The sequence below is a fragment of the Cynocephalus volans genome, chromosome 7 (genome assembly GCF_027409185.1).
Source record: "Cynocephalus volans isolate mCynVol1 chromosome 7, mCynVol1.pri, whole genome shotgun sequence".
Classification (NCBI taxonomy): domain Eukaryota; kingdom Metazoa; phylum Chordata; class Mammalia; order Dermoptera; family Cynocephalidae; genus Cynocephalus; species Cynocephalus volans.
This window is the reverse complement of record NC_084466.1, coordinates 119,919,837-119,991,925: the sequence shown is the minus strand read 5'-3', so window position 1 is coordinate 119,991,925 and position 72,089 is coordinate 119,919,837. Positions and strand designations below refer to the sequence as shown.

Genomic DNA, 72,089 nt, shown 5'->3' with positions numbered 1-72,089 from the left:
TATGCCCACTCTCACCACTGGAAATCCTAGTCAGAACAATTAGATAAGAAAGAGAAATAAAAGATATCCACACTGAAAGGAATAAGTTAAATGATCTCCATTCACAAATGACATGATCTTATTATGTGTAGAAAACCCTAAAGATTCCACACAAAAACTGTTAGAATTTTGATAAGTAAATTCAGCAAAGTTGCATGACTCAAAATTAACATGTAACAATTAGTTGTGTTTCTATACACTAATGATAAACAATCCAAAAAGGAAACTAAGAAAACAATACCATTTACAATAGCATCAAAAAGAATAAAATATTTAGGAATAAATCTAACCAAAGAGGCAAAAGACTTGTACATGAAATAGTACAAAACATTGCTGAAAGAAATTAAAGAAGACACAAATAAATGGAAAGACATCCTGTGTTCATGGTTTGGAAGACTTAATATTGTTAAGATGTCAGTACTACCCAAGGTGATCTATAGATTTAATCCAATCCTTATCAAAATTACTTTTGTGCAGAAATAAAAAAATTCATCCTAAAATTCACGTAGAATCTAAGGATTCCCAAATAGCTGAAACATCTTGGAAAAGAAGAACAAAGTTGGATGTCTCACATGTCTTTATTCCAAAACTTCGACGAAGCTACAGTAATGACAACACTGTGGTACTGGCACAAAGACAGACACAGAGACCGATGGAATAGAATAGAAGAGCCCAGAAATAAACCCTCACACATATGGTTGTATTAGTGAGCTCAGGCTGCCGTAAAATACCGTAGACTTAAGCAACAGAAATTAATTTTCTCACAGTTCTGGAAGATAGAGGTCCCAGATCAAGGTGATGGCCAATTTGATTCCTGGTGAGGACCCTCTCCCCGGCTTGCAGGTGGCCACCTTCTTGCAGCATCCTCACATGGCCTTTCCTTGTCCTTTTGTGGCTGGCTTATTTCACCTAGCGTAATGTCTTCAAGGTTTATCCATGTTGTAGCATGTGTCAGAATGTCCTTTCTTTTTAAGGCTGAATAATATGCATACGTACACACATGCACACACACACACACAAACACATATAATATCTTATACAACTATAGTATAATATCAAAATTGGGAAATATATATCACATTTTCATTTTGTTTTTTTTATCCATTGATGGACACTTAAGTTGCTTCTATCTTTTGGCTATTGTGAATAATGCTAATATGAACATAGGTATATAAGTCTCTGTTTGAGACATGGAGAGATCTCTGGTGTCTCTTTTTATTCTTACAAGGACACCAGCCCGATAGGCTCCACCTCTTAAGGCTCCACCCATTAAGGTTCCACCCTTATGACTTCACTTGGCCTTTATTATCTTCTTTTAGGCCCTCTCTCCAAATACAATCATGTTGGGAGTTAAGGCTTCAACATCTGAATTTGGGGTCAGGGAGACATAATTTAGTTCATAACAATGGTGAAATGATTTTTGACAAGAGTGCCAAGACTATTTAATGGAGAAAGGACAGTCTTTTCAACAAATGGTGTGAGGAACCTGGATATCCAGATGCACAAAGATGAAGTTAGACCATTACCTTACACTGTACACAATCATGAACACAAAATGGATCAAAGGCCTAAATGTAAGACCGAAAACTATAAATTTATAGAAGAAAACATAAGAGAAAATCTTTATGACATTGGATTTGGCAATGTTTTCTTGCATACCATACCAAAATCACAGGCAACAACTGTAAAAATAGATAAGTTGGACTTCAACAAAATTAAAAACTTTGGTGCGTCAAAGGAGATTATCAACAGAATGATAAGACAACTCACAGAAAGAGAGAAAATATTTGCAAATCATGTATCTGATAAGGGATTAATATCCAGAATATATAAAGAATTCCTACAACTCAGCAACAAAAATCCAAACATCTGATTTAAAAATGGGCCAAGGACTTGAATAGATACACAAATGACCAATAAGCACATCAAAGAATGCTGAACATCACTAATCATTAGGGAAATACAATTCTAGACAACAGTGTTATGCCACTTCATGCCCATTAGGATGGCTATTTAAAAAAATGACAGAAACTAAGTATTGGCGAGGATGTGGAGAAATTGGCATTGTTGTGCACTGTGGGTTTGAATGTAAAATGGGACAGCTGCTGTAGAAAATGCTATGAAAATTCCTCAACAAATTAACCTTAGAATTACCACGTGATCTAGCAATTCTACTTTTGGGAGTTAGTACATACCCTAAAGAAGTGAAAGCAGGAACTCAAACAGACACTTATATATCCATGTTCATATCAGCATTATTCAGAAGAGCCAAAAGATGGAAGCAACCCAAATGTTCATCAATGGATGAATGGATAAACAAAATGTGGTATATATATACAATCGAATATTATTCAGCCTTAAAAATAAAGGATATTTTGACACATGCTACAACATGGACAAAGCTCAAAGACAATATGCTAAGGGAAATAAGCCAGTCACAAAAGGACTGATACTGTATGATTCCATTGATAAGAGGTACCTAGAGTAGTCAAAGTCATAGAGACAGAAAGTTTAAAGGTGATTACTAGGGGCTGTCGGGGAGATGGGAATCAGGTGTTAGTGTTCAGTGGGTACAGAGTTTCTATTTGAGAAAATGAAAAAGTTGTGGAGGTGTATGGTGATGATCATTACACGATAAAGTGAGTGTTCTGAATGTGATAGAATTGCACAAAAAAAAGGTTAATATGATAAATTTATATTATGCATATTTTACCTTAATAAAACATTTTGAAACATATTTATGTGAAGGGTGCTCTAAATAAGGTGAATAGAAAAATAAAAAGAATGTGGGAAATATGTGTAATAGAGATGGAGAAGGTTCTGATTCTGAAAATTTTGCAGATCAGTAATGGTTCAACAGAACAACAGAAATCTATATGAATAGGTAATTTGTGGGAGAGCAAATACAAATAGCCAGTAAATATGAAAAAAGATGCTCTAAGTCCCTAGCCACTCGGGAAATGCAATTTAAAGAAACAGTGGTTTATGACTTTATTCCACTCAGATTGGCAACTGTTTAAATGGATGAGGATACAAATTCTGCAACCATGAATCGTTATGGCTTTTATGAAGATCAATCTGATAATAGTCATTAAAGTACACGTTTTATTCAACAAAGTAATTCCACTTCTTAGAATCTGTGAGGGATCTTCAAAAATTTCATAGAAAAATTTGTGTTATCTTTTAATTTTATTTTTCCAAAAGCTTTTTGAAGTACCTTTGTATTTCCCAGATTAAAAACACCAGGACTTAAGGATGTATGTTCAAGAATGTTCATTACAACATTGTATTCATTAGCAACAAAATGGAAATATCAATAGGGAATAGTTAAACAAATTTTGCTATATCAGCACCACAGAATTCTATGCAGCTAGTGGACTGCATGAATTAGATCCAAACCAGTAAGAGTTTGAAGGACTTTCATAATATATACTTAATTGAGAAAAGTGAGCTGCAGAGACACATCCAAAACATTATTTTTTATTGCGGAAAGACCCGAGCCCTTAGGTCTATGTTTGTTTGTGATATACAAGTATTGAGAAATGTACGTAAGCACCTTATAGCTCAACAACAAAAAGACAAGCAACCCAGTTAAAAAAATGGGCAAACAAATTGAGTATTCCTTTCTCCAAAGAAGAAGAGTCAGGGAGGACCAACAAACACATAAAAATAAGTTCAACATCATTAGTGGTCAGAAGAATGCAAATCAAACCATGACGAGGTACCATTTCTCTCCCACTAAGTCGGCTATAGCAACAAGTAAAAAAAGGAAAAGAACAAGTGAACAAGTGTCGGCAAGGGTATGGAGAAATTGGAATCCTAATACATTGCTGGTGGGAATGTAAAACGGTGCAACTGCTGTGGAAAACAGTTTGGAGGTCCCTTTGCAAGTTAAATGGAAAACTACCATATGACCCACTGCTGGGTATATATTTCTGGGTGTACCGCACAGCTGGGTATATACTCAAAATAATTTAAAACAGCTGTTTAAACAAAAACTTGTACACAGATGTTCATTGTTGCACTATTCACAATAGCCAAAAGGTGGAAACAACTCCAATTTTCATCAACTGATGAAGGACAAACAACATGTCGTATATTCATAAGACAGCATATTCTTCAGCCATGAAGTGTATGGAGTTCTGATACATGCTACAACATGGATTAATCTTGACAGCATTATGCTAAATGAAAGAAACCAGACACAAAAGGCCACTGTCATAGTTCTCTCTCTCTCTCTGTTTTGTTTTTGGTTTTCTTCATTTGGTCTAAAGATCACTGTCATGAAAGTGGCTACAAACTCTAGACCTGCTCTCGTGGGGCTCCAGGGGAGGTGATCATGGATATTTACATTGTGCCTTCCATTGGATACTTCTTTATCCTGGTGGATGGCTAATGCCTAAGGGTCTGTCTGACCCATTACCAGGTGTGTCTCTCTTAGGAAACTTATTTATTCTGGTGAATGCCCTTGTGGCTCTTGTCTGCCCTGTGTTTAGTTTATTCCTACCAAGATAGCCACTTTCTAGGAGAGCCCTGACCTGGACAGAAGTTAGATTTGGGTGTGTACTGGTCATATGAGACACAGAGGAAGCAACTGAAAACACACATGAAATAACACGGGCAGTTTATGACTTATAGACCCCAAAGAGAAGAGGGCAGCATCCCTTCCAGGGCCAATGGGAAAGAGAAAGCTGTTGGGGAAACACATGCTGATGGAGTTTGGATGTGTTGTCCCCTCCAAAACTCATGTGGAAATTTGATCCCCCATGTGGCAGTGCTGGAAACTGATGGAGTCATGGGGGCAGATCCCTCATGAATGGATTAATGCTCTCCCTGGGGGAGGGGGGATTAATGAGTGAGTTCTCGCTCTATCAGTTCCTGTGAGAGCTCATTCCTTAAAAAGACCCTGGCACCTCCTCTCTCTCTCTCTCTCTCTCTCTCTTGCTTCCTCTCGTCATGTGATCTGCTTGCTCCCGCCAGCTGCCTGCCACTTTCCGCCATGAACAGAAGCAGCCTGAGGCCCGTGCCAGATGCAGCTGTCCCAGAATCGTTAGCCAAATAAATCTCTTTTCCTTATGAATCACGCAGTCTCAGGTATTTCTGTTATAGCTACAAAAATGGACTAAACCACACGCTCAATCAACAAGTGGGGAGCAAGAGAAAAAGAGGATGCTGTGGGACCAAGCCTTTCTTGGGTTCCAGGGCACTACATTAGTGGGTTTTCTGTGAACAGTTCTAGTTGGTGGGTTTATAGCAAGTGGGTCACTACAGCATATCTGCCCAGTCCATGCAGGGTGTGGGGGTCAGTGGGGCAAGTCACGTAGTCATATCTAGCTATCTCATAGGAAGGTGGTCAACCAGGAGATGGTGGTATCTGGATCAACTACATTGAGGAACTGGGAGGAGGGGGAAGAGAACTAGACACTGTGTCATGGTTGACTAAGCCTTGCTTCTGGTGTGACAATGTTAAACCTAGATTCAAAATAGATGCTGAGGCAACATAAAATCATTAGAATTCACTAAGTCACATACTGTATGTTTCCAGTGACATGAAATCTCCAAAACAGGTAAACATGTAGAGGCAGAAAGCAGATGAATGGTTGCTGGGGCCCGGGGAGAAGAGAGAGTAGGGAGTCACTGCTTGATGGGTGTGGGGTTTCTCTTCATAGTGGTAAAAATATTCTTGAACTAGATAGTGGTGATGGTTGAACAACATTGTGAAAATCCTAAATCCCACTAAACTGCCTACTTTAAGATAGTTAAAATGGTAAATTTTATCACGATAAAAAATCATATTCCTAACCTGAATAGAATATTGTTCCTAGTGCATGTTGAAATAAACATAGAAGCTAATTAGTATGCAATCTGAAATGATTTCATAAACCCCCTCTGCCACCCTTTGGGAAACATTGGTTTAAGGTTTCATAAACTATCATTGAATTTAGACACTCTGGTTCATATCTCGTCTCTACCACTTATTGTCTGTGTGATCTTAACATTTTTTAATCTAAAACTCCTTATTGCAAAATCAGGATAATACAAGAGTCCCTGTTCCATAGGTTTCTTTTGAGAATTAAATGTAATAATTTGCATACTACTTCTAGAAGCCAGGCTGGCACTTAGCAAGTATTCCGGAAGTGATAGCTACTTCTATAACATTTGTTGTTGTTGTTATTACTTTAATTATCAGTGACAACTCTACCTGTTTCTACAGGAGGGTTGATTACAGGCCTGTAATTGTGTAGTGTCTAGAACTTTTGCCCCTTCAAAATTTTGCCCACTGGAGCACTGAGGAAAAATTTTCAAGTCAATATTAATTAATAGTTTTTATAATTTGCTGATATTAGGGATTATTTGAAGGAAGTTTCAGAGAGAACAATATAGAAATTCCCACATTAAACCCCTTAAGTAAGGAAAATGTGGATGTTCCCAAGCATAGAACTTCAGCCAAGACCCACGGGAAGGAGGAGGTCAAGGATCTGCTGACAGCCTGGATTCCCCAGAGAAGGGGTCGTCTGCTAACTTCAAATCCAGTCAGACTGAGAAGGCCTGACACAGGAGCCCAGCAACACAGAAAGTGAGACCAGACGCCTACAGAGGAAGGCTGTGAGCTTCTCCTACTACCGCCCCACAATATTTCCCCCAGGACATCTGAGAAGCCCCTGACTGTGGCTTACAGGGCCCTGTGGGTCCTGCTTAGTCTCCCTGGTGAGGAGTCAACAGAAAGCCCTGTCTCTACCCAGACAAGCTGTTCATTGCTTCTTCGGATCAAACAGAAGTGAATCTGGGGGTAAAGAATAACCAAGTTTGGGATCATTTTCTCCCTTCCTGCAAGACTCTTTTCCCATTTTCCTTCTCTTCTTTGGGCTGTAGCATGAGGTGAGCTTCCTCAGGCTGATGCTAACAAAAATAAAAATGCCTGCATTTATAAAACATTTTATGTGTGTTTCAATGTGCACGCGCATGCACACACACACATTCAGTCCATAAGCAGATACTCACATAGAAAACTTAGGAAATTTGACCTTACTGGGACCAAACCCGTTGCGATAGTATTTAATTAACATTTTTTCCAAAACTTTAGACATAATGGCAGAGAAGCAGAGAAACCCTTACCTCATAGTTGCTGTAAATTAGGCAGCAGTTCTGTAGTGTTTTGTTTAGCCAGATGGGCTCCTCTGAGATCTGGCCAGTCTGCCTAGTGGATTTTCAGATGAGTTTCAGCTCCAGGATAGGGCTACGCAAGGGAGCTAAAGAGCAAGTGATGATATTAGCTATGGTTGTGTCTGTCCAATTAGAAGTTGGAAGCCAAGGTGGAAACTGAAATCGGAAAGTGAAACTAACTGGCAGAGTTCCTGCTTGAGGAAAAAGAAACTTAAAACAGTGATTGCTTTCCTTGTTTTGTTTTGGAAACTAGTTGAGAGGAGGCTGGTGAAATCGGTTTTCTTCTTGTGCTAATTTCTCTTTCCTGGCCTTGTAGAAACTTGGGAGCTAGGAGATGCTAGTTAGTACAGAGTCCCCTGAAGCTAGAGTAGGGAGACCTGTAAAAATTGACTGTGTGAACTTGCAAATTTCATAGCCTCCTCCCCACAGGGATTGTTCATTTGATGGTATAAAATTTTGAAGTCTCCGAATGGGATTCTTAATCTAAATTTGCTGCCATTCACTGCGAGGTCGTGTCTTACTAATTATTCTATGCCTTTGCATATCCTTCTCGAGAATGGGCAATGGCAGAAAGCGCCTTTAACCTCTTCCCAATTCATAGGAACAGTGAAAATGTCTGCGGTAGCATCTTGAGTTTTCAAAATGAAACAAGTTAGGCCTAATGAAAAAAAATCTTTTTAATTTTCAACAGTCTCTATTCTTGCCATCTAAGGTGTACTGTTTCATCAGAAATGATTCTCGTAGCTGTGCAAGATTATCCTAGCTATGCTCATTCTTCTTGGTGCCATGTCAGCTTGGCTAAGCCTCCCTTAACCTGGCTCATGCAATGTTCTGTGTTTGCAGTAAGAGATTAAAAGTAAAGCTGTGCTGGGCTCGTGAGTGTAGGTTTGGTTCTTATTACTGGTGCCTACTGAGTTTCTACTTCTCTGCACGTTTTGCTGCAAATAGCCTCAGTCTCCTGGTACATGTGGTGATGATTCTTCAGCATCTTACACAATGCAAACTTACCCCCAGCCACAGTCAATTTAATCATGGGAAAGCCCCTATTGGGAGGAGGTAATCAGACTTGCTTGTCTGGAAAGCTAAATCCGGAAAGTGTATATATATATTTGTATATCATTATTTACCATGTTTTGCTGTGTGTCCTGAAAATAAGTAAAATAGAGAGAAAGCTTACTCACAAACTTAGAAGAATATCAAGCATTTAGTCTGAGAGAAATAGGGAATTAGAGATAAAAGATGAAAAGTTGTGGAGTTACCTTTTGTCCACTGCTGTACTGACAAGGGTCAAGAGGCAAAGACCACGACTGAGGTGTTTTATGGGGTTTCCTGGTAAGTACCGAGTGGTAGAAAACTAGATTACCAATGACTGTGGCGCTGAAACCATAGGTATTTCTACTGCTACTGAAACCCAATGTCTGGCCAGCATTTGGAGCCAGATCTGCCTCATAGCCTTAAAAGAGCATTAGCCCATTGTTGCCAGTCTTGGAGGTTGGTGTCTGGATTCTGGATGACTGCATAAAAATGGGAGAATTGAGAGAGGTAGGTCTAATTTCAGTTAGCTTCCTGCATAGAGAAGGAATTGACTATAAAATATAAATACCTAATCCTGATTAAGTCATGGAGATTCTGCTCCTTACTTATGGTTTCAGCTTGACAGAAATAAACAAGTCAACCTGGTTTAGGAAAGAAGAAAAGAGACCAAATCCCAAGAAAGTCTTGTAACCCCTGATCACTTTGGCGGGAGGAAAAAGCAAGGTGCTATGGTTTGGAATAGAGCACCCTCTATTGCTCCAGCATGGACCTCCACATTCTGATCACATTTCAACTTCATCTCAAATCTCAGTGATTTGGAATAGATAATCCTCACTGCACATAAAAATCATCTAGGGACATTTTAAAAATAATGCTAAGTGGGCCTTATGCAAGAGCAACTAATATATCTCTAGGAATGGGCCCCTGATCTCAATAATGAAAAGACATCTCAGGTGCTTTTGCAGTATGTCTGGACTGAGAACCATCCCTGCTGTCTATTGCGTGTGTGAAATTCTCTGGCTGAGTGATTTGGGACTCAATCCCTGGACCCGCTTCCCTTTCTTGGAGTTTCACATTCAGTATGTTTATTCTTTTGTTACTCTCCCTACATCGTGGACAATAAACTCAGTCTCTTCTTGATCCACAGGATGGCATGGATAAAGAATGTGATTTTGAGTATTTTTGGTGTTGATAATAAGAGCATGGACAGATGCTGAGCTATTTCTGCTGAACTGTCTTCAATATCCCATGACAACTTATTAAGGAATGAATACCCAAAAAGAGTTCTCTATCTATCACTTGTAGTCTCGATTTTTTTTATCAGCTTGCTAAAGACTTTAGAATAGGATGTAGTGACCTGGTTGCATAGTGGAAAGCTGGTTTCTCATTAGAAACAAATTCAACTGTAGGTGGTGCTACATTCCACAGTTGGGCTTCTCTGTCTTCTCAGGCATCTTTTCCACTAGCATGTCCTGCAGAAGTCGCTACTGTACGTGTTTCAGTAATCACAGTTCAATGAAAGCATCGTAGTGATCATGAGAGATGTACAGGATGCTTTCATGCTAGGACCATAAAAAACAAAGGCTTAACTGAAGCCATCAATCCATTTACACTTTCCTGAATCTTTGAATTCCCTTAGTCTTTTCAGTTTGTCATAAAACTCAGGTTTACAGATATGTCTATTCATAATTTATAATTTAGCATTGAACAGTTCAAGTATCTCTGCTAATTACATATTATATACTCTCCTCAATTTATTCGATCACAAAGATACTCTTAGTTACTGCCTGTTTTTTTAAAAACGTAATTGTCACTGTTTTGACCACTCTATGAAATCCAAGCTCTTGGCTTTTGAGATTATTCATAAAGTACTTCCTATCAAAACCATGAAGAAAGGACCCAGACACCAAAGTCCTTTGTTGTGAATGGTCCAATGATTTTCATATCTGCTCATGGGTCTTCGAGGGACCACACAGCCCACTTTAACTAACCCACAATGTGACTTACTGCAATATATTCAAGTACTAATGGAATTTTCATCATTTCACTGTTTCCATTTCAGGCTTATTTTGAAACAATTATAGACTCACAAGAAGTTGGAGGAAGGGTCGGTCCTGTGTTCCTTTCACCCAACTTCCCCCAAAAGTGACATATATCTGTAGTACAATACTGAAACCAGGAAAATGACATTGGGCCTATGTGTGTATTTTAAAGATGTAATATGAAATATACTTAGTGAATCTTGCAGCTGTGTATCTTTCCTCCCAAACTGAACATTCCTTTCTCAGTAATACCAACTTATCCATATGATTTATTTCATAATACACTAAAAACGGTCTCAGAATAATAATATCAACAAAATACCTCCAGAGTACTTGCTGAGTAGAGTTTTACAATTTTTTCCCTGTTTTGTCCATAGATATAGCCTATTAAAGGTGTGGAGTCAAATTGCAGTGTATTAAAAATCACATGGCATCCTCCTCTCTGTGTGGTTTTATTGTGTATCCCACATATACTTTGTCTCGTTTGTCTCATTTTGCTTTACTTTTTAGAAATTGCATTTGCCATTTTTACCTAAACATTTTATGTACATTGTAAAAGGGAGCAGAGTTGAGAGAATTTATCAGTGAAAACTAGATTCTACAACTAACGCTTTACATATTTCCTTTGTCATGTATCTATTCATCTATTCGTTCCGCTATCCATCCATCAATTTATCATATTATTTGTTGTTGCACAAAAAAAGCAATCAGCACAATTAATTGATAAAGCATTTCAGTATGCAGATGCAGATTGCTTTTTGGAATATGAATTTGGTTTTATAATTAGGTATAATATTTACATGGTTTCAAAAACAATACAGAGAAGTCTAGCTTCTATTGCTTTTTCATAGATTCCCATTACAGAATTTTATGATCTTTTCATTCTTTTCTTTTGACGATAAGCAGATAGATATGTCTTTTATATGCATTCCCATTTCCCTCTGTTCTTCCCTGGTCCATACTGAGTGTAGGAGCCAGTGACACGAGCAGCAACTACAAGATGCTCAGTCAACCATTCCATGATTGTTTATCGAGTACCTCCTCTGCTTGCAGGTCTGGGAGATTCGATGTTGTTTAAAATAGATTGTTTTAGGACTTGCCTTATGCTCACCCAAATACACAGGCCCACATCCCCTCCCCGCCCACCTCCAATTTTAGGTAGACTCAGTTGCTAGATAAACAAATTTTAGTAGTGGAAATGTTTCAGCGTTAATTAATGAGTGCAATGAAACCTAATTTCCTGACGACTTACCAACTAGGTGAGAATTATATTTGTGATGAATTTAGCCAAGATGATTATAAATCTCCCATTACTTCTTTTTGCCAAGACCTGCCAGTGGCTAAGGAGCAATAGTTGTTTAGAAACTACTACAGAACGGAGCCAAACCAAAAAGCTGGGAGTTATGTAGTGTGATAAGTACAGCAACATTGTCTGTGTGTTTTCTAATCAGTAGAGATGTGTCCTCAGATTTCTCATTTAGATTTATTCCAGGAGCAAACACAAATCTCCCCTACAAGTGGCTCTACAGCGATCACAGCTCAGGAATTCAAAGAGGGGCCAGATGAGCCCAAGAGTCCCATGTTTACAGGGAAAAGACAATATAAGTATTCCCATTTCAGTAGTTTCCTCTGGTTAAATTTGATGAATCTGTTTTTTTGTTTAGTATCAACAAAACTGAAAAGGTTGTGACTTGTGTGTTCCCTAAGTGTCATCTGAATGACCCATCCAGTCCCCGAGCCCAATCCCCCGGCATTGGCCAATCCTAATTTTCAGGGATCAAGGTAACAGAAGGCAACCTTCCAATTCCATAGCCTGCAGGAGTAAATTGTTCTCCAGTATCTTAAAAAATTCTTGGTAGTTGTAGTAGATTGGATTATGTCATCCCCAAAGTCCCTGAAGGTTGAATTGTGTCCTCCAAGTTTTATGTATGAGAAACTTAGCCACCACTGTGACTGTGTAGAGGGTGGGGAATCCTATTATGGTAATTGAAAGGTGGAGCCTTGAAAAGATGATTGGACTGTAGGACCGTGCAGTCGTGAATGGATTAAAAATGATGATCAGGGGCATGGTTCTGAGGGCTTTGAAAGAGGAGGAGAGTCTGTTGCTCTTTCTACTTCCACCATGTTCCAATGTGAGACCCCTGGGTTGCTGTCACCACCACGAGACAGACTTTGGACGGCCCAGCCTCAGAAAGTGTCAGCAATACATTTTGTTTTCTTATACATCACCCACTTCCAAGTATTTTGTTAGAAGCAACAGAAACAGACTAATCCAGTAGGTTTATATTCCCACAGTTTCCTCTGCTTTAGGCCATCTAGTGCTGCATAAATTGTTCTGCATTTTTCAATTTCCACCCAAACATAAAAGATACATCTCTTTTTATTTACATCTCCAATGAAATACACTCAAAGAATTTGTCATCTTAGCAGATGTTACTGAATATTTTGGGGTAGGGAGCAAAAGGGGATTAAATCACACACCACCCAGTAAGGACTTAAAAACTGCACTAGAGTATTTATTTCATTTTCACCTTGTGTATCCCTACGAGATTTTTTCTCTTACTTTGTCTTTCCCCAACACATTTTAAGTTTCCTGAGGTGTGAATTAACGTCCAGCAATGTGTTTGGAGCACACAGATCTCTTGAGATTGCCAGAAGATGAACAAATGCAAACAAAAGGTTGGATTTATTATAAGGAGGTCATTGGCTTGACTCACTGACCAGCCCATCTTGGCTGCGGAAGGGCCTTGGGAAATGGAAACTCGGGCTGGAATGCTGTAATAAACTCCTGAAATCTCGTCCTTCTTTCTAACGCACATCTTTGCTCATTTGCTTTGCTCTTAGATCTTGTAGCAGGTCAGTGCCCCTGGGCACATGAAAAAGAAGCCTTCCTTGTTTGTCTCTTCTGCTTGGGACTTCTAGACCGAGAATGGAAGCCATTCATTTCATTTTCAAGATCACACGGAAAACAATTCTTGTTGGTCTAGCAGGTGAGAGATGCCCCAAACAGCATTAATCAACCTTGGCCTATGAGTGCAGGGATGTGTTGTTGAAAAAAGGATGCTCCTGTCATAGACACATGGATAGAAGGGGAAAGAAAGAGGGGAGTCAGTCAGGCAGCAGAGTATGTGTTGTGTCAAACTATTGTGTATTTCCCCATGTTACAGATTTTTGAAGGCAACAATTGGGAAAGATTGATGACCTATTTAGTTATGAATATGTTAAATGAGTAATGGTGACCTCTGTTTCAAAACATAGAATTGAGGTCAGCAGCCAGAGTCAGATCCCTCTCATAGCACGTGAAGGCTTCACTCACTTCGCCTTTCAATTTGTGGACAAGCCCAAGGAGGCTGAGACTTTCCACAACACGTACATTCCAGTGAACACGTCTTATAGCCAATTTTTCTAAAGCATTGAGAAGTTTCTCCCTGTAATAGGGCATTTTTTCTATTTTTAGACCTTTTAAGTAAAAGGTGAATGCTGTATCTTCAGACTTTATGTGAAATTGTTGGAAACGGCCGTATCAGTAATGAATCACTTGTTGCAGGTGATCCTCAGTGATCTTCATGCATAACAATTTCTGAAAAGTGTCCTCAGCGTCTCTGTGGTGGCCTATTTGTGCATACATTTCAGCAAGGTCAGCATCAGCCGATTCAGATGAGGCTTTTAGTTTCAAAGTATTTTGAAATTCATTTATAGCTAATCGAACCAATCTGTCCACTTCTTCTCTATCCTGCCCTCTAGACTACCTGTTTGCAGCTTTCTTTATTTGGATCATCTTGTCCTTGTAGCAAAGCCCCATCTGGTGATGCACAAAAGTAGAGGTGGGTGTTGCCCACAAGGCCGTATTTAAAAACTGAAGAGCTGTATCTAGAGAGCCTTTTCTTCAGTAAAACGTGGATGCATATTGAAAGACATAAGTCTGTGAGGACTTGTCGGTCAGAGCTTCTTTAATGAACTCTTCTCCTTCAGCTTCTTGTCCTACTTCCTGAGGCTTCAGTGCAAGGAGAACCTCAATATAGGCATCTTCTGGATTTAGCCTGCCGGCCTGTCTTAGAAGGTGCAGGGTTGACGTGTTAAAACCATCCGATCGATGAGCAGTAATTGCATACCCAGTGCTGAATTCAGCATTCTTAGGGTCTGCTTCCAGAGCCTTTTCAAAGCAGTCCTTGGCCTGTTCGCAATTCCTTTTACCCCACTTCAGCAAAGCCCATCCTTCCTCATGGTCCATCTCAGGACACTCTATTCAATAGCAGAAGTGACTTGCCAACGTCTCGCAAGTGCTCTCCACCTTGCCCAGTTAAGTCTGGTCTTGCCAGTCTTCCCAGGTGGTAGCACACCCAGGCATAGTTGCCCCAGGTCACCAGACTTCTCATGTCTGATTGGTTGTCATGATCTCACTGGATTAAGTCTTCAGCTTCTTTCAAGCTCTCCAAGGCTTTCTGATTATGGCCTTTCTGGTGCTTCTTACAGGCCAGCAGGTTGTGTATTCCCACACTGTACTTGGTGTCTAGGAAGAATCTCATCCAAGACCCTGTTTTCTAAATCAGGCGTTGCTGTGATTTCAATTAACAACTTCCATGTAAAGTGACATCTCAACTGAGCCAGGCTATCTTCAGTGAGATTTCCATCAGATTCCTCACAGTAAAAGAAGACAGCAATTATTTCTATTTTTAGTAGTATTCAGTCTACTGGAAATGAAGCCAGCACTTCAAATAGTCAAATATTCTCCGTCCCAATGTCCCTGCCTCTGTTAGCTCTTGCCTCTCTGGCTCCTGTGCTTATGCCATTAGGAGAGATTGCAGGTTGACACAAATACCCGGAGGAAATGCTGAACCCTTCATGGTGCCAGCAGGTAGGTATTGGAAGTCTACAAGTCAACTCAAAAGAGATTTTGTCTGCTAATGTCAAAATAATTTCAGCACCACCTTCAACACTGCAAAACCCTTCTGTCCTGCTCCCTCCCAGCTTTGTAATACACCACTAATTCTGTCTGAACAAATGCGGAACAGAGGGTTCACAGAAGGGTGAATTCCTTACTCATCTTTCCCTTATTCCCAACACGTAAACACATTTTCGTTTTCTCTCCTCCCAGACAGGGTTCTGAGTGAAATTTGAGAGCCAAATATGGTTTCAAATGATGAATTTCATGAATGCTTGAGCTAGGTTGGAAAATGTGGTAGGGCATCCTACCTCCTTCACCTCTATGAAATTACTGAGCCAATCCCAAACAGAGAGGTTGAAAAATGGGTGGAACCACCTCGCAATGGCAGACTTACTGCATGGGGACAGAAGTAGGGGGATGAGTGAACATTGCATGGGGCTAGATGTGTCTATGTGAGGAAGTGGCAAGTCTCACTTTTGTAATTCACTGAACCTAATGTCACGTAATGTTGCAGCCTAGTGGCGGGCAGTTACTCTAAATCTCAAAAAGTGAAGTGATCACTCAGCTACGCATGGAGAAGACAGAATAGTAAGTTTGAAGGGGACCAGAAGTTTTCTTTCCAATATTTTACTGTTTTATAAAGTGCAGCTGAAGTTCTAGTCTTCCTCTAAGAACATAAGGGGGCCAAAAGAAATTTGTCTCTAATAGTGAAAAAAAAGTGGCCCTCACATCCTATGTAAGTATATTTGCCTCTGCGTTCTCAACTAATTGTCTTACATTTTATACCTGACATGTTTTCTACCCTTTAGTCCCAAGAAAGACTCCGGAGGGGACCTTTATAAATTTCCTTTGATGCTATATTTGACAACGTATAGCACAAAGCAAGTTTCATATAAATCCCATTATCCTGACTCAAAATATTTAACCATAACCTCATCACAAAAAAGACTATAGAACATTCCCTTTTGAAAATAAAGGGAAAGGGAAAATTCGCAAAAGATGAATAACTGTCAAGTGAGGTAGAGGATACTCAGGCTTACAGAGTATCTTACTATTTATTGAATCTGAGAATACAGCTCCTGGCTCCATAGAGTCCTCTCATTTCCGTCAACATCTCCACCTCATAAACTCCCCATAGATCTTGGATTTTTCTTGAGTGCATCCCTGCATACACTCCCAAGCCATCCTCTGCAGGCCTGAGTCTATGGAAGATGCCATCCTGACACTGAGTTTGTTCTTGCTTTACGGCAGGACTGCTTGGTTGACTGCTGAGGTCAGGAGCTCCAGAAACCTTTCTTTTTACCACCCAACCGTGGTCCGGAAATATTGTCTAATGAAACTTGTGCACGTGCCTGTGTGGATGTGGGTGCGGGTTTGAATGTGATGGTTGTGAACATGGGGTGAGATCAGGAGTGAATAAAATCAGTATTCCTCACTGAAAATAGCCTCCACTTCTAAAGGAGATGGAATCAGGAAGAGCTTCTGACCCAAATGCTCCACTTTGCCTACTGCAGTCCGTGGTATGATGAGAGCAGACACTGCCCAGGGAAAATCATCCGCACAGACTGCCATTGCTCTAGAGCTGCTAGAATATTTGTGGATGATCCATTCCAGGCTTTCTAACTTTGTAGCATAATCTCAGGCACCTCAGCTGCTGATCCAGCCGTCAGTAGAAAGAGTCCCTCCTTCTGAGTGATCTAATCAGGGCCAGGGTGACCTGCATTGATAGGTGCATCGATAGGTGATATTCCAGATTTGAGCCCTCACCAAGATTGCAAAACTTCCAGCGCACACTTGGAACAGCCTTACAGGGCTGTCCTGCCAACTTGCCAGAGGAGAATTATTGTTCTTTCTTATAGGTAGTTGTTCATCAACATGCGTCATCTTTTCTTTCCTCTTGGTCCTGGGAAGAGTATGAGATAGAATGCCATCAGAGAGGTGTCCTTACTCTCTAAAAGAGGAATGCTAAGAACCTAAAGTCCTCCTGTTACCTAGTAAGCACACAGAGAGTGCTGTCATTAGCAGTGTATGTATTATTATCCAATTACGAGTATGTGTATGTGTGTGGTGACTTAACCCCTCTGTGCATATGGCAGGTGGGCAATTGTAACCACAAGTAGCCTTCCCTGTGTGTAGATCCTCTTCCCTTCAGCTGCTTGTATTTTTGATCAACGCGCATAAATGGAAAGAAGAGCTCACCCTGCTCCTCTGTCTCTGTACCACTGGGATCAGGAGTATCTCAACATGGGTTTTCTTCATTCTGGAATAGTCCAGAGCCCCCTTAGGCCACCCCGACCAGGGGACTCTAGAAACACAGGCACAGGCCATTGCAAAACCTCTCGGGTAGCCTAGCTGCCAAGGCTGGGGAGAGGGTGAGCCTGCTTTCTGTCAGCTCCACAGCTGTGGACAAAGCTCACATCATTGTATGGCCACGGGCCCATTATATTAAAAAGAGAGACTGGATCCTCTTGGGGTAAACTCCTTTGTAATCCCTCACTTACAATTTCTTCTCAAGACAGGTATAGGTGTTTACTGGAGGAGAGATCCTAGAAGCGGGGCCCCTTTTACTGAAAACTCTTCCTCTCCCACTCAATGGGACATCCAGTGGGAGAACTGTATCATGTCAGAATGCTTTTCAGTAGAAAATATTTTCTGTATTTCACCAGTTCTAACCAAACCAGCAAGAAAGGAATACCTATTTTTTAGAACCAACACTTCACAACCGCAATAAGATTTCCCATCTTCTAACATCTAGTATAGTGGTTTTTCAAACTTTAGCATGCAACGTGATCACCTGGAAGACTTACAACACACAGATGGATGGGCCCCACTCTGATGTTTCTGAGTAGGCAGGTCTAAGGTGGGGCCTGTGCATGTGCATTGCTAACACGTTTTCGGATGATGCTGATGCTGCGGGTCAGGGTACCACACTTTGAGAACAGTTGATTCGGTGAAAAGCAAATTTTTTAGTAGTCACCATTTCAGTTTCACAGTAATCCCAAAACTTTGACTTGGTATCAGTAAGAACAGAAAAAAAGACTTTTAGAACATAGCTTCTTCTCCTTCCCATTTTAAAGCCTGAAAATATCTAAATGCTCTTTCCCTGACTGCTCCCCATGTCAGCCTCCCCTCTAGGCGCAAGCCTCTGTCGTGAACACTCAATAAGTACCCTTTGGATAATTCTCACTGCATTAGAAAGTGCTACTGAAATGACATCTCCTTTGGAATTAAGATCCCTTTCTTCTTCCTTCGCTTAAGAGCACTGCTGCTCTTATAAAGCAAACTCAGTAAGAAGACAGTTAGAAAACTCACCTCTGTGCATATATTTTCATCTTGCTTATTTGGATCAACTTTCCTGCCTTCTTCACTATGCTCTGTGCTCGGGGAAGCTGAGTTTATGGACTTCATTACCTGGACCTCTCTGAGTTTTCACTTTCTTTTGGGTTTAGCCCACCGGAAGGCAACAGTCAGAAATCAGAGTGCAGGAGGAGGTGAGGCTGGTGGTGTTAATGCCTAAGCTCCCACCGTGCTCACTTGGCAGTGGTTGAGTTTTTCACCAAAAGCCTTTAGAGAAGCCCCTCCCCTACAGCCACAGGTAGAGGTCTCTGCAGGTCTGGGGACCACTCTCTCCTCTTGCCCCGGTAGGCCTAGGGGTGTCATGTTACCACCATTGTTAGCCCTCCCCCAGCTCCTATTTAGTATCATCTGCTGTTGATTTTCCTGAACTTAGCCCACAGCCTCTTAAATAGCCCCTCTAGTACACTCTCCTCCATTACCTGCTTGAGGGTGCCTATCAGAGTCAGAACCGTGAGTGAGACAGCTCCCCTAGGAGAAGGAAATGGTCCATAAGGACAGGTTTGGAATTTCAAAGTGCACAGAAATAAGGTTGGGAAAGCAGAGAAAGCCTTTACCTCATGGTGCTTTGAGGCAGCAGGTGCTCTGTTGTGGTTTGGTCCAGGCTGGGAGGCTCCTCTGGCATTTGTCCGCAGAGTTCTAGGGCTTTTCAGAAAAGCATATGCTTATATAGTAGAGGTATCGCCAGGCAATTTTCATTCCTTTCAGGCCCAGTGAAATTGGCTGTGTTCCATCTTGGTGAAAATGAAACTTGGAGAGAGGGAGAACTGTTTCTGCTTTGATAATGAATATGTGCTCAGTTTTGGCAGCTAACATGATGTTTGTGAGAAGCAGTTTTGATATGCATGTTTACTGTTGGGGTCAATGCGGCCTAAGAGATAGAGGATAACGGGACCTTCTGACGACATTCAGACGTTGTGGAAAGACCAGTGGAGAACAGGGATGTATATTTTTGTGGAAAAATTCAGACACTGTTGTCAAACTGGTTACTGTCAAACGCACCCAGCCAGGTGGTTCCACGGACATCTGCAATGGAAGCTCCTAGGACCAGGGTCAGTGGTTGATGCCCAAAGGAACCCCATAGAGAGCCACTGACAATCTGTGGAAGAATAAGGTTGCAGGTGAGGCTGCAGTTGGCTAGGTCTTCCTCTGTGGGGTTGCGGTAGGCAGAATGGTTCCCTCCGGAGTTTGAGGCATTGGTGTGTAAGGATAAGTGCATGTTGTTTACATCCTCTGGCAGCATTTGTATTACTGCCAAGCAAGACCATAGTGGAGCCTACACAGATGTACTGACAATTTGATGATTATTACTGTTCACCATCAGGGGTTCAGACAATGGTGTTTGAACTGGTCAGTAGAGGAATGTGTGCACCTAGTCAGAGAATGTGATGGGGCCACTGGGGTCTCTAGTACTCTATGATGTGTGGCTGTCAAAGTGTAAATCGAGGGCTGGCAGGTTAGCTCAGGTGGTTAGAGTGTGGTGATATAACACGTAGGCCAAGTGTTCGGATCCCCATATCAGTCAGCTGCCAAAAAATAAGATAAAATCCAATCAAAATGCACATAATTCGTCTGAATTGTTCTCATGTTCCTGCTGTTCCTACTATTTTTTAGACCACCTATACGAAGCCAAAACCAGGAGAGAGTCAGTCAAATCACATTGACATGTTTAATGACTTTCTGTGAGATCCAGGCTGGTGTAACTCTCCACACGACTAGCAGGAGAAAAGGACCATTTGGAAAACTCTGATATCCTCTTGTGAAGTGTCACAGAGTCATCATGTAAGTGTCTTTATCTTGGTTATGCAGGGAGTAGTGCAGCGAGAGAAGCTAAAGGACAAAGAACAATTTCCCTTTCAGTGAGTGTTCCATGGCAGGGTTATTAACTTCATTGTTGTCTATTCATAATTATCTGGTGAAACTGTAGCCCAGCTGTGCTCTTTCTTCCTTCTCCTGGGCCCTTAACTAGACTATCTTTCCCAAAATCCCTTGTGTTAAGATGTGGTCATATACCTGAGTTGTGGCTAATGGAAAATGGGCAAACATCGTGTGTGCCATTTCGAGGCTTAGGCCATGAAACGCCCATGCATGGTCTTCCATGGTCTATCTTCTTTTGTGTGAACACCTGGAAGCAACATATGAAATATGGTATAGTCAAAAGATGGAGGGAGTCTTAGTCCCTGGATCACTGGATGAAAGACAGCCACTTGCCAATCAGGAAAATGAGAAGTAAATCTCTATGTTGCTTGCCAAGTGATATTGCAGGTTTTTTGTATGATAACAGTTTGCATTACCATAACTAATAGAGATGACAAGAAAAAATTAAAATTGTATATACTTTCCCAAATCTCAGATTAGCATCATCTGTTCCAATTCAGACTCTTTACTTTTGTTGAAGTAGACAATACTTTAGTTCTTTAATTATAAAGAGGGAGAATTGCTAAGACACTAAGAGAAAGAGACTTGTCAGAAATATTTTCTACGAGCTTTTAATCCCTGTGGGCCAAAACGCTCGTATAGTTTAGATATTAGATATTCCTTTGACTGATCCAGTGTTCTTTCTGATGGAGATAAGTGGCTCACTTTGTCTTGAACCACTGGCTGGTCTTGCTTCACTGTAATTGGTGATGGATGATAGAGTGACTACAGCTCGAGCTGGGCATCCTCAGTGACAATCCCTTTCAGCCAAAGACCACCAGGTATACACCTGTAGTTGAGCAAGATGGGTCCATCAATCATTGCAGTGAAAGAGAACATACACCATGGGGAACGGTGGGGTGTCTCAGTAAGAGGGCGATGGAAAGGATTTATCAGATTTGAGCTTGTGCTAGGTGATTATGGGGAGGGTTTAAGAAGGAGGGCTTTGCTTGGGATTGGATGCTGCCAGGAAGCAGGAATGATTCTATGATTGCATATCTTGAATTGTATCTGGAAAGGGGGAAGACTAGAGGGAGACTAAAGGTGTAATTTGTAAAGAAGCAGCAGTCACTCACAGGAGCCAAGCGAAGAGTCTGTTTGTTTAGTTTGGGACCCAATTGGACAGTATTCATATTTTTGTCTGTGCTCAGACATGATTACAGAGTGGCCTTGAATTTGGTCTTGATCCATCCTGAACACAGGATGGCACTGTGTGATGTTGATGTTCTGCAAAATTGTTTGTGTGCCACAGAACAGCAGGCCAACTCCCAGATGTCGCGACTGCTCTTCACTTTCTTGTCAGGGAACTACCGTATTACCATTCCAGCAGACAGAGGGGTGTCCTGGCCTTTGTAAGGCCAAAGATTACAGACAAGACGGATTACCCAGAAAAGGAACATCAGACAGCCTTCTGCACATTCACAGATCATGTATGCAGTATCTCTTAGGAAACGGGTAGGCTTGAGAAGAGGTATAGTAAAAAATCGCCCTTTGTGGAAATTAAAAACCTCTTTCCACATCTCATTCAGGGTGGATTTTAGGCATCTTGAGATAAACCACACTGGCCCGTTAGCATGAGAGAAGTTCCTAGAAGCCTGTGCTGGCTCTCTTGACATCTCATCAGCACAGGATATTGTTTAAATCCATGTGTTCTTCCCCAAAGCCACCAAATCTCAAGATTACCTAAATAAAGAGAATGCCAATCCCATTCCCTAAGTATACTCTATGGATAGAGGTAGGTAGTAAGATTCCTTAAGGATAATAAGAGCACAGGAATGAAGGGTGGAACCAGCCAGGGTAAGAAAGAAAAGGGAACTAGGCCCAGGCAGTCCTGCTGTGGAAGCCCACGTCTGCCTGCAGGGAAGAGAGGCTGTTAGGCAAACATCTGGGGATGAACAAAGCCAGGCCATTAGAAAGAAACTCCTAGACGTGTGGGTGACATGACCATCTGATGGTGGAAACTCGCTCACACACGTACACCACCTCACCTATTTTAGAGCTGTGTGCTCTGAGTACAAGTTGGTAAGCTCCATGACAGAACAACAAGGGGACATTTACCCTTTAGTTTTCCTTCCCTCCTTCCCATCTTGGACAAAGCGAGAGCTACTAAGATATTCTACTTTCACTTGCCTTTGTGCACAAAAGATAGTGTTGCTCAGTGGCCACCTGGTGGCAGACTGCCTGGGGTCATGACTGGGCTTTGCTGTTTATGTGATGTGTGATCCTGGGCTAGTTGGTTCATATGTCTAAGCTACCTGTAAAATCGGGATAGGAATAAGAGATGGAACAGGACATTGCAAGGAAAGCATGTCTCATTTAAGAGCATTCAGTAGTTGTGAGTGTTGCTTTCACAGTGTGGGACAAGTCCATCCGTGTGGGCAGTCTGTGCTGACCATGAGCTGAGCCATTCCCCATTTCAGGTTTTTCCAGTGGGCACTGAGAGGGAGGGGCCTCATGTCACATCTGACTGTGCAGCAGCTGAGATAAGGGTGTTCTCTTCTGAGCTTCAGGCCCGGGCATTCTTGATATTCCCCCACCTTTGGGCTCAGGTCAGGGAGCCCTGTATACCCTAAGCACAGAGCCTGGCAGCCTCTCTTGGGCAGCAGGCATCCATCCCCTCCCTAGCAGGGATAAACCTGTGCAGGGGGAGGAGAGATGTTGGAAAGGGAATCACTTGCTCTCAGCTCTTTGTATCAGATGGTGGACTCCTAGCAGGCTGATTCAGTTTGCAAGTGCCGATATTTTCTTCAAGGCACTAGCCCTAACCCAGCTCTGAAAGAGAGGGATAGAAACATAAGCAAACACTGAAATGAACATTAGAAGACCTGCTTACACTGATACCAGTATGATTCTAGAATTTTCATGGACAGAATTATTGCTTTGTAACAGAGTGTCAGAGAAACAGAGGAAGCATTTATCACGTGGTCACTATGGATTTGGCAGCCGTCCTGGTTCTGTGGGCATCTGGCTCAGCTGATTAGCCATGCAGAATCTTGCCCAGTGTGTCCTTGGCATAAACAGACACATGAACCACACAGGACAGAGCAGCATTAAGGAGAAGAAACAGCCATCACAGCATATAAGAGTGTGTGCGTGTGTGTGTATGTTTATGTGTGTGATTACAAATAGAAAAAAAGCAATGGAAACTAGAAAGTGAAACTCATTTCTAATGGGCAGATTCCTACTTACAGAAATGAAACTTCAGCTCTGCATTATGAGTCTACTATCAGGATTCTAGGACCAGTTCTGTGTTTGATTGACTAACTAAATGAACTTGATTTCACTTAAACTCTCGGTTGCCTCATGAGTTTTATAATAAGGTTGGCCCCAAACTCTAGCTGCAAACTAGAAAGTTCCCTGGGAATCTTCAAAACAAACCGATGCCTGAGCCAATCTCCAGTCGAATAAATTAGAATCTCTGGAAGTGAGGCCCAGGCATCATTATGAGGAGTTGTGTTTTTAAAAATAAATCCCAAAGTGATTTTTGTACATGGTTTAAAACCACTGAGCTAGATCTCTGCTATTCAGAGTATGGTCTGTGGAGCAGCATCATCATCAATTCATATTTAGAAATGCAGAATCTCAGGCCATTCCACAGACACACTGAATTAGAATCTGCCTTTCAACATGTCCAGGTGATCTGCTGGTACACTAAAGTTGGAGAGATACTTTCCCAGATGATCCTTGTATCACTTTCAGGTCTAAATGCTATGGATCATAGACTCATTCCCAGTCACTGTGCATCTTTCTATGAGGCTGTCATTCAGAATCTTCATTGTTCTGTGTCTTGGGTTTCCCATGTGCATCTTAATAATCCACACAGTTCCAAAAAGGAATGTAGATCAAATGGTATTGATCACTACAGACAGTGTCTGATGTTTTATTCTGAGACTACTCATATTTGCAAACATGTGCCAATCACATCCACAGGGAAAATACTCAGCTACCAAGAACTTCTCTTCTCTGAAAGGCCCAGTAATTTTCACTGCTCTGAAAGGCCCAGTAATTTTCTTGACAGCTATCTTTGGCCCATCATGATTTCCTTTCCTAGCTGACTCCTATGTATTCCAGTTCTAACTGCATTTTCATGGTCTCATTTTTACATTTCAAGCATTCATTCACCTGGAATTGTCTATGTAACTCTTTGAGAACATTTACACAATTGAACTAGGCTCAAGATAATACGTAGATCTGTAATGTCTATGGGAAATATCCTCAGGTTTCTTGGGGACAAATTGTTTTTAGATTTGTCTGAAATATCCTGGGACTTGGAGAGTCCATGTCTATAAGGGAATGAGAAGAGGAGAAGGTATTTTCTAGTTGTAATTGCAATTTAGGATCCTAAATTGGGCCAGAAAAACAAGTTGCAGTACCTATATCCTTCCCATGGATCTGGGAGCCCATAGATGTTTAAGGAAGTGGTGGTCCAAACACATTGTGGGCACACCCAAGGCTGTCTTTGTTGCAGTGAGTTCCATATCCATTTCAAAAATCAGAAGACTTTGCGTGATCGTTAGTAACATGCCCTGTTCTCTGTTGAGACTCTTCTCAAGTGACTTGCCATCTAGCAGGAGAGACAGATTCATCAGCACTTAGTCTGATTTCAACAAAAGCAGTACCCAGTGATCGCTTTGCAAACACAGAGAAAGGGATATTTACCTCTTTCTGAGGTTCATAAAAAACTTCTTGGACTAACTCTTGTTCTTTAACGTGAAATGTTGGCAGAATCATAGTCCTGTTAGTTCCTCTACTCAGAGAATATTCCCAGGACTGTCTACTCTGAGAGCAGGCGTAGCCCAGGAGGGGCTCTGTGGCCACTCCTGCAGTGTGCAATAGTGCTGGATGCACACCCTATGGGGAAGGCTCAGGCGCAGGACCACCAAACTGTTCTTATATATCAAGTCATGATAATTCTGCAAAAGCCAATGAGAGGGAATGTTTGACTATGAAATTGCCAGCTGACTACAAAATTGGTACTCTGGAAACCAGACGTTTTATGCGATAGGGGCCCCAGAATGTGCTATGCATCTTTACTGTCTTATCAAGAATGAATTTGTTTTAGGTGTCTTGTCAGTTGCATCTGTGAAGGTCGTCAGTTATTGACTGCCCTGTAGGTGAGATCTAGCCCCTTACTTTTCCAGGGACCACCTGAGGACAGATTAGACTCAGAGAGCCTGAGGTATGGAGCTTGATTATACCCTTTTCCTGTGTATGAGTTGGCTGATCAGGTACCTGTGCTGGTGCATATATATGTGTTTAAAGAGCCTCTACACCTACCACTATAAAATATTGTACAGTAGCACCATACTCTCCCAGCATACGCATTTGTCCAAACATGTTGGAAGGTTCAAGAAATTCCCTTGAGCTACAACGGTTCCTTTGGACGTAGAAAAGCCTTGTGTCGAGTTCCTAAATCAGTTGCTTAGCAGGTGAGATTAGGTGCTGCCTTTAGTCTCTCGTTTAGCAAACATCCTTAGTCCCAGTTCATCCAGAATCTCCCTCAGGCATCCTTAGTGGTGCCCCCCAGTGGGCCTCACCTGCCCTTCTAGAATTGGGCAATAAGGGGCAACATTGCGTTAGTTTCAATATATGTCCTTTAGTAATACAGACCCATGACACACAGGATAAAGCAGCCTTCAGGAGGAAAAAAACAGCTGACCAAATGTGTATAAGTTTATTAGTACGAAAAAACAATGGAAACTGGACAAGGAAATGTATTCTCGCTGAACAGGTTCCTACTTGAACCAGATTCCAGGATAAGTTCTGTAACTGACATACTAACCGGGTGATGTTAATAAGACCATTGATGTACATGAGCCTCAGTTCTTCAAGGGTTAAATAAGAGGCTTTGTCTAGACTGATGATTCTCAATCCAATGATTCTCAGTTTATTTTTTCAAATAAAGTTTTAATTCACCTGGAAGCATCTGTATACATTTTAGAGAGAATTTCCTCGCCCACGCTAGGTGTAAGATAATGCATAGCCTGATGTCTCAAAGCATATGGGTATTTTTCAGATTTCTCCCAAGCACATGGGACTTCAGGAGGAGTTGTCCACCAAAGGGAGTTCAGAGGGTTGCAACTGCAGCTAGCATCCTAACTTAGATGGGCTAAAAAGAACACGGCTCAGCACACATATTATTCTCATAAGGCTGAGCTCTTATCAGCTCAGAGTCTGGTGCCAGCTGGTCTAGGAAAATCTGTGAGCAAACTTTACTCTTCTCATGTAACGTATTTTGCCCCATTTTCCTGCCTTTTGGAAGCCCAAAACTCCTGTGTGTGTGTGTTTAGTGTCACTTCTAAGAGCTATGGCTGTTTGTTAATACTAAGACAGAGTTCCAAGCCACTGGCATGAGAGAGAGAGACTTTTGAACTGAGCCTCTCCTGCCTTATGGTTAAAACATGCATTAAAATTAAAAATTCTTCTTTTCTCTTGTTAGAAATCTGTTTTGTTAGAGAGGTGTCCCAGCTAAGAATTTATGAAGGTTGAGAAAAGAAATTATTTGTGTTTTTCTCCCCTTCAGAAGGATGCTGTACATTAGCCAAAAAGGGGAGTTGAGGCGACTGTGCTATGTGCCACCCAACTCTTTTGTGATCTATCCTGTCATACCTTCTTGAAGACACTAATGAGGAAAGATCTGTATGATGGTAGATTTAGATATGTTAACATTTAATATTTCTAAAGACAGGCCTCAGGCCAGCATCCAGGTGCAGGGTCTCTCCTAGGACATCAGAGCTTCACTCTCTTCCCTCTTTCAATCTGTGCACGAGCGCAAGGAGATTTAAACTCTCCACATCAGATTTATTCTGATGAACTCTGTTAACCGACTTCTCTAAAGCACGGAGAATTTTTTGTCTAGCATTTGACTGTGGTTCTATGTATAGTGCTTTTAAATAGTAGGTAATTGCCTCATTGTCAGATTGCTTGTGACATTGCAGAAAGTAGCCGTAACGATAATGGACCTCCTGCAATAGGCTCTTATTACCATCATGCAGGGTGAGTGCTTTCCGGTACGTGTCCTCAACCTTTTGCTGTTCACCCTGCTCTGTATACATGTTGGCTAAATCCATATACGCTATTGTAAATGTGGGCTTTTTCTGTATAGCATGTTCAAAATGAAATATGGCTAATCTCATCATTCTGTCTGCATTTTCTTCATCCTCTCTGCTACGTGGCAACTTTGTAGCTTCCTTCATTTCGATCATTTGTTCTCTGTAGCAACACCCTATCTGGTGATGCAGGTAGACGGAGTCGGGTGTTGCCTGCAAGGCTGTTTTTAAGAGCTGAAGAGCTTTATCCAGAGAGCCTTTTTTTCGGTAAAACTTGGCTGCATATCGAAAGACATAAGTCTGTGAGGACTTGTTGGTCAGAGCTTCTTCAATGTACTTTACTCCTTCAGCTTCTTGTCCTACTTCCTGAAGCTTCAGTGCAAGGAGAACCTTAATATATGCATCTTCTGGACTTAGCCTGATGGCCTGCCTTAGGGGGTGCAAAGAACACCCCTCCGTGCCTTTTATTGCTGTGTTAAAGCCATCTAGGCGATAAGTGGCAATTGCATACCCGGTGCTGAATTCAGCGTTTTCAGGGTCTGCTTCCAGGGCTTTTTCAAAGCAGGCCTTGGCCCGTTCGTAATTCTGTCCTCCACACTTCAGCAAGGCCCATCCTTCCTCACAGTCCATCTCAGGACACTCCATTCTATAGCGGAAAGGACTTGCCAACTTCTCGCAAGTGCTCTCCACCTTATCCAGGTAAGTCTGGGCTCCTGCCAGTCTTCCCAGGTGGTAGCACACCCAGGCATAGTTGGCCCAGGTCACCAGACTTCTCATGTCCGATTGGTTGGCATGATCTCGCTGGATTAATTCTTCAGCTTCTTTCAAGCTCTCCAAGGCTTTCTCATTCTGGCCTTTCAGGTGCTTCACATAGGCCAGCATGTTGTGTATTCCCACATTGTACTTGGTGTCTAGGAACTCAATCTCTTCCAAGACCCTGTTTTCTAAATCAGGTATTGCACTCTCTTCAATTAGCAGCCCCCAGGTAAAGTGACATCTCAGTTCCTTCAGCCTATCTTCGACCTGATGATCATCAGCATTCTTACTGTAAATGCAAAAGCAGTTTTTATTTGTTAGATGAAGGACAGCCAAAAGAAAAAGCCAGATAAAACCCCTTGTACTTTCGTTTTTATTCTTGAAAGGAACACACTTTGTTTTAGTTTCTTTACATTACCTGGATTTTAAGATACGCATGGACTGTGATTGCAGTTTGCTTGGCCCCATTCTCTGACTCTGGCACTTTCTAGTCAAATCACCATGCTGTGCTTCAGAGTCCCATTTATAAAATGGAGATGACAATAGTACTTATCACACTGGGCTTGGAGAGGATTAATTAACCCATATAGATAAAGCAGTTAGAGCATGTTATGTGCTACATAAGAGTTTTCTATTTTACTATTTATATAAATAGGCTGAGACCAGTTAAAAATGCAGAGCCTTAGGAAGCATTGTTGACTTGAAGACCCTCTTCTGCTTATATGCAATAAATTAAGACCACCTAAGAAAGATTTGAACAAAGTTTTTTTTTTTCTCACTTGTTATTTGGAAATAATTATAGATTCATAGAAATTTGCAAAGACAATACAAAGATCCAGTGTATCCTTCATCCATTTTCTCCCTATGATTATATCTTACATAACTATAGTACAATATCAAAATTAGGAAATTGACATTGGTACAACAATGTGTATATAATTCTATGTAATTTGTTCACATGAGTGTACCTATGGAACCATCACCTCCATCGATATAGAGAACTACTCTACCACCACCACATCTTCCTCATGCTATTCCTTTATAATTATACCTGTCACCTCCTCACCGGCACCCCGCAAACATCCCTAGTCCTTGGAAAACACTAATTCGTTTTTCATCTCTGTAATTTTGTCATTTCAAGAATGTCATATAAATGGAGAATGTCAAACAAAAGGAGAGTTCAATACATGAAAATCAACTAATGTAATATACCACATGAACAGAAAGAAGGGAGAAAAATCTCATGATCATTTCAATTGATACAGAAAAAATATCTGACCAAATTCAATACTTTTTATTTATAAAACAATCAACAGACTAGCAATAGAAGGAAACTACCTCTACACGATGCGGGTCATATACAAATAACACACATATGTTTACATTTAGCTAGCATCACACTCATTGTGAAAGACTGAAAGCTTTTCTTCAAAGATTAAGAACAAGGTAAGTATGCCCACTCTCACCACTGGAAATCCTAGTCAGAACAATTAGATAAGAAAGAGAAATAAAAGATATCCACACTGAAAGGAATAAGTTAAATGATCTCCATTCACAAATGACATGATCTTATTATGTGTAGAAAACCCTAAAGATTCCACACAAAAACTGTTAGAATTTTGATAAGTAAATTCAGCAAAGTTGCATGACTCAAAATTAACATGTAACAATTAGTTGTGTTTCTATACACTAATGATAAACAATCCAAAAAGGAAACTAAGAAAACAATACCATTTACAATAGCATCAAAAAGAATAAAATATTTAGGAATAAATCTAACCAAAGAGGCAAAAGACTTGTACATGAAATAGTACAAAACATTGCTGAAAGAAATTAAAGAAGACACAAATAAATGGAAAGACATCCTGTGTTCATGGTTTGGAAGACTTAATATTGTTAAGATGTCAGTACTACCCAAGGTGATCTATAGATTTAATCCAATCCTTATCAAAATTACTTTTGTGCAGAAATAAAAAAATTCATCCTAAAATTCACGTAGAATCTAAGGATTCCCAAATAGCTGAAACATCTTGGAAAAGAAGAACAAAGTTGGATGTCTCACATGTCTTTATTCCAAAACTTCGACGAAGCTACAGTAATGACAACACTGTGGTACTGGCACAAAGACAGACACAGAGACCGATGGAATAGAATAGAAGAGCCCAGAAATAAACCCTCACACATATGGTTGTATTAGTGAGCTCAGGCTGCCGTAAAATACCGTAGACTTAAGCAACAGAAATTAATTTTCTCACAGTTCTGGAAGATAGAGGTCCCAGATCAAGGTGATGGCCAATTTGATTCCTGGTGAGGACCCTCTCCCCGGCTTGCAGGTGGCCACCTTCTTGCAGCATCCTCACATGGCCTTTCCTTGTCCTTTTGTGGCTGGCTTATTTCACCTAGCGTAATGTCTTCAAGGTTTATCCATGTTGTAGCATGTGTCAGAATGTCCTTTCTTTTTAAGGCTGAATAATATGCATACGTACACACATGCACACACACACACACAAACACATATAATATCTTATACAACTATAGTATAATATCAAAATTGGGAAATATATATCACATTTTCATTTTGTTTTTTTTATCCATTGATGGACACTTAAGTTGCTTCTATCTTTTGGCTATTGTGAATAATGCTAATATGAACATAGGTATATAAGTCTCTGTTTGAGACATGGAGAGATCTCTGGTGTCTCTTTTTATTCTTACAAGGACACCAGCCCGATAGGCTCCACCTCTTAAGGCTCCACCCATTAAGGTTCCACCCTTATGACTTCACTTGGCCTTTATTATCTTCTTTTAGGCCCTCTCTCCAAATACAATCATGTTGGGAGTTAAGGCTTCAACATCTGAATTTGGGGTCAGGGAGACATAATTTAGTTCATAACAATGGTGAAATGATTTTTGACAAGAGTGCCAAGACTATTTAATGGAGAAAGGACAGTCTTTTCAACAAATGGTGTGAGGAACCTGGATATCCAGATGCACAAAGATGAAGTTAGACCATTACCTTACACTGTACACAATCATGAACACAAAATGGATCAAAGGCCTAAATGTAAGACCGAAAACTATAAATTTATAGAAGAAAACATAAGAGAAAATCTTTATGACATTGGATTTGGCAATGTTTTCTTGCATACCATACCAAAATCACAGGCAACAACTGTAAAAATAGATAAGTTGGACTTCAACAAAATTAAAAACTTTGGTGCGTCAAAGGAGATTATCAACAGAATGATAAGACAACTCACAGAAAGAGAGAAAATATTTGCAAATCATGTATCTGATAAGGGATTAATATCCAGAATATATAAAGAATTCCTACAACTCAGCAACAAAAATCCAAACATCTGATTTAAAAATGGGCCAAGGACTTGAATAGATACACAAATGACCAATAAGCACATCAAAGAATGCTGAACATCACTAATCATTAGGGAAATACAATTCTAGACAACAGTGTTATGCCACTTCATGCCCATTAGGATGGCTATTTAAAAAAATGACAGAAACTAAGTATTGGCGAGGATGTGGAGAAATTGGCATTGTTGTGCACTGTGGGTTTGAATGTAAAATGGGACAGCTGCTGTAGAAAATGCTATGAAAATTCCTCAACAAATTAACCTTAGAATTACCACGTGATCTAGCAATTCTACTTTTGGGAGTTAGTACATACCCTAAAGAAGTGAAAGCAGGAACTCAAACAGACACTTATATATCCATGTTCATATCAGCATTATTCAGAAGAGCCAAAAGATGGAAGCAACCCAAATGTTCATCAATGGATGAATGGATAAACAAAATGTGGTATATATATACAATCGAATATTATTCAGCCTTAAAAATAAAGGATATTTTGACACATGCTACAACATGGACAAAGCTCAAAGACAATATGCTAAGGGAAATAAGCCAGTCACAAAAGGACTGATACTGTATGATTCCATTGATAAGAGGTACCTAGAGTAGTCAAAGTCATAGAGACAGAAAGTTTAAAGGTGATTACTAGGGGCTGTCGGGGAGATGGGAATCAGGTGTTAGTGTTCAGTGGGTACAGAGTTTCTATTTGAGAAAATGAAAAAGTTGTGGAGGTGTATGGTGATGATCATTACACGATAAAGTGAGTGTTCTGAATGTGATAGAATTGCACAAAAAAAAGGTTAATATGATAAATTTATATTATGCATATTTTACCTTAATAAAACATTTTGAAACATATTTATGTGAAGGGTGCTCTAAATAAGGTGAATAGAAAAATAAAAAGAATGTGGGAAATATGTGTAATAGAGATGGAGAAGGTTCTGATTCTGAAAATTTTGCAGATCAGTAATGGTTCAACAGAACAACAGAAATCTATATGAATAGGTAATTTGTGGGAGAGCAAATACAAATAGCCAGTAAATATGAAAAAAGATGCTCTAAGTCCCTAGCCACTCGGGAAATGCAATTTAAAGAAACAGTGGTTTATGACTTTATTCCACTCAGATTGGCAACTGTTTAAATGGATGAGGATACAAATTCTGCAACCATGAATCGTTATGGCTTTTATGAAGATCAATCTGATAATAGTCATTAAAGTACACGTTTTATTCAACAAAGTAATTCCACTTCTTAGAATCTGTGAGGGATCTTCAAAAATTTCATAGAAAAATTTGTGTTATCTTTTAATTTTATTTTTCCAAAAGCTTTTTGAAGTACCTTTGTATTTCCCAGATTAAAAACACCAGGACTTAAGGATGTATGTTCAAGAATGTTCATTACAACATTGTATTCATTAGCAACAAAATGGAAATATCAATAGGGAATAGTTAAACAAATTTTGCTATATCAGCACCACAGAATTCTATGCAGCTAGTGGACTGCATGAATTAGATCCAAACCAGTAAGAGTTTGAAGGACTTTCATAATATATACTTAATTGAGAAAAGTGAGCTGCAGAGACACATCCAAAACATTATTTTTTATTGCGGAAAGACCCGAGCCCTTAGGTCTATGTTTGTTTGTGATATACAAGTATTGAGAAATGTACGTAAGCACCTTATAGCTCAACAACAAAAAGACAAGCAACCCAGTTAAAAAAATGGGCAAACAAATTGAGTATTCCTTTCTCCAAAGAAGAAGAGTCAGGGAGGACCAACAAACACATAAAAATAAGTTCAACATCATTAGTGGTCAGAAGAATGCAAATCAAACCATGATGAGGTACCATTTCTCTCCCACTAAGTCGGCTATAGCAACAAGTAAAAAAAGGAAAAGAACAAGTGAACAAGTGTCGGCAAGGGTATGGAGAAATTGGAATCCTAATACATTGCTGGTGGGAATGTAAAACGGTGCAACTGCTGTGGAAAACAGTTTGGAGGTCCCTTTGCAAGTTAAATGGAAAACTACCATATGACCCACTGCTGGGTATATATTTCTGGGTGTACCGCACAGCTGGGTATATACTCAAAATAATTTAAAACAGCTGTTTAAACAAAAACTTGTACACAGATGTTCATTGTTGCACTATTCACAATAGCCAAAAGGTGGAAACAACTCCAATTTTCATCAACTGATGAAGGACAAACAACATGTCGTATATTCATAAGACAGCATATTCTTCAGCCATGAAGTGTATGGAGTTCTGATACATGCTACAACATGGATTAATCTTGACAGCATTATGCTAAATGAAAGAAACCAGACACAAAAGGCCACTGTCATAGTTCTCTCTCTCTCTCTGTTTTGTTTTTGGTTTTCTTCATTTGGTCTAAAGATCACTGTCATGAAAGTGGCTACAAACTCTAGACCTGCTCTCGTGGGGCTCCAGGGGAGGTGATCATGGATATTTACATTGTGCCTTCCATTGGATACTTCTTTATCCTGGTGGATGGCTAATGCCTAAGGGTCTGTCTGACCCATTACCAGGTGTGTCTCTCTTAGGAAACTTATTTATTCTGGTGAATGCCCTTGTGGCTCTTGTCTGCCCTGTGTTTAGTTTATTCCTACCAAGATAGCCACTTTCTAGGAGAGCCCTGACCTGGACAGAAGTTAGATTTGGGTGTGTACTGGTCATATGAGACACAGAGGAAGCAACTGAAAACACACATGAAATAACACGGGCAGTTTATGACTTATAGACCCCAAAGAGAAGAGGGCAGCATCCCTTCCAGGGCCAATGGGAAAGAGAAAGCTGTTGGGGAAACACATGCTGATGGAGTTTGGATGTGTTGTCCCCTCCAAAACTCATGTGGAAATTTGATCCCCCATGTGGCAGTGCTGGAAACTGATGGAGTCATGGGGGCAGATCCCTCATGAATGGATTAATGCTCTCCCTGGGGGAGGGGGGATTAATGAGTGAGTTCTCGCTCTATCAGTTCCTGTGAGAGCTCATTCCTTAAAAAGACCCTGGCACCTCCTCTCTCTCTCTCTCTCTCTCTCTCTTGCTTCCTCTCGTCATGTGATCTGCTTGCTCCCGCCAGCTGCCTGCCACTTTCCGCCATGAACAGAAGCAGCCTGAGGCCCGTGCCAGATGCAGCTGTCCCAGAATCGTTAGCCAAATAAATCTCTTTTCCTTATGAATCACGCAGTCTCAGGTATTTCTGTTATAGCTACAAAAATGGACTAAACCACACGCTCAATCAACAAGTGGGGAGCAAGAGAAAAAGAGGATGCTGTGGGACCAAGCCTTTCTTGGGTTCCAGGGCACTACATTAGTGGGTTTTCTGTGAACAGTTCTAGTTGGTGGGTTTATAGCAAGTGGGTCACTACAGCATATCTGCCCAGTCCATGCAGGGTGTGGGGGTCAGTGGGGCAAGTCACGTAGTCATATCTAGCTATCTCATAGGAAGGTGGTCAACCAGGAGATGGTGGTATCTGGATCAACTACATTGAGGAACTGGGAGGAGGGGGAAGAGAACTAGACACTGTGTCATGGTTGACTAAGCCTTGCTTCTGGTGTGACAATGTTAAACCTAGATTCAAAATAGATGCTGAGGCAACATAAAATCATTAGAATTCACTAAGTCACATACTGTATGTTTCCAGTGACATGAAATCTCCAAAACAGGTAAACATGTAGAGGCAGAAAGCAGATGAATGGTTGCTGGGGCCCGGGGAGAAGAGAGAGTAGGGAGTCACTGCTTGATGGGTGTGGGGTTTCTCTTCATAGTGGTAAAAATATTCTTGAACTAGATAGTGGTGATGGTTGAACAACATTGTGAAAATCCTAAATCCCACTAAACTGCCTACTTTAAGATAGTTAAAATGGTAAATTTTATCACGATAAAAAATCATATCCCTAACCTGAATAGAATATTGTTCCTAGTGCATGTTGAAATAAACATAGAAGCTAATTAGTATGCAATCTGAAATGATTTCATAAACCCCCTCTGCCACCCTTTGGGAAACATTGGTTTAAGGTTTCATAAACTATCATTGAATTTAGACACTCTGGTTCATATCTCGTCTCTACCACTTATTGTCTGTGTGATCTTAACATTTTTTAATCTAAAACTCCTTATTGCAAAATCAGGATAATACAAGAGTCCCTGTTCCATAGGTTTCTTTTGAGAATTAAATGTAATAATTTGCATACTACTTCTAGAAGCCAGGCTGGCACTTAGCAAGTATTCCGGAAGTGATAGCTACTTCTATAACATTTGTTGTTGTTGTTATTACTTTAATTATCAGTGACAACTCTACCTGTTTCTACAGGAGGGTTGATTACAGGCCTGTAATTGTGTAGTGTCTAGAACTTTTGCCCCTTCAAAATTTTGCCCACTGGAGCACTGAGGAAAAATTTTCAAGTCAATATTAATTAATAGTTTTTATAATTTGCTGATATTAGGGATTATTTGAAGGAAGTTTCAGAGAGAACAATATAGAAATTCCCACATTAAACCCCTTAAGTAAGGAAAATGTGGATGTTCCCAAGCATAGAACTTCAGCCAAGACCCACGGGAAGGAGGAGGTCAAGGATCTGCTGACAGCCTGGATTCCCCAGAGAAGGGGTCGTCTGCTAACTTCAAATCCAGTCAGACTGAGAAGGCCTGACACAGGAGCCCAGCAACACAGAAAGTGAGACCAGACGCCTACAGAGGAAGGCTGTGAGCTTCTCCTACTACCGCCCCACAATATTTCCCCCAGGACATCTGAGAAGCCCCTGACTGTGGCTTACAGGGCCCTGTGGGTCCTGCTTAGTCTCCCTGGTGAGGAGTCAACAGAAAGCCCTGTCTCTACCCAGACAAGCTGTTCATTGCTTCTTCGGATCAAACAGAAGTGAATCTGGGGGTAAAGAATAACCAAGTTTGGGATCATTTTCTCCCTTCCTGCAAGACTCTTTTCCCATTTTCCTTCTCTTCTTTGGGCTGTAGCATGAGGTGAGCTTCCTCAGGCTGATGCTAACAAAAATAAAAATGCCTGCATTTATAAAACATTTTATGTGTGTTTCAATGTGCACGCGCATGCACACACACACATTCAGTCCATAAGCAGATACTCACATAGAAAACTTAGGAAATTTGACCTTACTGGGACCAAACCCGTTGCGATAGTATTTAATTAACATTTTTTCCAAAACTTTAGACATAATGGCAGAGAAGCAGAGAAACCCTTACCTCATAGTTGCTGTAAATTAGGCAGCAGTTCTGTAGTGTTTTGTTTAGCCAGATGGGCTCCTCTGAGATCTGGCCAGTCTGCCTAGTGGATTTTCAGATGAGTTTCAGCTCCAGGATAGGGCTACGCAAGGGAGCTAAAGAGCAAGTGATGATATTAGCTATGGTTGTGTCTGTCCAATTAGAAGTTGGAAGCCAAGGTGGAAACTGAAATCGGAAAGTGAAACTAACTGGCAGAGTTCCTGCTTGAGGAAAAAGAAACTTAAAACAGTGATTGCTTTCCTTGTTTTGTTTTGGAAACTAGTTGAGAGGAGGCTGGTGAAATCGGTTTTCTTCTTGTGCTAATTTCTCTTTCCTGGCCTTGTAGAAACTTGGGAGCTAGGAGATGCTAGTTAGTACAGAGTCCCCTGAAGCTAGAGTAGGGAGACCTGTAAAAATTGACTGTGTGAACTTGCAAATTTCATAGCCTCCTCCCCACAGGGATTGTTCATTTGATGGTATAAAATTTTGAAGTCTCCGAATGGGATTCTTAATCTAAATTTGCTGCCATTCACTGCGAGGTCGTGTCTTACTAATTATTCTATGCCTTTGCATATCCTTCTCGAGAATGGGCAATGGCAGAAAGCGCCTTTAACCTCTTCCCAATTCATAGGAACAGTGAAAATGTCTGCGGTAGCATCTTGAGTTTTCAAAATGAAACAAGTTAGGCCTAATGAAAAAAAATCTTTTTAATTTTCAACAGTCTCTATTCTTGCCATCTAAGGTGTACTGTTTCATCAGAAATGATTCTCGTAGCTGTGCAAGATTATCCTAGCTATGCTCATTCTTCTTGGTGCCATGTCAGCTTGGCTAAGCCTCCCTTAACCTGGCTCATGCAATGTTCTGTGTTTGCAGTAAGAGATTAAAAGTAAAGCTGTGCTGGGCTCGTGAGTGTAGGTTTGGTTCTTATTACTGGTGCCTACTGAGTTTCTACTTCTCTGCACGTTTTGCTGCAAATAGCCTCAGTCTCCTGGTACATGTGGTGATGATTCTTCAGCATCTTACACAATGCAAACTTACCCCCAGCCACAGTCAATTTAATCATGGGAAAGCCCCTATTGGGAGGAGGTAATCAGACTTGCTTGTCTGGAAAGCTAAATCCGGAAAGTGTATATATATATTTGTATATCATTATTTACCATGTTTTGCTGTGTGTCCTGAAAATAAGTAAAATAGAGAGAAAGCTTACTCACAAACTTAGAAGAATATCAAGCATTTAGTCTGAGAGAAATAGGGAATTAGAGATAAAAGATGAAAAGTTGTGGAGTTACCTTTTGTCCACTGCTGTACTGACAAGGGTCAAGAGGCAAAGACCACGACTGAGGTGTTTTATGGGGTTTCCTGGTAAGTACCGAGTGGTAGAAAACTAGATTACCAATGACTGTGGCGCTGAAACCATAGGTATTTCTACTGCTACTGAAACCCAATGTCTGGCCAGCATTTGGAGCCAGATCTGCCTCATAGCCTTAAAAGAGCATTAGCCCATTGTTGCCAGTCTTGGAGGTTGGTGTCTGGATTCTGGATGACTGCATAAAAATGGGAGAATTGAGAGAGGTAGGTCTAATTTCAGTTAGCTTCCTGCATAGAGAAGGAATTGACTATAAAATATAAATACCTAATCCTGATTAAGTCATGGAGATTCTGCTCCTTACTTATGGTTTCAGCTTGACAGAAATAAACAAGTCAACCTGGTTTAGGAAAGAAGAAAAGAGACCAAATCCCAAGAAAGTCTTGTAACCCCTGATCACTTTGGCGGGAGGAAAAAGCAAGGTGCTATGGTTTGGAATAGAGCACCCTCTATTGCTCCAGCATGGACCTCCACATTCTGATCACATTTCAACTTCATCTCAAATCTCAGTGATTTGGAATAGATAATCCTCACTGCACATAAAAATCATCTAGGGACATTTTAAAAATAATGCTAAGTGGGCCTTATGCAAGAGCAACTAATATATCTCTAGGAATGGGCCCCTGATCTCAATAATGAAAAGACATCTCAGGTGCTTTTGCAGTATGTCTGGACTGAGAACCATCCCTGCTGTCTATTGCGTGTGTGAAATTCTCTGGCTGAGTGATTTGGGACTCAATCCCTGGACCCGCTTCCCTTTCTTGGAGTTTCACATTCAGTATGTTTATTCTTTTGTTACTCTCCCTACATCGTGGACAATAAACTCAGTCTCTTCTTGATCCACAGGATGGCATGGATAAAGAATGTGATTTTGAGTATTTTTGGTGTTGATAATAAGAGCATGGACAGATGCTGAGCTATTTCTGCTGAACTGTCTTCAATATCCCATGACAACTTATTAAGGAATGAATACCCAAAAAGAGTTCTCTATCTATCACTTGTAGTCTCGATTTTTTTTATCAGCTTGCTAAAGACTTTAGAATAGGATGTAGTGACCTGGTTGCATAGTGGAAAGCTGGTTTCTCATTAGAAACAAATTCAACTGTAGGTGGTGCTACATTCCACAGTTGGGCTTCTCTGTCTTCTCAGGCATCTTTTCCACTAGCATGTCCTGCAGAAGTCGCTACTGTACGTGTTTCAGTAATCACAGTTCAATGAAAGCATCGTAGTGATCATGAGAGATGTACAGGATGCTTTCATGCTAGGACCATAAAAAACAAAGGCTTAACTGAAGCCATCAATCCATTTACACTTTCCTGAATCTTTGAATTCCCTTAGTCTTTTCAGTTTGTCATAAAACTCAGGTTTACAGATATGTCTATTCATAATTTATAATTTAGCATTGAACAGTTCAAGTATCTCTGCTAATTACATATTATATACTCTCCTCAATTTATTCGATCACAAAGATACTCTTAGTTACTGCCTGTTTTTTTAAAAACGTAATTGTCACTGTTTTGACCACTCTATGAAATCCAAGCTCTTGGCTTTTGAGATTATTCATAAAGTACTTCCTATCAAAACCATGAAGAAAGGACCCAGACACCAAAGTCCTTTGTTGTGAATGGTCCAATGATTTTCATATCTGCTCATGGGTCTTCGAGGGACCACACAGCCCACTTTAACTAACCCACAATGTGACTTACTGCAATATATTCAAGTACTAATGGAATTTTCATCATTTCACTGTTTCCATTTCAGGCTTATTTTGAAACAATTATAGACTCACAAGAAGTTGGAGGAAGGGTCGGTCCTGTGTTCCTTTCACCCAACTTCCCCCAAAAGTGACATATATCTGTAGTACAATACTGAAACCAGGAAAATGACATTGGGCCTATGTGTGTATTTTAAAGATGTAATATGAAATATACTTAGTGAATCTTGCAGCTGTGTATCTTTCCTCCCAAACTGAACATTCCTTTCTCAGTAATACCAACTTATCCATATGATTTATTTCATAATACACTAAAAACGGTCTCAGAATAATAATATCAACAAAATACCTCCAGAGTACTTGCTGAGTAGAGTTTTACAATTTTTTCCCTGTTTTGTCCATAGATATAGCCTATTAAAGGTGTGGAGTCAAATTGCAGTGTATTAAAAATCACATGGCATCCTCCTCTCTGTGTGGTTTTATTGTGTATCCCACATATACTTTGTCTCGTTTGTCTCATTTTGCTTTACTTTTTAGAAATTGCATTTGCCATTTTTACCTAAACATTTTATGTACATTGTAAAAGGGAGCAGAGTTGAGAGAATTTATCAGTGAAAACTAGATTCTACAACTAACGCTTTACATATTTCCTTTGTCATGTATCTATTCATCTATTCGTTCCGCTATCCATCCATCAATTTATCATATTATTTGTTGTTGCACAAAAAAAGCAATCAGCACAATTAATTGATAAAGCATTTCAGTATGCAGATGCAGATTGCTTTTTGGAATATGAATTTGGTTTTATAATTAGGTATAATATTTACATGGTTTCAAAAACAATACAGAGAAGTCTAGCTTCTATTGCTTTTTCATAGATTCCCATTACAGAATTTTATGATCTTTTCATTCTTTTCTTTTGACGATAAGCAGATAGATATGTCTTTTATATGCATTCCCATTTCCCTCTGTTCTTCCCTGGTCCATACTGAGTGTAGGAGCCAGTGACACGAGCAGCAACTACAAGATGCTCAGTCAACCATTCCATGATTGTTTATCGAGTACCTCCTCTGCTTGCAGGTCTGGGAGATTCGATGTTGTTTAAAATAGATTGTTTTAGGACTTGCCTTATGCTCACCCAAATACACAGGCCCACATCCCCTCCCCGCCCACCTCCAATTTTAGGTAGACTCAGTTGCTAGATAAACAAATTTTAGTAGTGGAAATGTTTCAGCGTTAATTAATGAGTGCAATGAAACCTAATTTCCTGACGACTTACCAACTAGGTGAGAATTATATTTGTGATGAATTTAGCCAAGATGATTATAAATCTCCCATTACTTCTTTTTGCCAAGACCTGCCAGTGGCTAAGGAGCAATAGTTGTTTAGAAACTACTACAGAACGGAGCCAAACCAAAAAGCTGGGAGTTATGTAGTGTGATAAGTACAGCAACATTGTCTGTGTGTTTTCTAATCAGTAGAGATGTGTCCTCAGATTTCTCATTTAGATTTATTCCAGGAGCAAACACAAATCTCCCCTACAAGTGGCTCTACAGCGATCACAGCTCAGGAATTCAAAGAGGGGCCAGATGAGCCCAAGAGTCCCATGTTTACAGGGAAAAGACAATATAAGTATTCCCATTTCAGTAGTTTCCTCTGGTTAAATTTGATGAATCTGTTTTTTTGTTTAGTATCAACAAAACTGAAAAGGTTGTGACTTGTGTGTTCCCTAAGTGTCATCTGAATGACCCATCCAGTCCCCGAGCCCAATCCCCCGGCATTGGCCAATCCTAATTTTCAGGGATCAAGGTAACAGAAGGCAACCTTCCAATTCCATAGCCTGCAGGAGTAAATTGTTCTCCAGTATCTTAAAAAATTCTTGGTAGTTGTAGTAGATTGGATTATGTCATCCCCAAAGTCCCTGAAGGTTGAATTGTGTCCTCCAAGTTTTATGTATGAGAAACTTAGCCACCACTGTGACTGTGTAGAGGGTGGGGAATCCTATTATGGTAATTGAAAGGTGGAGCCTTGAAAAGATGATTGGACTGTAGGACCGTGCAGTCGTGAATGGATTAAAAATGATGATCAGGGGCATGGTTCTGAGGGCTTTGAAAGAGGAGGAGAGTCTGTTGCTCTTTCTACTTCCACCATGTTCCAATGTGAGACCCCTGGGTTGCTGTCACCACCACGAGACAGACTTTGGACGGCCCAGCCTCAGAAAGTGTCAGCAATACATTTTGTTTTCTTATACATCACCCACTTCCAAGTATTTTGTTAGAAGCAACAGAAACAGACTAATCCAGTAGGTTTATATTCCCACAGTTTCCTCTGCTTTAGGCCATCTAGTGCTGCATAAATTGTTCTGCATTTTTCAATTTCCACCCAAACATAAAAGATACATCTCTTTTTATTTACATCTCCAATGAAATACACTCAAAGAATTTGTCATCTTAGCAGATGTTACTGAATATTTTGGGGTAGGGAGCAAAAGGGGATTAAATCACACACCACCCAGTAAGGACTTAAAAACTGCACTAGAGTATTTATTTCATTTTCACCTTGTGTATCCCTACGAGATTTTTTCTCTTACTTTGTCTTTCCCCAACACATTTTAAGTTTCCTGAGGTGTGAATTAACGTCCAGCAATGTGTTTGGAGCACACAGATCTCTTGAGATTGCCAGAAGATGAACAAATGCAAACAAAAGGTTGGATTTATTATAAGGAGGTCATTGGCTTGACTCACTGACCAGCCCATCTTGGCTGCGGAAGGGCCTTGGGAAATGGAAACTCGGGCTGGAATGCTGTAATAAACTCCTGAAATCTCGTCCTTCTTTCTAACGCACATCTTTGCTCATTTGCTTTGCTCTTAGATCTTGTAGCAGGTCAGTGCCCCTGGGCACATGAAAAAGAAGCCTTCCTTGTTTGTCTCTTCTGCTTGGGACTTCTAGACCGAGAATGGAAGCCATTCATTTCATTTTCAAGATCACACGGAAAACAATTCTTGTTGGTCTAGCAGGTGAGAGATGCCCCAAACAGCATTAATCAACCTTGGCCTATGAGTGCAGGGATGTGTTGTTGAAAAAAGGATGCTCCTGTCATAGACACATGGATAGAAGGGGAAAGAAAGAGGGGAGTCAGTCAGGCAGCAGAGTATGTGTTGTGTCAAACTATTGTGTATTTCCCCATGTTACAGATTTTTGAAGGCAACAATTGGGAAAGATTGATGACCTATTTAGTTATGAATATGTTAAATGAGTAATGGTGACCTCTGTTTCAAAACATAGAATTGAGGTCAGCAGCCAGAGTCAGATCCCTCTCATAGCACGTGAAGGCTTCACTCACTTCGCCTTTCAATTTGTGGACAAGCCCAAGGAGGCTGAGACTTTCCACAACACGTACATTCCAGTGAACACGTCTTATAGCCAATTTTTCTAAAGCATTGAGAAGTTTCTCCCTGTAATAGGGCATTTTTTCTATTTTTAGACCTTTTAAGTAAAAGGTGAATGCTGTATCTTCAGACTTTATGTGAAATTGTTGGAAACGGCCGTATCAGTAATGAATCACTTGTTGCAGGTGATCCTCAGTGATCTTCATGTATAACAATTTCTGAAAAGTGTCCTCAGCGTCTCTGTGGTGGCCTATTTGTGCATACATTTCAGCAAGGTCAGCATCAGCCGATTCAGATGAGGCTTTTAGTTTCAAAGTATTTTGAAATTCATTTATAGCTAATCGAACCAATCTGTCCACTTCTTCTCTATCCTGCCCTCTAGACTACCTGTTTGCAGCTTTCTTTATTTGGATCATCTTGTCCTTGTAGCAAAGCCCCATCTGGTGATGCACAAAAGTAGAGGTGGGTGTTGCCCACAAGGCCGTATTTAAAAACTGAAGAGCTGTATCTAGAGAGCCTTTTCTTCAGTAAAACGTGGATGCATATTGAAAGACATAAGTCTGTGAGGACTTGTCGGTCAGAGCTTCTTTAATGAACTCTTCTCCTTCAGCTTCTTGTCCTACTTCCTGAGGCTTCAGTGCAAGGAGAACCTCAATATAGGCATCTTCTGGATTTAGCCTGCCGGCCTGTCTTAGAAGGTGCAGAGTTGATGTGTTAAAACCATCCGATCGATGAGCAGTAATTGCATACCCAGTGCTGAATTCAGCATTTTTAGGGTCTGCTTCCAGAGCCTTTTCAAAGCAGTCCTTGGCCTGTTCGCAATTCCTTTTACCCCACTTCAGCAAAGCCCATCCTTCCTCATGGTCCATCTCAGGACACTCTATTCAATAGCAGAAGTGACTTGCCAACGTCTCGCAAGTGCTCTCCACCTTGCCCAGTTAAGTCTGGTCTTGCCAGTCTTCCCAGGTGGTAGCACACCCAGGCATAGTTGCCCCAGGTCACCAGACTTCTCATGTCTGATTGGTTGTCATGATCTCACTGGATTAAGTCTTCGGCTTCTTTCAAGCTCTCCAAGGCTTTCTGATTATGGCCTTTCTGGTGCTTCTTACAGGCCAGCAGGTTGTGTATTCCCACACTGTACTTGGTGTCTAGGAAGAATCTCATCCAAGACCCTGTTTTCTAAATCAGGCGTTGCTGTGATTTCAATTAACAACTTCCATGTAAAGTGACATCTCAACTGAGCCAGGCTATCTTCAGTGAGATTTCCATCAGATTCCTCACAGTAAAAGAAGACAGCAATTATTTCTATTTTTAGTAGTATTCAGTCTACTGGAAATGAAGCCAGCACTTCAAATAGTCAAATATTCTCCGTCCCAATGTCCCTGCCTCTGTTAGCTCTTGCCTCTCTGGCTCCTGTGCTTATGCCATTAGGAGAGATTGCAGGTTGACACAAATACCCGGAGGAAATGCTGAACCCTTCATGGTGCCAGCAGGTAGGTATTGGAAGTCTACAAGTCAACTCAAAAGAGATTTTGTCTGCTAATGTCAAAATAATTTCAGCACCACCTTCAACACTGCAAAACCCTTCTGTCCTGCTCCCTCCCAGCTTTGTAATACACCACTAATGCTGTCTGAACAAATGCGGAACAGAGGGTTCACAGAAGGGTGAATTCCTTACTCATCTTTCCCTTATTCCCAACACGTAAACACATTTTCGTTTTCTCTCCTCCCAGACAGGGTTCTGAGTGAAATTTGAGAGCCAAATATGGTTTCAAATGATGAATTTCATGAATGCTTGAGCTAGGTTGGAAAATGTGGTAGGGCATCCTACCTCCTTCACCTCTATGAAATTACTGAGCCAATCCCAAACAGAGAGGTTGAAAAATGGGTGGAACCACCTCGCAATGGCAGACTTACTGCATGGGGACAGAAGTAGGGGGATGAGTGAACATTGCATGGGGCTAGATGTGTCTATGTGAGGAAGTGGCAAGTCTCACTTTTGTAATTCACTGAACCTAATGTCACGTAATGTTGCAGCCTAGTGGCGGGCAGTTACTCTAAATCTCAAAAAGTGAAGTGATCACTCAGCTACGCATGGAGAAGACAGAATAGTAAGTTTGAAGGGGACCAGAAGTTTTCTTTCCAATATTTTACTGTTTTATAAAGTGCAGCTGAAGTTCTAGTCTTCCTCTAAGAACATAAGGGGGCCAAAAGAAATTTGTCTCTAATAGTGAAAAAAAAGTGGCCCTCACATCCTATGTAAGTATATTTGCCTCTGCGTTCTCAACTAATTGTCTTACATTTTATACCTGACATGTTTTCTACCCTTTAGTCCCAAGAAAGACTCCGGAGGGGACCTTTATAAATTTCCTTTGATGCTATATTTGACAACGTATAGCACAAAGCAAGTTTCATATAAATCCCATTATCCTGACTCAAAATATTTAACCATAACCTCATCACAAAAAAGACTATAGAACATTCCCTTTTGAAAATAAAGGGAAAGGGAAAATTCGCAAAAGATGAATAACTGTCAAGTGAGGTAGAGGATACTCAGGCTTACCGAGTATCTTACTATTTATTGAATCTGAGAATACAGCTCCTGGCTCCATAGAGTCCTCTCATTTCCGTCAACATCTCCACCTCATAAACTCCCCATAGATCTTGGATTTTTCTTGAGTGCATCCCTGCATACACTCCCAAGCCATCCTCTGCAGGCCTGAGTCTATGGAAGATGCCATCCTGACACTGAGTTTGTTCTTGCTTTACGGCAGGACTGCTTGGTTGACTGCTGAGGTCAGGAGCTCCAGAAACCTTTCTTTTTACCACCCAACCGTGGTCCGGAAATATTGTCTAATGAAACTTGTGCACGTGCCTGTGTGGATGTGGGTGCGGGTTTGAATGTGATGGTTGTGAACATGGGGTGAGATCAGGAGTGAATAAAATCAGTATTCCTCACTGAAAATAGCCTCCACTTCTAAAGGAGATGGAATCAGGAAGAGCTTCTGACCCAAATGCTCCACTTTGCCTACTGCAGTCCGTGGTATGATGAGAGCAGACACTGCCCAGGGAAAATCATCCGCACAGACTGCCATTGCTCTAGAGCTGCTAGAATATTTGTGGATGATCCATTCCAGGCTTTCTAACTTTGTAGCATAATCTCAGGCACCTCAGCTGCTGATCCAGCCGTCAGTAGAAAGAGTCCCTCCTTCTGAGTGATCTAATCAGGGCCAGGGTGACCTGCATTGATAGGTGCATCGATAGGTGATATTCCAGATTTGAGCCCTCACCAAGATTGCAAAACTTCCAGCGCACACTTGGAACAGCCTTACAGGGCTGTCCTGCCAACTTGCCAGAGGAGAATTATTGTTCTTTCTTATAGGTAGTTGTTCATCAACATGCGTCATCTTTTCTTTCCTCTTGGTCCTGGGAAGAGTATGAGATAGAATGCCATCAGAGAGGTGTCCTTACTCTCTAAAAGAGGAATGCTAAGAACCTAAAGTCCTCCTGTTACCTAGTAAGCACACAGAGAGTGCTGTCATTAGCAGTGTATGTATTATTATCCAATTACGAGTATGTGTATGTGTGTGGTGACTTAACCCCTCTGTGCATATGGCAGGTGGGCAATTGTAACCACAAGTAGCCTTCCCTGTGTGTAGATCCTCTTCCCTTCAGCTGCTTGTATTTTTGATCAACGCGCATAAATGGAAAGAAGAGCTCACCCTGCTCCTCTGTCTCTGTACCACTGGGATCAGGAGTATCTCAACATGGGTTTTCTTCATTCTGGAATAGTCCAGAGCCCCCTTAGGCCACCCCGACCAGGGGACTCTAGAAACACAGGCACAGGCCATTGCAAAACCTCTCGGGTAGCCTAGCTGCCAAGGCTGGGGAGAGGGTGAGCCTGCTTTCTGTCAGCTCCACAGCTGTGGACAAAGCTCACATCATTGTATGGCCACGGGCCCATTATATTAAAAAGAGAGACTGGATCCTCTTGGGGTAAACTCCTTTGTAATCCCTCACTTACAATTTCTTCTCAAGACAGGTATAGGTGTTTACTGGAGGAGAGATCCTAGAAGCGGGGCCCCTTTTACTGAAAACTCTTCCTCTCCCACTCAATGGGACATCCAGTGGGAGAACTGTATCATGTCAGAATGCTTTTCAGTAGAAAATATTTTCTGTATTTCACCAGTTCTAACCAAACCAGCAAGAAAGGAATACCTATTTTTTAGAACCAACACTTCACAACCGCAATAAGATTTCCCATCTTCTAACATCTAGTATAGTGGTTTTTCAAACTTTAGCATGCAACGTGATCACCTGGAAGACTTACAACACACAGATGGATGGGCCCCACTCTGATGTTTCTGAGTAGGCAGGTCTAAGGTGGGGCCTGTGCATGTGCATTGCTAACACGTTTTCGGATGATGCTGATGCTGCGGGTCAGGGTACCACACTTTGAGAACAGTTGATTCGGTGAAAAGCAAATTTTTTAGTAGTCACCATTTCAGTTTCACAGTAATCCCAAAACTTTGACTTGGTATCAGTAAGAACAGAAAAAAAGACTTTTAGAACATAGCTTCTTCTCCTTCCCATTTTAAAGCCTGAAAATATCTAAATGCTCTTTCCCTGACTGCTCCCCATGTCAGCCTCCCCTCTAGGCGCAAGCCTCTGTCGTGAACACTCAATAAGTACCCTTTGGATAATTCTCACTGCATTAGAAAGTGCTACTGAAATGACATCTCCTTTGGAATTAAGATCCCTTTCTTCTTCCTTCGCTTAAGAGCACTGCTGCTCTTATAAAGCAAACTCAGTAAGAAGACAGTTAGAAAACTCACCTCTGTGCATATATTTTCATCTTGCTTATTTGGATCAACTTTCCTGCCTTCTTCACTATGCTCTGTGCTCGGGGAAGCTGAGTTTATGGACTTCATTACCTGGACCTCTCTGAGTTTTCACTTTCTTTTGGGTTTAGCCCACCGGAAGGCAACAGTCAGAAATCAGAGTGCAGGAGGAGGTGAGGCTGGTGGTGTTAATGCCTAAGCTCCCACCGTGCTCACTTGGCAGTGGTTGAGTTTTTCACCAAAAGCCTTTAGAGAAGCCCCTCCCCTACAGCCACAGGTAGAGGTCTCTGCAGGTCTGGGGACCACTCTCTCCTCTTGCCCCGGTAGGCCTAGGGGTGTCATGTTACCACCATTGTTAGCCCTCCCCCAGCTCCTATTTAGTATCATCTGCTGTTGATTTTCCTGAACTTAGCCCACAGCCTCTTAAATAGCCCCTCTAGTACACTCTCCTCCATTACCTGCTTGAGGGTGCCTATCAGAGTCAGAACCGTGAGTGAGACAGCTCCCCTAGGAGAAGGAAATGGTCCATAAGGACAGGTTTGGAATTTCAAAGTGCACAGAAATAAGGTTGGGAAAGCAGAGAAAGCCTTTACCTCATGGTGCTTTGAGGCAGCAGGTGCTCTGTTGTGGTTTGGTCCAGGCTGGGAGGCTCCTCTGGCATTTGTCCGCAGAGTTCTAGGGCTTTTCAGAAAAGCATATGCTTATATAGTAGAGGTATCGCCAGGCAATTTTCATTCCTTTCAGGCCCAGTGAAATTGGCTGTGTTCCATCTTGGTGAAAATGAAACTTGGAGAGAGGGAGAACTGTTTCTGCTTTGATAATGAATATGTGCTCAGTTTTGGCAGCTAACATGATGTTTGTGAGAAGCAGTTTTGATATGCATGTTTACTGTTGGGGTCAATGCGGCCTAAGAGATAGATGATAACGGGACCTTCTGACGACATTCAGACGTTGTGGAAAGACCAGTGGAGAACAGGGATGTATATTTTTGTGGAAAAATTCAGACACTGTTGTCAAACTGGTTACTGTCAAACGCACCCAGCCAGGTGGTTCCACGGACATCTGCAATGGAAGCTCCTAGGACCAGGGTCAGTGGTTGATGCCCAAAGGAACCCCATAGAGAGCCACTGACAATCTGTGGAAGAATAAGGTTGCAGGTGAGGCTGCAGTTGGCTAGGTCTTCCTCTGTGGGGTTGCGGTAGGCAGAATGGTTCCCTCCGGAGTTTGAGGCATTGGTGTGTAAGGATAAGTGCATGTTGTTTACATCCTCTGGCAGCATTTGTATTACTGCCAAGCAAGACTATAGTGGAGCCTACACAGATGTACTGACAATTTGATGATTATTACTGTTCACCATCAGGGGTTCAGACAATGGTGTTTGAACTGGTCAGTAGAGGAATGTGTGCACCTAGTCAGAGAATGTGATGGGGCCACTGGGGTCTCTAGTACTCTATGATGTGTGGCTGTCAAAGTGTAAATCGGGGGCTGGCAGGTTAGCTCAGGTGGTTAGAGTGTGGTGATATAACACGTAGGCCAAGTGTTCGGATCCCCATATCAGTCAGCTGCCAAAAAATAAGATAAAATCCAATCAAAATGCACATAATTCGTCTGAATTGTTCTCATGTTCCTGCTGTTCCTACTATTTTTTAGACCACCTATACGAAGCCAAAACCAGGAGAGAGTCAGTCAAATCACATTGACATGTTTAATGACTTTCTGTGAGATCCAGGCTGGTGTAACTCTCCACACGACTAGCAGGAGAAAAGGACCATTTGGAAAACTCTGATATCCTCTTGTGAAGTGTCACAGAGTCATCATGTAAGTGTCTTTATCTTGGTTATGCAGGGAGTAGTGCAGCGAGAGAAGCTAAAGGACAAAGAACAATTTCCCTTTCAGTGAGTGTTCCATGGCAGGGTTATTAACTTCATTGTTGTCTATTCATAATTATCTGGTGAAACTGTAGCCCAGCTGTGCTCTTTCTTCCTTCTCCTGGGCCCTTAACTAGACTATCTTTCCCAAAATCCCTTGTGTTAAGATGTGGTCATATACCTGAGTTGTGGCTAATGGAAAATGGGCAAACATCGTGTGTGCCATTTCGAGGCTTAGGCCATGAAACGCCCATGCATGGTCTTCCATGGTCTATCTTCTTTTGTGTGAACACCTGGAAGCAACATATGAAATATGGTATAGTCAAAAGATGGAGGGAGTCTTAGTCCCTGGATCACTGGATGAAAGACAGCCACTTGCCAATCAGGAAAATGAGAAGTAAATCTCTATGTTGCTTGCCAAGTGATATTGCAGGTTTTTTGTATGATAACAGTTTGCATTACCATAACTAATAGAGATGACAAGAAAAAATTAAAATTGTATATACTTTCCCAAATCTCAGATTAGCATCATCTGTTCCAATTCAGACTCTTTACTTTTGTTGAAGTAGACAATACTTTAGTTCTTTAATTATAAAGAGGGAGAATTGCTAAGACACTAAGAGAAAGAGACTTGTCAGAAATATTTTCTACGAGCTTTTAATCCCTGTGGGCCAAAACGCTCGTATAGTTTAGATATTAGATATTCCTTTGACTGATCCAGTGTTCTTTCTGATGGAGATAAGTGGCTCACTTTGTCTTGAACCACTGGCTGGTCTTGCTTCACTGTAATTGGTGATGGATGATAGAGTGACTACAGCTCGAGCTGGGCATCCTCAGTGACAATCCCTTTCAGCCAAAGACCACCAGGTATACACCTGTAGTTGAGCAAGATGGGTCCATCAATCATTGCAGTGAAAGAGAACATACACCATGGGGAACGGTGGGGTGTCTCAGTAAGAGGGCGATGGAAAGGATTTATCAGATTTGAGCTTGTGCTAGGTGATTATGGGGAGGGTTTAAGAAGGAGGGCTTTGCTTGGGATTGGATGCTGCCAGGAAGCAGGAATGATTCTATGATTGCATATCTTGAATTGTATCTGGAAAGGGGGAAGACTAGAGGGAGACTAAAGGTGTAATTTGTAAAGAAGCAGCAGTCACTCACAGGAGCCAAGCGAAGAGTCTGTTTGTTTAGTTTGGGACCCAATTGGACAGTATTCATATTTTTGTCTGTGCTCAGACATGATTACAGAGTGGCCTTGAATTTGGTCTTGATCCATCCTGAACACAGGATGGCACTGTGTGATGTTGATGTTCTGCAAAATTGTTTGTGTGCCACAGAACAGCAGGCCAACTCCCAGATGTCGCGACTGCTCTTCACTTTCTTGTCAGGGAACTACCGTATTACCATTCCAGCAGACAGAGGGGTGTCCTGGCCTTTGTAAGGCCAAAGATTACAGACAAGACGGATTACCCAGAAAAGGAACATCAGACAGCCTTCTGCACATTCACAGATCATGTATGCAGTATCTCTTAGGAAACGGGTAGGCTTGAGAAGAGGTATAGTAAAAAATCGCCCTTTGTGGAAATTAAAAACCTCTTTCCACATCTCATTCAGGGTGGATTTTAGGCATCTTGAGATAAACCACACTGGCCCGTTAGCATGAGAGAAGTTCCTAGAAGCCTGTGCTGGCTCTCTTGACATCTCATCAGCACAGGATATTGTTTAAATCCATGTGTTCTTCCCCAAAGCCACCAAATCTCAAGATTACCTAAATAAAGAGAATGCCAATCCCATTCCCTAAGTATACTCTATGGATAGAGGTAGGTAGTAAGATTCCTTAAGGATAATAAGAGCACAGGAATGAAGGGTGGAACCAGCCAGGGTAAGAAAGAAAAGGGAACTAGGCCCAGGCAGTCCTGCTGTGGAAGCCCACGTCTGCCTGCAGGGAAGAGAGGCTGTTAGGCAAACATCTGGGGATGAACAAAGCCAGGCCATTAGAAAGAAACTCCTAGACGTGTGGGTGACATGACCATCTGATGGTGGAAACTCGCTCACACACGTACACCACCTCACCTATTTTAGAGCTGTGTGCTCTGAGTACAAGTTGGTAAGCTCCATGACAGAACAACAAGGGGACATTTACCCTTTAGTTTTCCTTCCCTCCTTCCCATCTTGGACAAAGCGAGAGCTACTAAGATATTCTACTTTCACTTGCCTTTGTGCACAAAAGATAGTGTTGCTCAGTGGCCACCTGGTGGCAGACTGCCTGGGGTCATGACTGGGCTTTGCTGTTTATGTGATGTGTGATCCTGGGCTAGTTGGTTCATATGTCTAAGCTACCTGTAAAATCGGGATAGGAATAAGAGATGGAACAGGACATTGCAAGGAAAGCATGTCTCATTTAAGAGCATTCAGTAGTTGTGAGTGTTGCTTTCACAGTGTGGGACAAGTCCATCCGTGTGGGCAGTCTGTGCTGACCATGAGCTGAGCCATTCCCCATTTCAGGTTTTTCCAGTGGGCACTGAGAGGGAGGGGCCTCATGTCACATCTGACTGTGCAGCAGCTGAGATAAGGGTGTTCTCTTCTGAGCTTCAGGCCCGGGCATTCTTGATATTCCCCCACCTTTGGGCTCAGGTCAGGGAGCCCTGTATACCCTAAGCACAGAGCCTGGCAGCCTCTCTTGGGCAGCAGGCATCCATCCCCTCCCTAGCAGGGATAAACCTGTGCAGGGGGAGGAGAGATGTTGGAAAGGGAATCACTTGCTCTCAGCTCTTTGTATCAGATGGTGGACTCCTAGCAGGCTGATTCAGTTTGCAAGTGCCGATATTTTCTTCAAGGCACTAGCCCTAACCCAGCTCTGAAAGAGAGGGATAGAAACATAAGCAAACACTGAAATGAACATTAGAAGACCTGCTTACACTGATACCAGTATGATTCTAGAATTTTCATGGACAGAATTATTGCTTTGTAACAGAGTGTCAGAGAAACAGAGGAAGCATTTATCACGTGGTCACTATGGATTTGGCAGCCGTCCTGGTTCTGTGGGCATCTGGCTCAGCTGATTAGCCATGCAGAATCTTGCCCAGTGTGTCCTTGGCATAAACAGACACATGAACCACACAGGACAGAGCAGCATTAAGGAGAAGAAACAGCCATCACAGCATATAAGAGTGTGTGCGTGTGTGTGTATGTTTATGTGTGTGATTACAAATAGAAAAAAAGCAATGGAAACTAGAAAGTGAAACTCATTTCTAATGGGCAGATTCCTACTTACAGAAATGAAACTTCAGCTCTGCATTATGAGTCTACTATCAGGATTCTAGGACCAGTTCTGTGTTTGATTGACTAACTAAATGAACTTGATTTCACTTAAACTCTCGGTTGCCTCATGAGTTTTATAATAAGGTTGGCCCCAAACTCTAGCTGCAAACTAGAAAGTTCCCTGGGAATCTTCAAAACAAACCGATGCCTGAGCCAATCTCCAGTCGAATAAATTAGAATCTCTGGAAGTGAGGCCCAGGCATCATTATGAGGAGTTGTGTTTTTAAAAATAAATCCCAAAGTGATTTTTGTACATGGTTTAAAACCACTGAGCTAGATCTCTGCTATTCAGAGTATGGTCTGTGGAGCAGCATCATCATCAATTCATATTTAGAAATGCAGAATCTCAGGCCATTCCACAGACACACTGAATTAGAATCTGCCTTTCAACATGTCCAGGTGATCTGCTGGTACACTAAAGTTGGAGAGATACTTTCCCAGATGATCCTTGTATCACTTTCAGGTCTAAATGCTATGGATCATAGACTCATTCCCAGTCACTGTGCATCTTTCTATGAGGCTGTCATTCAGAATCTTCATTGTTCTGTGTCTTGGGTTTCCCATGTGCATCTTAATAATCCACACAGTTCCAAAAAGGAATGTAGATCAAATGGTATTGATCACTACAGACAGTGTCTGATGTTTTATTCTGAGACTACTCATATTTGCAAACATGTGCCAATCACATCCACAGGGAAAATACTCAGCTACCAAGAACTTCTCTTCTCTGAAAGGCCCAGTAATTTTCACTGCTCTGAAAGGCCCAGTAATTTTCTTGACAGCTATCTTTGGCCCATCATGATTTCCTTTCCTAGCTGACTCCTATGTATTCCAGTTCTAACTGCATTTTCATGGTCTCATTTTACATTTCAAGCATTCATTCACCTGGAATTGTCTATGTAACTCTTTGAGAACATTTACACAATTGAACTAGGCTCAAGATAATACGTAGATCTGTAATGTCTATGGGAAATATCCTCAGGTTTCTTGGGGACAAATTGTTTTTAGATTTGTCTGAAATATCCTGGGACTTGGAGAGTCCATGTCTATAAGGGAATGAGAAGAGGAGAAGGTATTTTCTAGTTGTAATTGCAATTTAGGATCCTAAATTGGGCCAGAAAAACAAGTTGCAGTACCTATATCCTTCCCATGGATCTGGGAGCCCATAGATGTTTAAGGAAGTGGTGGTCCAAACACATTGTGGGCACACCCAAGGCTGTCTTTGTTGCAGTGAGTTCCATATCCATTTCAAAAATCAGAAGACTTTGTGTGATCATTAGTAACATGCCCTGTTCTCTGTTGAGACTCTTCTCAAGTGACTTGCCATCTAGCAGGAGAGACAGATTCATCAGCACTTAGTCTGATTTCAACAAAAGCAGTACCCAGTGATTGCTTTGCAAACACAGAGAAAGGGATATTTACCTCTTTCTGAGGTTCATAAAAAACTTCTTGGACTAACTCTTGTTCTTTAACGTGAAATGTTGGCAGAATCATAGTCCTGTTAGTTCCTCTACTCAGAGAATATTCCCAGGACTGTCTACTCTGAGAGCAGGCGTAGCCCGGGAGGGGCTCTGTGGCCACTCCTGCAGTGTACAATAGTGCTGGCTGCACACCCTATGGGGAAGGCTCAGGCGCAGGACCACCAAACTGTTCTTATATATCAAGTCATGATAATTCTGCAAAAGCCAATGAGAGGGAATGTTTGACTATGAAATTGCCAGCTGACTACAAAATTGGTACTCTGGAAACCAGACGTTTTATGCGATAGGGGCCCCAGAATGTGCTATGCATCTTTACTGTCTTATCAAGAATGAATTTGTTTTAGGTGTCTTGTCAGTTGCATCTGTGAAGGTCGTCAGTTATTGACTGCCCTGTAGGTGAGATCTAGCCCCTTACTTTTCCAGGGACCACCTGAGGACAGATTAGACTCAGAGAGCCTGAGGTATGGAGCTTGATTATACCCTTTTCCTGTGTATGAGTTGGCTGATCAGGTACCTGTGCTGGTGCATATATATGTGTTTAAAGAGCCTCTACACCTACCACTATAAAATATTGTACAGTAGCACCATACTCTCCCAGCATACGCATTTGTCCAAACATGTTGGAAGGTTCAAGAAATTCCCTTGAGCTACAACGGTTCCTTTGGACGTAGAAAAGCCTTGTGTCGAGTTCCTAATTCAGTTGCTTAGCAGGTGAGATTAGGTGCTGCCTTTAGTCTCTCGTTTAGCAAACATCCTTAGTCCCAGTTCATCCAGAATCTCCCTCAGGCATCCTTAGTGGTGCCCCCCAGTGGGCCTCACCTGCCCTTCTAGAATTGGGCAATAAGGGGCAACATTGCGTTAGTTTCAATATATGTCCTTTAGTAATACAGACCCATGACACACAGGATAAAGCAGCCTTCAGGAAGAAAAAAACAGCTGACCAAATGTGTATAAGTTTATTAGTACGAAAAAACAATGGAAACTGGACAAGGAAATGTATTCTCGCTGAACAGGTTCCTACTTGAACCAGATTCCAGGATAAGTTCTGTAACTGACATACTAACCGGGTGATGTTAATAAGACCATTGATGTACATGAGCCTCAGTTCTTCAAGGGTTAAATAAGAGGCTTTGTCTAGACTGATGATTCTCAATCCAATGATTCTCAGTTTATTTTTTCAAATAAAGTTTTAATTCACCTGGAAGCATCTGTATACATTTTAGAGAGAATTTCCTCGCCCACGCTAGGTGTAAGATAATGCATAGCCTGATGTCTCAAAGCATATGGGTATTTTTCAGATTTCTCCCAAGCACATGGGACTTCAGGAGGAGTTGTCCACCAAAGGGAGTTCAGAGGGTTGCAACTGCAGCTAGCATCCTAACTTAGATGGGCTAAAAAGAACACGGCTCAGCACACATATTATTCTCATAAGGCTGAGCTCTTATCAGCTCAGAGTCTGGTGCCAGCTGGTCTAGGAAAATCTGTGAGCAAACTTTACTCTTCTCATGTAACGTATTTTGCCCCATTTTCCTGCCTTTTGGAAGCCCAAAACTCCTGTGTGTGTGTGTTTAGTGTCACTTCTAAGAGCTATGGCTGTTTGTTAATACTAAGACAGAGTTCCAAGCCACTGGCACGAGAGAGAGAGACTTTTGAACTGAGCCTCTCCTGCCTTATGGTTAAAACATGCATTAAAATTAAAAATTCTTCTTTTCTCTTGTTAGAAATCTGTTTTGTTAGAGAGGTGTCCCAGCTAAGAATTTATGAAGGTTGAGAAAAGAAATTATTTGTGTTTTTCTCCCCTTCAGAAGGATGCTGTACATTAGCCAAAAAGGGGAGTTGAGGCGACTGTGCTATGTGCCACCCAACTCTTTTGTGATCTATCCTGTCATACCTTCTTGAAGACACTAATGAGGAAAGATCTGTATGATGGTAGATTTAGATATGTTAACATTTAATATTTCTAAAGACAGGCCTCAGGCCAGCATCCAGGTGCAGGGTCTCTCCTAGGACATCAGAGCTTCACTCTCTTCCCTCTTTCAATCTGTGCACGAGCGCAAGGAGATTTAAACTCTCCACATCAGATTTATTCTGATGAACTCTGTTAACTGACTTCTCTAAAGCACGGAGAATTTTTTGTCTAGCATTTGACTGTGGTTCTATGTATAGTGCTTTTAAATAGTAGGTAATTGCCTCATTGTCAGATTGCTTGTGACATTGCAGAAAGTAGCCGTAACGATAATGGACCTCCTGCAATAGGCTCTTATTACCATCATGCAGGGTGAGTGCTTTCCGGTACGTGTCCTCAACCTTTTGCTGTTCACCCTGCTCTGTATACATGTTGGCTAAATCCATATACGCTATTGTAAATGTGGGCTTTTTCTGTATAGCATGTTCAAAATGAAATATGGCTAATCTCATCATTCTGTCTGCATTTTCTTCATCCTCTCTGCTACGTGGCAACTTTGTAGCTTCCTTCATTTCGATCATTTGTTGTCTGTAGCAACACCCTATCTGGTGATGCAGGTAGACGGAGTCGGGTGTTGCCTGCAAGGCTGTTTTTAAGAGCTGAAGAGCTTTATCCAGAGAGCCTTTTTTTCGGTAAAACTTGGCTGCATATCGAAAGACATAAGTCTGTGAGGACTTGTTGGTCAGAGCTTCTTCAATGTACTTTTCTCCTTCAGCTTCTTGTCCTACTTCCTGAAGCTTCAGTGCAAGGAGAACCTTAATATATGCATCTTCTGGACTTAGCCTGATGGCCTGCCTTAGGGGGTGCAAAGAACACCCCTCCGTGCCTTTTATTGCTGCGTTAAAGCCATCTAGGCGATAAGTGGCAATTGCATACCCGGTGCTGAATTCAGCGTTTTCAGGGTCTGCTTCCAGAGCTTTTTCAAAGCAGGCCTTGGCCCGTTCGTAATTCTGTCCTCCACACTTCAGCAAGGCCCATCCTTCCTCACAGTCCATCTCAGGACACTCCATTCTATAGCGGAAAGGACTTGCCAACTTCTCGCAAGTGCTCTCCACCTTATCCAGGTAAGTCTGGGCTCCTGCCAGTCTTCCCAGGTGGTAGCACACCCAGGCATAGTTGGCCCAGGTCACCAGACTTCTCATTTCCGATTGGTTGGCATGATCTCGCTGGATTAATTCTTCGGCTTCTTTCAAGCTCTCCAAGGCTTTCTCATTCTGGCCTTTCAGGTGCTTCACATAGGCCAGCATGTTGTGTATTCCCACATTGTACTTGGTGTCTAGGAACTCAATCTCTTCCAAGACCCTGTTTTCTAAATCAGGTATTGCACTCTCTTCAATTAGCAGCCCCCAGGTAAAGTGACATCTCAGTTCCTTCAGCCTATCTTCGACCTGATGATCATCAGCATTCTTACTGTAAATGCAAAAGCAGTTTTTATTTGTTAGATGAAGGACAGCCAAAAGAAAAAGCCAGATAAAACCCCTTGTACTTTCGTTTTTATTCTTGAAAGGAACACACTTTGTTTTAGTTTCTTTACATTACCTGGATGTTAAGATACGCACGGACTGTGATTGCAGTTTGCTTGGCCCCATTCTCTGACTCTGGCACTTTCTAGTCAAATCACCATGCTGTGCTTCAGAGTCCCATTTATAAAATGGAGATGACAATAGTACTTATCACACTGGGCTTGGAGAGGATTAATTAACCCATATAGATAAAGCAGTTAGAGCATGTTATGTGCTACATAAGAGTTTTCTATTTTACTATTTATATAAATAGGCTGAGACCAGTTAAAAATGCAGAGCCTTAGGAAGCATTGTTGACTTGAAGACCCTCTTCTGCTTATATGCAATAAATTAAGACCACCTAAGAAAGATTTGAACAAAGTTTTTTTTTCTCACTTGTTATTTGGAAATAATTATAGATTCATAGAAATTTGCAAAGACAATACAAAGATCCAGTGTATCCTTCATCCATTTTCTCCCTATGATTATATCTTACATAACTATAGTACAATATCAAAATTAGGAAATTGACATTGGTACAACAATGTGTATATAATTCTATGTAATTTGTTCACATGAGTGTACCTATGGAACCATCACCTCCATCGATATAGAGAACTACTCTACCACCACCACATCTTCCTCATGCTATTCCTTTATAATTATACCTGTCACCTCCTCACCGGCACCCCGCAAACATCCCTAGTCCTTGGAAAACACTAATTCGTTTTTCATCTCGGTAATTTTGTCATTTCAAGAATGTCATATAAATGGAGAATGTCAAACAAAAGGAGAGTTCAATACATGAAAGTCCACTAATGTAATATACCACATGAACAGAAAGAAGGGAGAAAAATCTCATGATCATTTCAATTGATACAGAAAAAATATCTGACCAAATTCAATACTTTTTATTTATAAAACAATCAGCAGACTAGCAATAGAAGGAAACTACCTCTACACAATGCGGGTCATATACAAATAACACACATATGTTAACATTTAGCTAGCATCACACTCATTGTGAAAGACTGAAAGCTTTTCTTCAAAGATTAAGAACAAGGTAAGTATGCCCACTCTCACCACTGGAAATCCTAGTCAGAACAATTAGATAAGAAAGAGAAATAAAAGATATCCACACTGAAAGGAATAAGTTAAATGATCTCCATTCACAAATGACATGATCTTATTATGTGTAGAAAACCCTAAATATTCCACACAAAAACTGTTAGAATTTTGATAAGTAAATTCAGCAAAGTTGCATGACTCAAAATTAACATGTAACAATTAGTTGTGTTTCTATACACTAATGATAAACAATCCAAAAAGGAAACTAAGAAAACAATACCATTTACAATAGCATCAAAAAGAATAAAATATTTAGGAATAAATCTAACCAAAGAGGCAAAAGACTTGTACATGAAATAGTACAAAACATTGCTGAAAGAAATTAAAGAAGACACAAATAAATGGAAAGACATCCTGTGTTCATGGTTTGGAAGACTTAATATTGTTAAGATGTCAGTACTACCCAAGGTGATCTATAGATTTAATCCAATCCTTATCAAAATTACTTTTGTGCAGAAATAAAAAAATTCATCCTAAAATTCACGTAGAATCTAAGGATTCCCAAATAGCTGAAACATCTTGGAAAAGAAGAACAAAGTTGGATGTCTCACATGTCTTTATTCCAAAACTTCGATGAAGCTACACTAATGAAAACACTGTGGTACTGGCACAAAGACAGACACAGAGACCAATGCAATAGAATAGAAGAGCCCAGAAATAAACCCTCACACATATGGTTGTATTAGTGAGCTCAGGCTGCCGTAAAATACCGTAGACTTAAGCAACAGAAATTAATTTTCTCACAGTTCTGGAAGATAGAGGTCCCAGATCAAGGTGATGGCCAATTTGATTCCTGGTGAGGACCCTCTCCCTGGCTTGCAGGTGGCCACCTTCTTGCAGCATCCTCACATGGCCTTTCCTTGTCCTTTTGTGGCTGGCTTATTTCACCTAGCGTAATGACGTCAAGGTTTATCCATGTTGTAGCATGTGTCAGAATGTCCTTTCTTTTTAAGGCTGAATAATATGCATACGTACACACATGCACACACACACACACAAACACATATAATATCTTATACAACTATAGTATAATATCAAAATTGGGAAATATATATCACATTTTCATTTTGTTTTTTTTATCCATTGATGGACACTTAAGTTGCTTCTATCTTTTGGCTATTGTGAATAATGCTAATATGAACATAGGTATATAAGTCTCTGTTTGAGACATGGAGAGATCTCTGGTGTCTCTTTTTATTCTTACAAGGACACCAGCCCGATAGGCTCCACCTCTTAAGGCTCCACCCATTAAGGTTCCACCCTTATGACTTCACTTGGCCTTTATTATCTTCTTTTAGGCCCTCTCTCCAAATACAATCATGTTGGGAGTTAAGGCTTCAACATCTGAATTTGGGGTCAGGGAGACATAATTTAGTTCATAACAATGGTGAAATGATTTTTGACAAGAGTGCCAAGACTATTTAATGGAGAAAGGACAGTCTTTTCAACAAATGGTGTGAGGAACCTGGATATCCAGATGCACAAAGATGAAGTTAGACCATTACCTTACACTGTACACAATCATGAACACAAAATGGATCAAAGGCCTAAATGTAAGACTGAAAACTATAAATTTATAGAAGAAAACATAAGAGAAAATCTTTATGACATTGGATTTGGCAATGTTTTCTTGCATACCATACCAAAATCACAGGCAACAACTGTGAAAATAGATAAGTTGGACCTCAACAAAATTAAAAACTTTGGTGCGTCAAAGGAGATTATCAACAGAATGATAAGACAATTCACAGAAAGAGAGAAAATATTTGCAAATCATGTATCTGATAAGGGATTAATATCCAGAATATATAAAGAATTCCTACAACTCAGCAACAAAAATCCAAACATCTGATTTAAAAATGGGCCAAGGACTTGAATAGATACACAAATGACCAATAAGCACATCAAAGAATGCTGAACATCACTAATCATTAGGGAAATACAATTCTAGACAACAGTGTTATGCCACTTCATGCCCATTAGGATGGCTATTAAAAAAATGACAGAAACTAAGTATTGTTGAGGATGTGGAGAAATTGGCATTGTTGTGCACTGTGGGTTTGAATGTAAAATGGGACAGCTGCTGTAGAAAATGCTATGAAAATTCCTCAACAAATTAACCTTAGAATTACCACGTGATCTAGCAATTCTACTTTTGGGAGTTAGTACATACCCTAAAGAAGTGAAAGCAGGAACTCAAACAGACACTTATATATCCATGTTCATATCAGCATTATTCAGAAGAGCCAAAAGATGGAAGCAACCCAAATGTTCATCAATGGATGAATGGATAAACAAAATGTGGTATATATATACAATCGAATATTATTCAGCCTTAAAAATAAAGGATATTTTGACACATGCTACAACATGGACAAAGCTCAAAGACAATATGCTAAGGGAAATAAGCCAGTCACAAAAGGACTGATACTGTATGATTCCATTGATAAGAGGTACCTAGAGTAGTCAAAGTCATAGAGACAGAAAGTGGAAAGGTGATTACTAGGGGCTGTCGGGGAGATGGGAATCAGGTGTTAGTGTTCAGTGGGTACAGAGTTTCTATTTGAGAAAATGAAAAAGTTGTGGAGGTATATGGTGATGATCATTACACGATAAAGTGAGTGTTCTGAATGTGATAGAATTGCACAAAAAAAAGGTTAATATGATAAATTTATATTATGCATATTTTACCTTAATAAAACATTTTGAAACATATTTATGTGAAGGGTGCTCTAAATAAGGTGAATAGAAAAATAAAAAGAATGTGGGAAATATGTGTAATAGAGATGGAGAAGGTTCTGATTCTGAAAATTTTGCAGATCAGTAATGGTTCAACAGAACAACAGAAATCTATATGAATAGGTAATTTGTGGGAGAGCAAATACAAATAGCCAGTAAATATGAAAAAAGATGCTCTAAGTCCCTAGCCACTCGGGAAATGCAATTTAAAGAAACAGTGGTTTATGACTTTATTCCACTCAGATTGGCAACTGTTTAAATGGATGAGGATACAAATTCTGCAACCATGAATCGTTATGGCTTTTATGAAGATCAATCTGATAATAGTCATTAAAGTACACGTTTTATTCAACAAAGTAATTCCACTTCTTAGAATCTGTGAGGGATCTTCAAAAATTTCATAGAAAAATTTGTGTTATCTTTTAATTTTATTTTTCCAAAAGCTTTTTGAAGTACCTTTGTATTTCCCAGATTAAAAACACCAGGACTTAAGGATGTATGTTCAAGAATGTTCATTACAACATTGTATTCATTAGCAACAAAATGGAAATATCAATAGGGAATAGTTAAACAAATTTTGCTATATCAGCACCACAGAATTCTATGCAGCTAGTGGACTGCATGAATTAGATCCAAACCAGTAAGAGTTTGAAGGACTTTCATAATATATACTTAATTGAGAAAAGTGAGCTGCAGAGACACATCCAAAACATTATTTTTTATTGCGGAAAGACCCGAGCCCTTAGGTCTATGTTTGTTTGTGATATACAAGTATTGAGAAAGGTATGTAAGCACCTTATAGCTCAACAACAAAAAGACAAGCAACCCAGTTAAAAAAATGGGCAAACAAATTGAGTATTCCTTTCTCCAAAGAAGAAGAGTCAGGGAGGACCAACAAACACATAAAAATAAGTTCAACATCATTAGTGGTCAGAAGAATGCAAATCAAACCATGATGAGGTACCATTTCTCTCCCACTAAGTCGGCTATAGCAACAATTAAAAAAAGGAAAAGAACAAGTGAACAAGTGTCGGCAAGGGTATGGAGAAATTGGAATCCTAATACATTGCTGGTGGGAATGTAAAACGGTGCAACTGCTGTGGAAAACAGTTTGGAGGTCCCTTTGCAAGTTAAATGGAAAACTACCATATGACCCGCTGCTGGGTATATATTTCTGGGTGTACCGCACAGCTGGGTATATACTCAAAATAATTTAAAACAGCTGTTTAAACAAAAACTTGTACACAGATGTTCATTGTTGCACTATTCACAATAGCCAAAAGGTGGAAACAACTCCAATTTTCATCAACTGATGAAGGACAAACAACATGTCGTATATTCATAAGACAGCATATTCTTCAGCCATGAAACGTATGGAGTTCTGATACATGCTACAACATGGATTAATCTTGACAGCATTATGCTAAATGAAAGAAACCAGACACAAAAGGCCACTGTCATAGTTCTCTCTCTCTCTCTGTTTTTTTTTTTCATTTTTCCTAATTTGGTCTAAAGATCTCTGTCATGAAATTTGCTACAAACTCTAGCCCTGCTCTCGTGGGGCTCCAGGGGAGGTGATCATGGATGTTTACATTGTGCCTTCCATAGGATACTTCTTTTTCCTGGTGGATGGCTAATGCCTAAGGGTCTGTTTGACCCATTACCAGGTGTGTCTCTCTTAGGAAACTTTTTTGTACTGGTGAATGCCCTTGTGGCTCTTGTCTGCCCTGTGTTTAGTTTATTCCTACCAAGATAGCCACTTTCTAGGAGAGCCCTGACCTGGAAAGAAGTTAGATTTGGGTGTGTACTGGTCAGATGAGACACAGAGGAAGCAACTGAAAACACACATGAAATAACACGGGCAGTTTGTGACTTATAGACCCCAAAGAGCAGAGGGCAGCATCCCTTCCAGGGCCAATGGGAAAGAGAAAGCTGTTGGGGAAACACATGCTGATGGAGTTTGGATGTGTTGTCCCCTCCAAAACTCATGTGGAAATTTGATCCCCCATGTGGCAGTGCTGGAAACTGATGGAGTCATGGGGGCGGATCCCTCATGAATGGATTAATGCTCTCCCTAGGGGAGGGGGGATTAATGAGTGAGTTCTCGCTCTATCAGTTCCTGCGAGAGCTCGTTCCTTAAAAAGACCCTGGCACCTCCTCTCTCTCTCTCTCTCTCTTGCTTCCTCTCACCATGTGATCTGCTTGTTCCCGCCAGCTGCCTGCCACTCTCCGCCATGAGCAGAAGTAGCCTGAGGCCCGTGCCAGATGCAGCTGTCCCAGAATCGTTAGCTAAATAAACCTCTTTTCCTTATAAATCACACAGTCTCAGGTGTTTCTGTTATAGCAAAACAAACACAACACATGCCCAATCAGCAGGTGGGGAACAAGAGAAAAAGAGGAAGCTGTGGGACCAAGCCTGTATTGGGGTCCAGGGCACTACATTAGTGGGTTTTCTGTGAAGAGTTCTAGTTGGTGGGTTTATAGCAAGTGGGTCACTGCAGCATATCTGCCCAGTCCATGCAGGGTGTGGGGGTCAGTGGGGCAAGTCACGTAGTCATATCTAGCTATCTCCTAGGAAGGTGGTCAACCAGGAGATGGTGGTATCTGGATCAACTACATTGAGGAACTGGGAGGAGGGGGAAGAGAACTAGACACTGTGTCATGGTTGACTAAGCCTTGCTTCTGGTGTGACAATGTTAAACCTAGATTCAAAATAGATGCTGAGGCAACATAAAATCATTAGAATTCACTAAGCCACATACTGTATGTTTCCAGTGACATGAAATCTCCAAAACAGGTAAATCCGTAGAGGCAGAAAGCAGATGAATGTTTGATGAGAAGAGAGAGTAGGGAGTCACTGCTTGATGGGTGTGGGGTTTCTCTTCATAGTGGTAAAAATATTCTTGAACTAGATAGTGGTGATGGTTGAACAACATTGTGAAAATCCTAAATCCCACTAAACTGCCTACTTTAAGATAGTTAAAATGGTAAATTTTATCACGATAAAAAATCATATCCCTAACCTGAATAGAATATTGTTCCTAGTGCATGTTGAAATAAACATAGAAGCTAATTAGTATGCCATCTGAAATGATCTCATAAACCCCTCTGCCACCCTTTGGGAAACGTTGGTTTAAGGTTTCATAAACTATCATTGAATTTAGACACTCTGGTTCATATCTCAGCTCTACCACTTATTGTCTGTAGGATCTTAACATTTTTTAATCTAAGACTCCTTATTGCAAAATCAGGATAATACAAGATTCCCTGTTCCATAGGTTTCTCTTGAGAATTAAATGTAATAATTTACATACTACTTCTAGAAGCCAGGCTGGCATTTAGTAAGTATTCCGGAAGTGATAGCTACTTCTATAACATTTGTTGTTGTTGTTATTACTTTAATTATCAGTGATAACTCTACCTGTTTCTAGAGGAGGGTTGATTACAGGCCTGTAATTGTGTAGTGTCTAGAACTTTTGCCCCTTCAAAATTTTGCCCACTGGAGCACTGAGGAAAAATTTTCAAGTCAATATTAATTAATAGTTTTTATAATTTGCTGATATTAGGGATTATTTGAAGGAAGTTTCAGAGAGAACAATATAGAAATTCCCACATTAAACCCCTTAAGTAAGGAAAATGTGGATGTTCCCAAGCATAGAACTTCAGCCAAGACCCACGGGAAGGAGGAGGTCAAGGATCTGCTGACAGCCTGGATTCCCCAGAGAAGGGGTCGTCTGCTAACTTCAAATCCAGTCAGACTGAGAAGGCCTGACACAGGAGCCCAGCAACACAGAAAGTGAGACCAGACGCCTACAGAGGAAGGCTGTGAGCTTCTCCTACTACCGCCCCGCAATATTTCCCCCAGGACATCTGAGAAGCCCCTGACTGTGGCTTACAGGGCCCTGTGGGACCTGCTTAGTCTCCCTGGTGAGGAGTCAACAGAAAGCCCTGTCTCTACCCAGACAAGCTGTTCATTGCTTCCCCGGATCAAACAGAAGTGAATCTGGGGGTAAAGAATAACCAAGTTTGGGATCATTTTCTCCCTTCCTGCAAGACTCTTTTCCCATTTTCCTTCTCTTCTTTGGGCTGTAGCATGAGGTGAGCTTCCTCAGGCTGATGCTAACAAAAATAAAAATGCCTGCATTTATAAAACATTTTATGTGTGTTTCAATGTGCACGCGCATGCACACACACACATTCAGTCCATAAGCAGATACTCACATAGAAAACTTAGGAAATTTGACCTTACTGGGACCAAACCCGTTGCGATAGTATTTAATTAACATTTTTTCCAAAACTTTAGACATAATGGCAGAGAAGCAGAGAAACCCTTACCTCATAGTTGCTGTAAATTAGGCAGCAGTTCTGTAGTGTTTTGTTTAGCCAGATGGGCTCCTCTGAGATCTGGCCAGTCTGTCTTGTGGATTTTCAGATGAGTTTCAGCTCCAGGACAGGGCTACGCAAGGGAGCTAAAGAGCAAGTGATGATATTAGCTATGGTTGTGTCTTTCCAATTAGAAGTTGGAAGCCAAGGTGGAAACTGAAATCGGAAAGTGAAACTAACTGGCAGAGTTCCTGCTTGAGGAAAAAGAAACTTAAAACAGTGATTGCTTTCCTTGTTTTGTTTTGGAAACTAGGTGAGAGGAGGCTGGTGAAATCAGATTTCTTCATGTGCTAATTCCTCTTTTCTGGCCTTGTAGAAACTTGGGAGCTAGGAGATGCTAGTTAGTATAGAGTCCCCTGAACCTAGAGTAGGGTGACCTGTAAAAATTGACTATGTGAACTTGCAAATTTCATAGCCTCCTCTCCGCAGGGATTGTTCATTTTATGGTATAAAATTTTGAAGTCTCCGAATGGGATTCTTAACCTAAATTTGCTGCCATTCACTGCGAGGTCATGTCTTACTAATTATTCTATGCCTTTGCATACCCTTCTGGAGAATGGGCAATGGCAGAAAGCACCTTTAACCTCTTCCCTATTCATAGGAACAGAGAAAATGTATGCGGTAGCATCTTGAGTTTTCAAAATGAAACATGTTAGGCCTAATGAAAAAAACATCTTTTTAATTTTCAACAGTCTCTATTCTAGCCATTTAAGGTGTTCTGTTTCATCAGAAATGATTCTTGTAGCTGTGCAAGATTATCCTAGCTATGCTCATTCTTCTTGGTGCCATGTCAGCTTGGTTAAGCCTCCCTTAACCTGGCTCATGCAATGTTCTGTGTTTGCAGTAAGAGATTAAATGTAAAGCTGTGCTGGGCTCGTGAGTGTAGGTTTGGTTCTTATTACTGGTGCCTACTGAGTTTCTACTTCTCTGCACGTTTTGCTGCAAATAGCCTCAGTCTCCTGGTACATGTGGTGATGATTCTTCAGCATCTTACACAATGCAAACTTACCCCCAGCCACAGTCAATTTAATCATGGGAAAGCCCCTATTGGGAGGAGGTAATCAGACTTGCTTGTCTGGAAAGCTAAATCCGGAAAGTGTATATATATATTTGTATATCATTATTTACCATGTTTTGCTGTGTGTCCTGAAAATAAGTAAAATAGAGAGAAAGCTTACTCACAAACTTAGAAGAATATCAAGCATTTAGTCTGAGAGAAATAGGGAATTAGAGATAAGAGATGAAAAGTTGTGGAGTTACCTTTTGTCCACTGCTGTACTGACAAGGGTCAAGAGGCAAAGACCACGACTGAGGTGTTTTATGGGGTTTCCTGGTAAGTACCGAGTGGTAGAAAACTAGATTACCAATGACTGTGGCGCTGAAACCATAGGTATTTCTACTGCTACTGAAACCCAATGTCTGGCCAGCATTTGGAGCCAGATCTGCCTCATAGCCTTAAAAGAGCATTAGCCCATTGTTGCCAGTCTTGGAGGTTGGTGTCTGGATTCTGGATGACTGCATAAAAATGGGAGAATTGAGAGAGGTAGGTCTAATTTCAGTTAGCTTCCTGCATAGAGAAGGAATTGACTATAAAATATAAATACCTAATCCTGATTAAGTCATGGAGATTCTGCTCCTTACTTATGGTTTCAGCTTGACAGAAATAAACAAGTCAACCTGGTTTAGGAAAGAAGAAAAGAGACCAAATCCCAAGAAAGTCTTGTAACCCCTGATCACTTTGGCGGGAGGAAAAAGCAAGGTGCTATGGTTTGGAATAGAGCACCCTCTATTGCTCCAGCATGGACCTCCACATTCTGATCACATTTCAACTTCATCTCAAATCTCAGTGATTTGGAATAGATAATCCTCACTGCACATAAAAATCATCTAGGGACATTTTAAAAATAATGCTAAGTGGGCCTTATGCAAGAGCAACTAATATATCTCTAGGAATGGGCCCCTGATCTCAATAATGAAAAGACATCTCAGGTGCTTTTGCAGTATGTCTGGACTGAGAACCATCCCTGCTGTCTATTGCGTGTGTGAAATTCTCTGGCTGAGTGATTTGGGACTCAATCCCTGGACCCGCTTCCCTTTCTTGGAGTTTCACATTCAGTATGTTTATTCTTTTGTTACTCTCCCTACATCGTGGACAATAAACTCAGTCTCTTCTTGATCCACAGGATGGCATGGATAAAGAATGTGATTTTGAGTATTTTTGGTGTTGATAATAAGAGCATGGACAGATGCTGAGCTATTTCTGCTGAACTGTCTTCAATATCCCATGACAACTTATTAAGGAATGAATACCCAAAAAGAGTTCTCTATCTATCACTTGTAGTCTCGATTTTTTTTATCAGCTTGCTAAAGACTTTAGAATAGGATGTAGTGACCTGGTTGCATAGTGGAAAGCTGGTTTCTCATTAGAAACAAATTCAACTGTAGGTGGTGCTACATTCCACAGTTGGGCTTCTCTGTCTTCTCAGGCATCTTTTCCACTAGCATGTCCTGCAGAAGTCGCTACTGTACGTGTTTCAGTAATCACAGTTCAATGAAAGCATCGTAGTGATCATGAGAGATGTACAGGATGCTTTCATGCTAGGACCATAAAAAACAAAGGCTTAACTGAAGCCATCAATCCATTTACACTTTCCTGAATCTTTGAATTCCCTTAGTCTTTTCAGTTTGTCATAAAACTCAGGTTTACAGATATGTCTATTCATAATTTATAATTTAGCATTGAACAGTTCAAGTATCTCTGCTAATTACATATTATATACTCTCCTCAATTTATTCGATCACAAAGATACTCTTAGTTACTGCCTGTTTTTTTAAAAACGTAATTGTCACTGTTTTGACCACTCTATGAAATCCAAGCTCTTGGCTTTTGAGATTATTCATAAAGTACTTCCTATCAAAACCATGAAGAAAGGACCCAGACACCAAAGTCCTTTGTTGTGAATGGTCCAATGATTTTCATATCTGCTCATGGGTCTTCGAGGGACCACACAGCCCACTTTAACTAACCCACAATGTGACTTACTGCAATATATTCAAGTACTAATGGAATTTTCATCATTTCACTGTTTCCATTTCAGGCTTATTTTGAAACAATTATAGACTCACAAGAAGTTGGAGGAAGGGTCGGTCCTGTGTTCCTTTCACCCAACTTCCCCCAAAAGTGACATATATCTGTAGTACAATACTGAAACCAGGAAAATGACATTGGGCCTATGTGTGTATTTTAAAGATGTAATATGAAATATACTTAGTGAATCTTGCAGCTGTGTATCTTTCCTCCCAAACTGAACATTCCTTTCTCAGTAATACCAACTTATCCATATGATTTATTTCATAATACACTAAAAACGGTCTCAGAATAATAATATCAACAAAATACCTCCAGAGTACTTGCTGAGTAGAGTTTTACAATTTTTTCCCTGTTTTGTCCATAGATATAGCCTATTAAAGGTGTGGAGTCAAATTGCAGTGTATTAAAAATCACATGGCATCCTCCTCTCTGTGTGGTTTTATTGTGTATCCCACATATACTTTGTCTCGTTTGTCTCATTTTGCTTTACTTTTTAGAAATTGCATTTGCCATTTTTACCTAAACATTTTATGTACATTGTAAAAGGGAGCAGAGTTGAGAGAATTTATCAGTGAAAACTAGATTCTACAACTAACGCTTTACATATTTCCTTTGTCATGTATCTATTCATCTATTCGTTCCGCTATCCATCCATCAATTTATCATATTATTTGTTGTTGCACAAAAAAAGCAATCAGCACAATTAATTGATAAAGCATTTCAGTATGCAGATGCAGATTGCTTTTTGGAATATGAATTTGGTTTTATAATTAGGTATAATATTTACATGGTTTCAAAAACAATACAGAGAAGTCTAGCTTCTATTGCTTTTTCATAGATTCCCATTACAGAATTTTATGATCTTTTCATTCTTTTCTTTTGACGATAAGCAGATAGATATGTCTTTTATATGCATTCCCATTTCCCTCTGTTCTTCCCTGGTCCATACTGAGTGTAGGAGCCAGTGACACGAGCAGCAACTACAAGATGCTCAGTCAACCATTCCATGATTGTTTATCGAGTACCTCCTCTGCTTGCAGGTCTGGGAGATTCGATGTTGTTTAAAATAGATTGTTTTAGGACTTGCCTTATGCTCACCCAAATACACAGGCCCACATCCCCTCCCCGCCCACCTCCAATTTTAGGTAGACTCAGTTGCTAGATAAACAAATTTTAGTAGTGGAAATGTTTCAGCGTTAATTAATGAGTGCAATGAAACCTAATTTCCTGACGACTTACCAACTAGGTGAGAATTATATTTGTGATGAATTTAGCCAAGATGATTATAAATCTCCCATTACTTCTTTTTGCCAAGACCTGCCAGTGGCTAAGGAGCAATAGTTGTTTAGAAACTACTACAGAACGGAGCCAAACCAAAAAGCTGGGAGTTATGTAGTGTGATAAGTACAGCAACATTGTCTGTGTGTTTTCTAATCAGTAGAGATGTGTCCTCAGATTTCTCATTTAGATTTATTCCAGGAGCAAACACAAATCTCCCCTACAAGTGGCTCTACAGCGATCACAGCTCAGGAATTCAAAGAGGGGCCAGATGAGCCCAAGAGTCCCATGTTTACAGGGAAAAGACAATATAAGTATTCCCATTTCAGTAGTTTCCTCTGGTTAAATTTGATGAATCTGTTTTTTTGTTTAGTATCAACAAAACTGAAAAGGTTGTGACTTGTGTGTTCCCTAAGTGTCATCTGAATGACCCATCCAGTCCCCGAGCCCAATCCCCCGGCATTGGCCAATCCTAATTTTCAGGGATCAAGGTAACAGAAGGCAACCTTCCAATTCCATAGCCTGCAGGAGTAAATTGTTCTCCAGTATCTTAAAAAATTCTTGGTAGTTGTAGTAGATTGGATTATGTCATCCCCAAAGTCCCTGAAGGTTGAATTGTGTCCTCCAAGTTTTATGTATGAGAAACTTAGCCACCACTGTGACTGTGTAGAGGGTGGGGAATCCTATTATGGTAATTGAAAGGTGGAGCCTTGAAAAGATGATTGGACTGTAGGACCGTGCAGTCGTGAATGGATTAAAAATGATGATCAGGGGCATGGTTCTGAGGGCTTTGAAAGAGGAGGAGAGTCTGTTGCTCTTTCTACTTCCACCATGTTCCAATGTGAGACCCCTGGGTTGCTGTCACCACCACGAGACAGACTTTGGACGGCCCAGCCTCAGAAAGTGTCAGCAATACATTTTGTTTTCTTATACATCACCCACTTCCAAGTATTTTGTTAGAAGCAACAGAAACAGACTAATCCAGTAGGTTTATATTCCCACAGTTTCCTCTGCTTTAGGCCATCTAGTGCTGCATAAATTGTTCTGCATTTTTCAATTTCCACCCAAACATAAAAGATACATCTCTTTTTATTTACATCTCCAATGAAATACACTCAAAGAATTTGTCATCTTAGCAGATGTTACTGAATATTTTG

The 72,089-nt window shown here is 40.8% G+C and overlaps 3 protein-coding genes and 2 pseudogenes across 3 annotated transcripts in view; all 5 read right to left on the bottom strand.

Moving 5' to 3' along the window:
* The window catches only part of LOC134382560 (interferon-induced protein with tetratricopeptide repeats 1-like), a 10,805-nt gene extending 3,579 nt beyond the window's left edge, over nt 1-7,226 (bottom strand). The window contains exon 1 of the mRNA XM_063103218.1: nt 7,156-7,226. Within this exon, the coding sequence (XP_062959288.1) occupies nt 7,156-7,160 (5 nt within the window). The 5' untranslated portion in view covers nt 7,161-7,226. The remainder of the gene's footprint in view (nt 1-7,155) is intronic.
* A 6,301-nt stretch (nt 7,227-13,527) lies between these two features.
* On the bottom strand, nt 13,528-19,144 carry LOC134381754 (interferon-induced protein with tetratricopeptide repeats 1B-like; annotated as a pseudogene).
* A 6,969-nt stretch (nt 19,145-26,113) lies between these two features.
* Nucleotides 26,114-36,918, bottom strand: LOC134382532 (interferon-induced protein with tetratricopeptide repeats 1-like). The gene is made up of 2 exons (XM_063103144.1): nt 36,848-36,918; nt 26,114-28,530 (listed from the first exon to the last, which is right to left on the bottom strand). The coding sequence occupies exons 1-2, from the start codon at nt 36,850-36,852 to the stop codon at nt 27,174-27,176; spliced, it is 1,362 nt and encodes a 453-aa protein (XP_062959214.1). The 5' UTR covers nt 36,853-36,918; the 3' UTR covers nt 26,114-27,173.
* A 6,301-nt stretch (nt 36,919-43,219) lies between these two features.
* On the bottom strand, nt 43,220-48,836 carry LOC134381753 (interferon-induced protein with tetratricopeptide repeats 1B-like; annotated as a pseudogene).
* A 6,969-nt stretch (nt 48,837-55,805) lies between these two features.
* On the bottom strand, nt 55,806-66,597 carry LOC134382530 (interferon-induced protein with tetratricopeptide repeats 1-like). The gene is made up of 2 exons (XM_063103143.1): nt 66,516-66,597; nt 55,806-58,221 (listed from the first exon to the last, which is right to left on the bottom strand). Exons 1-2 carry the CDS (start codon nt 66,518-66,520, stop codon nt 56,865-56,867), a joined length of 1,362 nt encoding a protein of 453 aa, XP_062959213.1. The 5' UTR covers nt 66,521-66,597; the 3' UTR covers nt 55,806-56,864.
* Between the last annotated feature and the right edge of the window lie 5,492 nt (nt 66,598-72,089).